Source organism: Dysidea avara, chromosome 15 (genome assembly GCF_963678975.1).
Source record: "Dysidea avara chromosome 15, odDysAvar1.4, whole genome shotgun sequence".
NCBI lineage: Eukaryota > Metazoa > Porifera > Demospongiae > Dictyoceratida > Dysideidae > Dysidea > Dysidea avara.
The window spans coordinates 114,739-169,495 of record NC_089286.1 but is presented as its reverse complement, the minus strand read 5'-3'; the positions used below and the strand labels follow the sequence as shown (position 1 = coordinate 169,495).

Genomic DNA, 54,757 nt, shown 5'->3' with positions numbered 1-54,757 from the left:
TTGTAGCAAGTCGGCATGACCGAGAAAAAAATTTTTTTTTTGTTCTGCCAGTTGATATTACAGCTGGTAATCGGTCGTTTCACAATGACGAAACAAGACTCGGAGTACATTCGTATTCCTAGCAAGATCAGCAAGGTAGCTACCAATCAACTTCTGTAATCGTCTTTTGCTGCTACTGCTGCTGCTGCTACAAAGCAATAACTTGAATTTAGTGGCAGAAGGAAAGGGATCATTTGGTTTCATATATATATTGGGGATATGTGCCTTACCCTGCATCCTCAGGTCACACTCATCATCTTTAATTGAGATTTCTTTGTAAGGATCATTCACACAAATAATGCGATGGGCATTATCATGGCGAGCAAAAATGATAGATTTCACCTTGTGAAAGTAATCTGACCACATGCCCATGTCTACAAGAGTAGTATAAGGCTCTTGCAGAGTTATTGGTTGCAGATTAAAGTTTTGAATAAGTTTGCTCTTCTGTGTTTTTGACATAATCAACCACCAAACAAGTCAGTTGTAAATGACATCATGGACAAATTATCCAACATCAGTCTTAGTAAGCACATGCCCTTCACCTTCCTGGTGGGAGATCATCCTGTGTATGTCCTTGTTACTCTGCTTAAGGCTGAGAATCCAGTAAAGTACCGTAACATTGTGCCATTTCTTGGTCCATTCCATACACAGTGTTCGATGATGAGTGCTATCTATAAACGCTACAAGGGTAATGAAATAGATGTTCTTGTGGCTGGAGGAGTCATTGCTGATGGCTCTGTTGATCATGCCGTAAAGGGCAAGTACTTCAAGAGGGGGTTGCGCTGTTTGAAGCTGATGTATGAAGCACTTATGAGTCAGCTAGTAAAGGAAAGACTCATTCCACGCCTGCCTGATGAAATACAAGAAAATCTTGAAATTCTGAGAAATGCAGATCTTTCTCAAGAATCCCATGCTAAAGCATATAAAGCTTTAGAGGAGAGTGCTGACTTAGAAAGGCTTGCTGCTATATAGCTTATTTACCCATGTAGATGCCAGTAACATGGCAAGATACTGGAAGGACTTCCTGTCCATGGTAGATGCACTCATGCAAAATGTGCATGCGGTCCATATCTGCAACTGGGATGAGTATGCCAACTCATTGCGCACCATGCTGCCATGGATGGTTGCATATGACAACAATAAGTATGGAAGATGGCTGCCCGACATTTGGGCAATGCTTACAACACTTCCTATGGATCAAATTGAATTCCTCCTCACAGACTTTACTCAGTCTATCACGGGCAACCCCTATTCCAACATGGCTTGGGACATGTGGATAGAGTGCACAATGAATAAGGGCAGTAAAATGAAATCTGGTTGGCTCTCTATCCTCAAGAATGAAAAGCAGCTCTTGGTACATTGCAGAAATGTGAACCAAGTGTCTAGGATTAGAGCTGCTCACAATGCCCTTGCAAATAGAAGAGAATCCAAGGTGAAACATGCAGAATGTAGCTTAAGATGGATTGAAGATGAGCAGTGTGTGCAAGATCTGGTTACTTGCTTATCTGAGTTTGATTCATTCCCATTTGATCCATCCTCACCTGTCCTTCGCACCCTACAATCAGCCATACCTGCCTCTGATAAGATGACTGCAGACTTCAACACAGCTTATGCTGCAGGAGAGGAGAAATTGTCCATTTTTCTGCAAGACAGGGTTTTCAGCAAGAAAACCTCTCTGCATGAGCGTGTTCCTTTGAGTAAAAGGTTGACATTTGCTAATGAACCATGAAGTGAGACACCTAGAGAGAACATTAAGGTGAGAGCTGCTGAGATGGAGCAGAATGCTCTCAGGGCAGTCATTGATTTGGTTGAAAGCAGTCAACTTGTGAGTCTCCCAGAATTGCTGGAGCACCATGTCGTTAATGAGTGTGTGACCTTATTCTCCTCTGACACTAAACTACGACACAGGATATTTTCCTGTTTTCTCCTAACGCAAAGCATACCAGGGATCTGATGAGACATGTATGCTGCTGCAATGTAGACATCTGTATCAGTTGCATCGATGACCACTGGTCCTGTGTAGCCTGATTCACGTAAAACTGCATAAACAGAAAAGAGGATGGTGTCAGCTTCTAGCTAACTACCTTTTTCAATGATCAGTATAAAATGCAAGATATAGACTAATGTGCATGCTAGCTAAACCACGTGGTAGTTTAAGCGCAACTCCGTAATAAAAAATAGTACATGACAACAACCTTGGCACAGCCACTAAGAAACACCCCAAATTAAGTAGTAAATGGTCACTGGTTCTCTAAGGGGTTGTAGCACGACTCGATGTCCAGTGCCTAACTGGTAGGGAGCTTTCAGCACTTGTGCGGTTAGAACCCACATTTAACCATACTCAACAGATCCGGAACAATTACAGTAGATCACATTAGCATTCTGAAAAATGGTGATGTCGACTTACGTCCAGCAGCGGATCCTGGAGTACCATTTTGCAGGACTTAAAGCTCCTTCTATCGAGAAGAAATTGAGAGATGAAAGAACCCCAGTTACTCGTGTTGGTATCTGGAAATTTATTAAGAAGTACCAATCTACCGTTACCATTGCGAGACAGGAAGGTGGAGGAACACCAAGTATAATCACGCCAGAAGTTCGTTTGATAGTAGAACAACAGATGTTTAAAGATGATGAGACAACTGCCTACCAGATGCAATGTTGTTAATAGTAGGTTCGTGTTCACTTTGGCTTCCTAAAATAGAACAGAAATCGACAAATAAAGACTTGTAAATTATCAGCCAGTTGGTAGACAATTGTAACCATACTAGTACTGCACTTGCTCTGCATCGGTTGACCATGATCTGGCTTCTTTGGGTTTACCACAAATATGTTCACAGCACCTGTGGTCCATTAAACCATATTATGCTGATAGCAATGCCCAAGGAAAATTTTGGAAGTTTTATAACTCTTTTGTCCAAGGCGGTTTCGGTTTAAGATGACTAAATTTAGTGATTTAGGTTTTTTCGCTAAATTTAGTACACGCTAAACCTGCAAAATTTATAAGTGAACACGAACATACTGTGTATAGCTTTTCCTGTTTCTGGGGGGTAGGTCATTCTTGAGGCCATACCTATTTGAAAAGTTGTTGCCTGACCCAATTTTTGCACAGAAAGTAATTTACAAAAAGATAAAAATCAGATCCTAGAAATTAATGTGCTAATCGCTACTGCATGGTTGAGAAACTCCATTGGAACAGTCAGTGGGTAAAATAATAGGTATGTTATCTGTAGGGGTAAACGACAGGGCAGTATAAGCTTTTAAACAACATGTCTGAAACTTGATGATCCTAGCTAGCTGTGTTTTTGCCAACCCATTTTGTTAAAGAAATCTGAGCAACAACTTTTCAAATAGATGATGGCCTTACTAAGTTTGAAGACACCATACATACTTGGAACCCATTCCCCCTACGTAGTTAATGTGTACGTGTTTTGTAATAGCTTTTGTAATTATATCTGTGCGTTATAATGTTGTGTGATTTCTGCAAAGTAAAATAAATAATGACAACCATGTGGTTATGCAGAATGTATTAAATAGAACTACACATGAATAAATTGTCAAAATTGGTTTGGCCAAACTGATGTAAGCAGGGACCAGTTGAGACAGTACAGGGAGCGACCTCCAACTTAATGTACCCCACCCTAGATATGTTATGGTTTCTTATATACCCACATGTCAGAACAAGGGGGAGCCACTATACCAATAGTCCTGTAGAATCATTTGTCACTAGGATCAATGTTTTGATTGATTGAAGTATACCTTGATCACTTCTTTTTTCTTTTAAAATGCTTGAACATGATTGTATTACCTACTGGCTCCAGTCAGGACTGTAACATAATTTCTTGGTGTACACTTACTGACAACTGATTCGGCAAGCAATTAATGTGTAAAGGTTGGAATGGGCTAGAGCATACCTTGATGAGTGTGAGGATGGATTTGAGAACGTTATATGGACTGATGAGAGCTCCATACAATGTGAAACCCACAGGAGGCACAGCTACCGCATGATAGGGTGTGCACCAAAAAGGAAGCCCAGGTAAGATTTGCTGGTTCTAATATAGTACATATGTCACTTAAATCGATGCTTGGAACTTTTAGTTGCATTTCACTCTATAATTACAAAAATGCTGATTTGTCTGAGCTAAATGCTACTTTGTCTCATGTTCCTTGGCACCTCATTGAACAGTGTAATGATATCGAGGAAGCTTTGATGTTGTTCAGATTTATTCTTTGGAGCTGTAGATGCTGTTGATCCACGCTTAAAGTGGAGGCGGAAGAAGTTAAAACACTGGTTTTCTTACGATACCATCCACCTGATTCAGCAGAAGCGTCGTCTATATTCAAGAGTTAAATCATCTTCCTCTCCTCCCAAATCTTTACTTTTGAAGTATCGACGTATTAGCAATCAAGCTCGTGCCAAGACTAGACCAGATACTAAGAAATTTACCGAATCACTGTGTACTAAACTTCATAAGGACTCCAGAAAATTTTGGAATTGGGTCAACTCATCTAAAGGAAAGCAAGATCCTATTCTTGCTATTACTGAAAATAGTGAAACTATTACTGATGATTCAGTAAAGGCTGAACTATTTAACAAATACTTTTACTCAGTCTTTACCAAAGAAGATTTTAACATCCTTTCCTGCTTTGAAATCATCCATGGATTTTTCACCTTCTCTCATCAATTCAGTGGAGTTCTCACCAGCTGTTGTCTATGAAATTTTATGTGACATTGATGCCTCCAAGGCTTGTGGTCCGGATCTTTTCCCGGGATTTTTGTTGAAACATTGTGCAATTTCCATTTCATCTCCTTTGGCATATTTATTTAACCTTTCCATGCACACTGGCTCTTTACCAAGGGATTGGGTGACAGCAAAAGTAGTTCCAGTGTTCAAGCGTGACAAAAAGAATTTTGTTAGTAACTATCAACCCATAAGTCATGCTTCGTTAATTGTTAAGACAATGGAACGGATAATTTTTGGCAAGGTACCAGAGGTTTTACATGCAAACAAGGTACTCAGTTCTCACCACTATGGATTTCGTAAATCACACTCCACATCTCACCTCAAGTCCTCATCTTTGAGACTTTTTACTGATGATGTTTCTATCTATGCCAAAGTTTCCTCTGTTGATGACTGCTTACAGCTCCAAGAAGTGGGCAGTTCAGTGGCAATTGACCTTGAACCCTTGTAATTGTGAAGCCATCAGTATCACTAACAAAAGATCACCAACATCTTTTACTTATCGTATTGGACAGCAACCAATCAGTTGGACGTCAAAAGTCAAATATTTAGGCATTTTGATTCACTCCAAGCTTCATTGGTCAGATCATTGTAGAAAAATAGACCACAAAGCCTCTCTCTGCTTAAATCGCCTTCGCCGAGCCATGTTTAGTTGCACAGCTGCTACTAAATTGTTAGCTTACAAGGCCCTTGTATGACCTTGTTTGGAATATGGCTGTTCTGTCTGGTCTCCACATACATCCAAAGATATTAATGTACTTGAAAGTTTTCAGCGTAGGGCGGCACGTTGGATTCAGAGTAAGTATAATCCTAATGTTTATAAGTGGACCAGGAGCAGTGATGTTTGTTTAAGAGCTCAGATGGCCTACATTAGCACTTCGTAGACAGTATTATGCTATACTAATGTTATATTCTATTCTTCATAATTTGACACCTATTACATTTACCAGACACACCACCTTGTACAGGCACTTAGCCTTTTGTGTACCCTGTCATTGATGAAATTGATAATAATAATAATGGGTAATTACTAATTACTGCGTTTAAAATGACTTGTGTGTGTATACTACAAAGGGACAAGTATACCTGTATTATGGATGCTTCCAAAGTTCACCCGTATCATAGTACCGTGTACATATGACCTGGAAAATGATACATTGCTGATTAGTCTTAGCTAATACACTTTCTGCATGCATACTTTCACGTATTTATAATTGGTTTTGATTTTGTTTTTATAGACCCAAACATCCAATTAAGGTTCACATTTGGGCCGGCATCAGTTTAAAGGGTCCAACCGACATTGTTATCTTTGAAGGAATTATGGATGCAGAACTGTACATCAAAATTATTGAAAAGGCCCTGTTGCCTTTTATTGAAAGGAAGTTCCCAGTTTGTCACAGGTTTATGCAGGATAATGATCCCAAGCATACTTCTAAGCATGCCGAAAAATTCTTCAAGGATAACTATGTTGAATGGTGGAAAACTGCTGCCGAGTCTCCAGACTTAACCCAATTAAAAAAACTTGTGGCACGAGTTCAAGGAGTTCATTCGAAGAGAGGTAAAGCCACAATCCAAGGATGAATTGTTAGCAGGCATCAAAGTATTTTGGGCTACTGTTGATCAGAGCAAGTGCACCAGGTACAGAACTATATCATGGCTTGACTGACTTAGGAAGCCGATAAACAAAATAAACAAGGTATTCCCTGTATGGCAAATAATGATGGTGCAAGTTTCACCATGATGATACAGGAGTTTGCAAATTTGTACAAGTGTCGGCCTGTCAGAATACGCTCATGCATGTTCTCATAGGCAATTTATCACATACAATAATAGTGGTAGTACTGTAAATTCCCAAATAACAACCTAGGCTGTCAACTTTTTGTTGGCAAGGTTATTTTCACTCCAAGAAGTCAACTATACACTTGCATTTGTGCAAGCACACCATGTCTTTTGTACAACATTGCAGTGATGTATAAAAATGTTTTGGAGCTTTTCAAGTATGCCTAGAATACTGTAAACTCATCAGTTAAGTAGTGTAGTAAGTGTATAGGTAGCTACCGATCTAGCAACGTGGTAGCAAAGACGCGTGCTTCGCGGCTATCTCCTTCGATTCAGAGATCTACCGTATTTACTTTTCCAGTGAACTCCAGTAGCAGAGGTTATCACGTATATCAAAGCATTTGGCCAAATTCATCGCGAGACGATGAACTAGCTGACGTGCGAATGGCCGGGAAGCCGGCTGGAAATTCTGTCCCAAAGAGTGCTTACACTGAACAGTGGGACAAATTCCTAGGAATGATCTCATAAGTCAGCTCGATCTTTATTGCGTGGTGGTACGAATTAGCCTTCATCTCAAGTTCTAGTTACTCAATGTGCTCGTAAAATAATTGGCAAAAAAAACTTTGGCGAATTGAACGCTATTCGCCAAATTCGTCAAAGTTTTTTACTACCAAAGTTTTTTACTATACGGTGGTATTAGAGTAGTTGACTGTTCTATTAGAGTATTTCAATTTTTAGCAGTTTTTAGGTAAAGTGTCACACCAAAAGTATAATTTGAACCCCTCTTGAAAATTCTAAGTAAAGATTAGCTATTCTTCCTTCTCTTTCCATCTTTTCATTGCCCATGCGTACGTATAAGATGCAATTGCATCTATACTGCAACTTCTAGAGGCTTCCAAGCTTGCACAGTGTAAAATTTTGGAGGGGGTGCTTTAGCACCCCCCTGCAAAAGACATATCCATCAAACATTATCTAACACCAGGAGAGGGGACACATGATTGTGTGTACTGTAAAACAAGAAGTGTAGTTGATCAACAAGAATTTGCTCGGCTTGTTAATTACCCTTTTGTTTTACTGGTACAAATAACTATTTTGTGAAGTATCATCACCGAAGTATTGCACATCATTGAAAAAAGGTACAAAACCTGTTGTATCAAGTAACATATCAACTCCATCTTTACCACTCGGTAGGCCAGCAGTGACTTACAAATCCAGAGGAAAGGGTAAACGTAAGAAGAAAAACTGAGCATGTAGGAAAAATTATACTCCTGATTTTTGGAGAATCAGGTGTATATGATTTGGGCACTATATTGATAACAATAAATTAGCTTTTAGTGGTATTTTAAATGAACTAGAGCTTGAAATTACAAAATACGTGTTTTTGTTTGCAAAACTCAGGACCTCAAGGGTTCAGATTTGTGGCTTGCACCTACATGGAGAAAAAGTGAAGGATGTAAAATACCAAAGCTATACATCATTGATGTGGCTTCAACATCGTTTTGTGTTACCACAATGGGTATATTCCCCACCTGTCCAAATTTCATTGACATTGAGCAAACCCACACATAAAGTTATGGCATCACAAACATAGAAAACAACTTTTCAAAACTTATGATGTCCAGCACTATACCTCTTCTACATAATATATGTTAGGATTGTACAGGGAAGAAAAGAACTGGCACAATCATCGATTAGGGTTATGGAGCGCAATCTGATAAAGAGAATGGTGAAGATTATTATGGTACATACATTGATTTTTGTCAGCATATACATATGTACACATATACCATATGGTACATATACTCTGTAGCAAGTGAAAGTGCCTGTCCAATGAGTGTATGTACTACATCTTTCATGGGCAAGCCTGTCAATGTCACCAATAGAAGTTAGCACAACCATGATATCAATTATTTAACCAAGAATGACCTTATAGATGAGCCCAAGTACATCAGGAATGTATTTTCCTATAGATGAGCCCAAGTACATCAGGAATGTATTTTCCAAGTATGAGTCCAAGAACTATGTCTCCAACATCAAGTGCCAAGTCTACTAAAAACCATGGTAAACCCATGCAAGCAGTAGCACTACAGGTTAGCCCAGTGTCAGTACTGCATCGTATTGCCATACAGATGGATGAACCATGTTACAAAGACATGCATATAAATAAACATATATTGATTACATGAAACAAACACATAGCTAATAAAAAAGAAATTTCTTAGTGTGCATGCATAATTAAGCTCCCAATTACTATATGTATGCATTCATCACATACTGTGTTTACAGGACCAATAGCTAGGAATTTAAATTCCATTCGTGTACCCTCCCCCCCATTCTTGATAGGCAGGCGGCACGAAACTTATTAGAATGATTGTGTAATTTTAAACTTGCAAACATCATCAAGTAAAAAAAGCACATGAAGTTTACCAGAAACCACTCAAGACACTGAATATTGTGTAGTCAATCTGCATTAAATTAGTCAAATTCTTAGTCTAGTAGTGAGAGCTATAATTTGAGTTCACTATTTAAGCTAATTAAGATGTTTTTATGACTTCTCATATGGATGATGCTAGTGTTTGGACTCTCAGCTGTGCCGCTGAACAGGCAGCTGCCAGCAGGTCAGTTAACTGTAAAATGATATGTCACAGCCACACGCAACTAGCCATTCTTTCAGTAGGTTCACCCCCATGTTGTATACCTGTACAAAAAGTTCACTTACGAAGACGGAGCACTAAACACAGAGAGCTTGGGAGCGGAACTGATTACCATCTGGAACTTTCTCGACAGAGGTAGTTATTATAGTAGCTAGGTAATGTACCCATGCTGGAGAGTATCACAATCTTCTGCAGAGTTAACAACTCTGTATATTAAGACATCATCAGCATATAGGCATACTGTACTGGAGACAATTCCAGGAATGTCATTCACAAAACATAACAGTAGTGGGCCAAGAACGGTCCCCTGGGGTATGCCCAATGTAACAGCCTGTGAGTCACTAGAACATTCATCCAAGATGCCTCGCTGTGATCTGTTTGAAAGAAATCTTGGATCCAACTTAGTGTTGACCCTCAAATACTGTAATAGCTCGGCTTGGTAAATATATGTTTGTGAGACACCTTATCGAATGCCTTCATGAAATCCAGGGCTATTGCATCAATTTGCTTCCCATCATCAAGTCCTTTTGTAAAATCATTAACAGTAAGTAGTAACTGGGATTCACAAGAGTGATTCTTTCAGTGGGTATGCCCAATGTAACAGCCTGTGAGTCACTAGAACATTCATCCAAGATGACTCGCTGTGATCTGTTTGAAAGAAATCTTGGATCCAACTTAGTGTTGACCCTCAAATACTGTAATAGCTCAGCTTGGTAAATAGATGTTTGTGAGACACCTTATCGAATGCCTTCGTGAAATCCAGGGCTATTGCATCAATTTGCTTCCCATCATCAAGTCCTTTTGTAAAATCATTAACAGTAAGTAGTAACTGGGATTCACAAGAGTGATTCTGGCAGAAGCTGTGTTGGGCATCCGATAAAATGTTATGTGTGTTTAGATGTTTTATTATCTCAGAGTAATAATATGCTCTAAAATTTTATAGCAAACACATACTAGGGAGACAGGTCTGTAGTTTGGTGGTAAGGACTTGTCACCTTTTTTTAAAAACTAGGTGAAACACCTGTGTGCTTCCCATTCAGAGGGAACCTTACTCTGTTTGATGGATACCTGGAACAGTAGCACTATGGACTGAACAAAGGACTGTGTGTATCATTTGAACTCTGTATGTATTCCAGTGAGTTGTGGAACCGAAACGGCGAGCTTTATTGTAGAGAAGTCACTTATGGCAAGTTAGCTGTTTATAGATTTGTTTGTCCAGGGCTGGTGAAGTTTAGTAGAGGTAAGTTTGAAGGGATTTTAGTCATTAAAACTAAATTACATTTTTTAAAAAAGATTACCACAGACTTTCAACATCAGTATCAGGTCAAAATCATTTCTGATGTCATCAAAATTAGTTTGTCTCCATAAATAGATTTTCCTTTGTACAGGTTTCTGATATCGAAGAGACATTGCAGCAGTAACATGGGTCACTGATACCAGATAAAGCTTCACATTTCTCAACAAAACTTGGTCTATTTGAAGGGGCGAATCCACAGTTTGGAAAGAGGGGGGCACCTTGCTGAAAAAAAAGTTGAAGAGCAAAAACAAACAAGGTCACAACAATAATAGCTAGTTATCCTTTACCAAATATAGTATATCACGTATGTTATGTAAAATAAAATCCTATTTATAGCTTCATAAGTAAGCTGCACTGCCTCATGTACATTGTGACTGCTTTATTAGAGTAATTGACTGCTCTATTAGAGTATCTCAATCTTGTATGCAATTTCTTGAAGGGGGGCATTAGCCCCAAATGCCCCATCCTGGATCCGCCATTGATTTGTAGCGAAAATGTCTATAGTGTTGTCTTTACATGTAGGGAATGTGACGAGTTGTGATAGAGAGCAATTCGCCAGGAAGTCCACAAAAATTTATTTGTTTTATAAGGGATATTAAAGACAAGAAATGCTGGTTGTCTTCCAGTTGATATCAGGTAAGTTAAGGTCACCAGCTAGCCAGATCACTGCAGAAGGATGAGAGTGGCAGACTCTTTCAATTTCCAAACATAGCTTTTCAAGGTAAGAATCAGACATGGGTGGTCTGTACACTGCCAATATTATCAAGAGATTATTGCTTAGTTCAATTTGGTAAGCTAGCAGTTCAATTTGGTAAGCTAGCAGTTCACAGGTGCTATCAGATGTTAACTGCACATGTTGTATTTGCCTGAGTAATACAGTATATCCCATGACCATTATATGTCTATCTACTCAAGAGTAGCACTATTCACAATAACCACTACTCATTCTGATTCCAAGTTATATATGTTCTGTGATCAAATATTCTATTTTTGTTTGTTTTTTTTTGCTACAAGTACACCACTCACTAGTTAATCCTGTATGACAGTACGGTTTCTACACATTTGTATGAAAATGAAAAGACATCTACTGGCTTTTTTCAGTGAATGTTTTTGTTAAAAACCACAATATGGAAGACAGTAGATGAGTCTATGCATTAGCTACGGTTTGAAGTACTTTGTTCGAGTTGTGCTTCTTAGCAACAAAATAAAGTGGTAAGTAATGAACTATGAAATAATAAATCAAAATAATGAATTACAAAGTTATTAATGAAATAATTATGTGGAAATACAAAATAATGTTATGAATTTCTGTATGTATTGTTAAAAACAATAAGCATTTCGTTGTTTAAATAAAGTGTACAAGGAATATTATTAGCCAACTGGCTGATTTTTAGATGTAACACAGCGTCAACTTGTTATATGTATGATCCCTAATTGAGCTTAAAATATTTTTTTAATTACTTATAAATTCAAAATTTCTAGGCAATTTTCACTTATTGTGGACTCCTCCTCTCATATATGTATATTAAAGGTGCAAACTACTGTAAGTGGAGAAATTTTCAAAAATATTTCTGTAAGACTAAAATAGATTATTTTTACATTGCAAATTGTAGATATGCTCCATTCCACTTCATTTTCAGATACGCTCAGCCCATTGCACAGCGTTACGAATGATGAGAAGCACCTTTGCAATCAATCCAGCCACTACAAAGAATACGAATGATTGAGTTGTGAATGCACACCCCAACAAACAATCAAAAAGTGAATGGCCATTGTGTGCTTTGTTTTCAGCTATATTCAGCATATTACATAATGTAACGTTTCAAGCAATGAAGAATGTGAGAAGGGACTTGTACAATCAATCTAGTCAATACAGAAAATATAAGGATGATTCATTGGAAATACTGCACCATCAACACCTTTCTTTCACTCACTGTCAGCAAGGAACACAAATGTGAGTATTTGATGCATGTATTGGTACATACTGTGGTATGCCAAAAGGCACCAGTCGGGCTGCACTAATTTTTAGAATTTTATAGCGACTCATTGGAAGCGTTTCGAGTCACACTGTAGGTTGGTCAATACTGCCAAGCCACTGTGAATATTGACCAGAAACCAGCTTCACAGTATCTTCACAGTGCCTTGGCAGTTATTGGTGAGGTATAACCAAGCCCAAAAGTGCCTTCAGTTTAACTGAAAACGCTTTCAAATTAGTTGGTACAAAATTCTAAAAAATTGTGGAATTTTCTGCTAACTAGTACTGTATGATTAGTACCTGTAAAACAATTAGCAATGTTATTAAAAGTGGCTGCAGTTTATACTTGTATGCTGCTGTTTCAACTCTAAGATAGTCTCTATATCAGCATGTCTATACCAAATTAATAGCTACAAGTATTCACTTCAGCCAGTCTTCGCTTTGCTCAAGGGGCATGCCCATCTAGCACTTATAGCTTTTCAGAGTTCTGAGTTTACACTTTGCATTCATGGCTAATAGTGACATTAAGAGTTCATAAGAGCGGAGAGTGTCCTACTCCAGTATAGCCTGTACAAACCCGTATTTTGAAGTTATGCTGCAATACCTATAGTCACTTTCAATGTTAGTTGGTCAGGTATGTATTCAGCAGCTAGCTTTTGCAAAATTTCATTACCGCTTGGACAATTATCTTTACTAGACTGCAACTTGAGGTAGTTATAGAATGTTTTCCATTCCTCTTTCAGGTCGGATAAACATAAGCTGTGATGAAGAGATGAAAGAGCTGTCAATTCAGATGTATATGATTTTGAATCAGAAACCTTTTTGGGCTCAAACAGAGATGCCGCGGTACAAGTATTCATGACTTTCCCACTAAACCGAATTTTCATGTTTTCAGAAAGTTGTGTAAGATATGGTGATACTAACTTGCTGTGAATTTGATCATTACTCATTTGTGAATTGTCCAGAAATAACATGCCACTATCTGTGAAAAATTCAGATGCTGCAGTTAAATACTCCTGTTTAGTTTTTACTTTTTGTAGTTGTGCTAGAGCTGCCTCAAGCAAGTCTGGAAAATCATATAATGTTGTACTCTGATTTTGTAACTTTGCAGATAATCTACAAATTGGTTCAAGAATATCTTTAATCCCAAATAATAATGTGACAGACTGTTTGTCTTGAAACGTAAGTAAAAGGCCACCTGCTTTACTGGATAAATCACCTGAATCTTGATGGAGATATTGCAAAGTAGTAATAATACTTCTTAAGCACTTGACAACAGCTTTTACAGAACGATAATGTGATGTCCATCTTGTATCACCCACATGCACTAATGACAAACTAGGATCTTGCAGGGCTTCCTGAACTCATGGGCTCTCTTAGGACTCATTGAAAACAAACGATAAAGGCTATTAATAGCAGAAAAAAGTGACTTGAGTAGCAGAAAAAAGTGACTTGATTGGCTAAGTTTTTCACAAGCATTTACACAGGCTATACTAGCTGCTGCTGCTGCTAGCTAGCTACTGCTGCTGCTAGCTAGCTACTGCTGCTGCTTGCTAGATAGCTGCTGCTTCTTGCTAGCTAGCTGCTGCTTGCTAACTGCTGGTTGCTTCTTGCTAGTTGCTGCTTGCTAGCTGCTGCTGCTGCTGTTAGCTAGCTGCTACTGCTGTTAGCTAGGTGCTGCTGCTGTTAACTAGCTGCTGCTGCTGCTGTTAACTAGCTGCTGCTGCTGCTGCTGTTAGCTAGCTGCTGCTGCCGTTAGCTAGCTGCTGCTGCTGTTCGCTAGCTACTGCTTCTAGCTAGCTGCTGCTGCTGTTAGCTAGCTACTGCTTCTAGCTAGCTGTTGCTGCTGTTAGCTAGCTACTGCTGCTGTTAGCTAGCTGTTGTTGCTATTAGATAGTTGCTGCTGCTGTTTGCTAGCTGCTGCTGCTTGCTATAGGTGCTGCTAGCTAGCTGCTGCTGCTTACTAGCTGTTGTTGCTGCTTGCTAGCTACTGCTGAATGTTAGCTGCTGTTGCTGATTGCTAGCTGCTGCTTGAAAGGTGCTGCTATCTAGCTGTTGCTGCTTGCTAATTGTTGTTGCTGCTTGCTAGCTGCTGCTGAGTGCTAGCTGATGTTGCTGCTTGCTAGCTGCTGCTTGAAAGGTGCTGCTAGCTAGCTGCTGCTGCTTGCTAGCTGCTGTTGCTTGCTAGCTGCTGATGCTGTTAGATAGCTGCTACTACTGTTAGCTAGCTGTTGCTGATGTTAGCTAGCTGCTGATGCTACTTAGCTAGCTGCTACTACTGTTAACTAGCTGCTACTACTGTTAGCTAGCTGCTGCTGCTGTTTGCTAGCTGCTGCTTACTAGCTTCCGCTAGCTAGCTCTCAGTGGCACTGCTAGCCGCTGCTGCTATGTTGTTGTTAGCTCTTACTGCTGCTGCTTACTTGCTGCTTCCAGTACGCAACAGCCATTAGTAACAGCCAAGTGCAAGATGTAGTAGAAGCAGCAGGTTGACTGTTTAATAATTAAATGCTTACATTTCCATCTCGAATCAATTCATATAACTCGAAGCATTCCGACGCAGCTACATCTTTAACTAGCTATATACGTTCGCGTGCACAGAAATGCGCGCTTTACAAAGTATAACTAATCAACCAATTAACAAGCAAGCTGTCGCAACGTGGCATGGAGTACTTCAAGACGTACAGCTTTTGTTCTTTAACAGAACTGGGAAATCTACACGATGAATGGATTCGCGATGTGTGGCTACAGTACGCCACCAAACATCTGGAACTATACAGCGTACAGGACGCTATAGAATCTTCTTTGCACTGCCCTCACTGGAAACCTGATCGGATAAAGTGGCAGCACATTTGCATGTTGATGGAGAGTCTACTCCTCCACTAACCCTAAAGGTTAGGAGAAAGAAATACACTTTGAAAGACATCAAAAGACTGCTGGATGATATAATCTATACAGAAATCACGTGGAGATATTTTTTCCTTAACTGGTCAAATGAATTATGGTCAACTGTTAAGGATGAACTGCTAATGGGCAATCAGATTGTTCCTACATATAATTCAGATATTGTGCTATATATAAACATGTAATGAAAGGTTCATGGATATATTGAACATGTTTCATGAAATAGCTAATTCTTTATAAATGATCACCATGCACTCCAATTGTTTGAATCTTGACTGGTAATTCATCTGCAACAACATTATAGATGCCCATGCATGTATGATCATATACTTGAAGCTATAAATTAACATGTTCAGTACTATCAAATCTGCTGCTTTGAAGAAATCCATTTACATGCGTCGCTATAGGGAGATTATCTTGGCTTTCAATTCAGAAGCATGCATGCATGGGTATACTCTACATAAGGATTTCCCACAAGCACAGGTAGTAGGGTGGCCTTCAGCCATAATGACATCACAAAAGCTAGCTTTCTCTACTGACTTATATACTCTCTTACCTTTCAAGGTGATTTTCCCACCTTACAGCATAATGAACTTCATGTTGTTACAGCCAACCTTTTGTCTCAAGTCCATTCTAATGTCCATGCAGATTGAACCTCACCTTCAACCACTATGATCAGGTGAAACTCTGTCTCACTAAATGCTGCATGATGATCAAACAATGTTGGATATCTCTGCTAAAGAAGTTTGGAATATAGCTATACATCCCATGCACGAACTATATACCGGATTTGCGAAAGGTACGCACATAAAATTTGACCCATTCTTTCAAACTTTGTAACATTTGTATCATTACAAGAATGTGTCTAAGCATGCCTACATTAGTTGGTTACATTTTGATACAAACAGAAAGTCAATCACTGCAAGGTGTCAATATTGCTATGACATTTTGTTTGCTGGTATGTCAAATGTGCGAAAAGGTACACATCCGGTAAGGGGTCATCCATAATTTTCAGCATTTTCACAAGCGTAAAGAGAGTACTCTTTTTACTTACCCCCTCCCTCCTATCCGAAAGCGTACTATAAAAATGTTGATGTCACACTGTACACAGTATAATCTGTGTAATTTTTGGTTTCCTCCGATTAGTCTGAACATACAAACATTGGATGTAGTCTTTTATACACTACTTGACTGCATAGCTATCCTCAGAAGTAATCGTTCATCAGTGATACCACTTTTTTTGACATCCCACCTAAACACTAGGGCAATGCACTACTAAGACCAACATTTTTTGAAAAGTGTACAGGCACATTTTACCCCCTCCCCCCTAACATATTCTCTGTACTCTTGCAAAAAAGGTTAAAAATTATGGATGGTTCCTAACATATAGCCTTTCTTGATGTGAGAGTTCTTAATTCTCTGGCAAAGAGTCATGTCAATCCTTCACTTTCCTCTTAAATTGCTACAGAAAACATGAAAAAAGCATAAGTACGAGGAAAGGGTCCGTAATATTAAACATGGAACCTTTACTTGACTTGTTTTCTGGCATGGGGCCAACTAGTTGCCACAACTTTCTACAAGCGATTGGCCTCCCTCTTATCTGACAGACTCCACCAAATACATAGCTATATAACCAAGTGACAATTTATTGGCGTTGTTGCAGCCTAAGTTTTTCTTTGCTTTATACATCATGTCAATAACCATGTTAAGAGCTATAGGGGCAAGGTTTCAAGTGGTAGACTGGCACTGCACGTGACAGCCCGCTGCTGCCAGTGCATGCATGTAGTCCCTGGCAGTCAGTGAAGCAAAATATAGCTGTTTCATACTGTTTCTCTTACGGTATACTTACGTTTGAATTTATAGTTTGTTATGTTGTATCACTTTTGTGATTCAAGTATTGTTTGTTTTTACCTCAGGTAAACAAAAAATATGATTATGCCGATTAACTTATCATTTGGACTCCACTAAACACTTGATTGGTACTAAATGCCGGCTCGTTTCAGGTTTCAGTCTTCCGCACTGAGTGACCATCTCCCATGACCAGTGGCTTCCGGTTGCCAGCATCACAGAGGGACGAATTCAGTAGAGAGTGCCAGCCCAGTTCAGCTGCGGAGTATCATAGTAATGGGGACAATTGCAAGTAGCCACCGTCGTAATCTCATTGGCGATCAGAAGATGCTACTTTTGGCGGCAGCTGAAGAAGAGACCTCAGAGGAAGTTCATAGTTCTGGTTGTATAATGGCTTCGTCAAACCTCCGGAAGCAGCAATCCCATGAAATGCCGGCGAGGATCATGGTGTTGTTCCACCCACCCCGGAGTCGGGCAATACATGCAGAGTCAGCCTGAGCCCGATCATCACTTGGACATTAAAGCTACTGAATTAAACTTTAATACTGAAGTGTCTATATTGTATTTTTAAAAAGTGTTATGATTCAGATCTACTGCATGAGTCATTGGTTAGTGAGGACTTAGGATTATGCCGGATGATGACCATGACGAATGCATCATGGTGTAGTGGATGTCACAACAACCATTTGCTGCATGTGTCACTTCACCCCCCACCTAGAATGACCATAGCTACCTATCCGGCCTTGTCGTTACTATGATATTTGTGCCGCATAGCTATAGCAGACACACTTCTATTGTTTTTTTTTATTGGATCAGTGCATCATAGTCAATGATAACCAGGTGATTATGGCACAGCATTATAGGCAGGCTTGTTGTAATTACCCAATGAAAGTAATCAGTACAATTACAATTACTTTTTGAAGCCAATCTAATGATTACAATTACAATTACTTCAGTATGTAAAATAATGATTAATAATTAAAATTACTGTTCAATTACTACTGTACGTGTGGGGTTAGAGCTGGGTGATATACTGGTATTGTTAATAATCTGTGATATTTAAGTCATACTGGTTTTGACACCGCCTGCATTTTTTAATACTGCCAGACCATCTGGGCACTATGGCCTCCCTGTGGGCTTGTTTCATCCCATATTTAGAACGTAACCAGACATGTGACAATTAATGTTTGTAGGCAGGTGCTGATGTAGTCAGCTAACCAAACTATGTAAACAAGTTTGTTAGTGGTAGTTTGTACCTGAGGCTTGCTGAGCTACCATTGGTATTTGGTGCTTTTGTTGTGGTAAACAGTGTTGGGCAAGTTACTTTTTAAAAGTAACTAGTTACATATTACATATTACTTGCAGCTGAACTATTTAGTTACAGTTACATATTACCCCTAAAATAAAGTAACTGTAATAAAATTACATAATATTACTTTGTGTCCATAGCCTTAAGCTGTCACGTGTTAAACTACCACCTTATCACGTGACACGATTGCGTTGTTGGACAATGTGCAAGTCTTGATATAAGTAAGTAGCTGGTGAATAAGCCTCATTTAGTAGGCTTCATTACTTCGTTGTGGCTAGGCGTTACTCAGTGGGTTACTAACGAAATTAGTAACTTTGTTACTTTTAGTAATAATATTACGTAATATTAGATTCGTTACAGTAACTATATTACTTAGGTAACGCGTTACATTTGCAAGTAGAGTAACTTGAGTTTTATTACCTGTTTTTATAGCGTATTTCGTTATATTACTTTGTTACCACAAAAGTAATAATATTACGTAACGCGTTACATAAGTAGCGCGTTACTCCCAACACTGGTGGTAAATGGCAGTTACTTTAATACCAATAGCTTTTACATTAATACTGTGATACTTTTTATGGAAGGTATACCGTTTGTTATTTTTCAATACCGCCCAGCACTAATTGGGGTACAACAATAACTTACTTACAGTTCTCCAGCATTAATCTTAAGGTGTGTCTATTAACTCTTCAAACTTTTTTGGTAATGGTCTACATATATTTTGGTCTGAGAACATTGCCACTATGGTTGAATACACACTCAAATGGTGCAAATGTTGCTGCTATTCTTTGCTATTGTACTTAAAATGGGGTATTTATTTGCTTTTATCTTCCAAAATTTTAAAGGGCTTTCATCCTTTGTAAACTCTGCGTCATCCAGATACATTTAAATGTTTCTCTACTATTGAACATTATGTACCCCATGGGTATCCCATACTGTACATAAAATGTTTAACTATGTGGTCAACAAATACATGACATATAATGTCAATAATTTACTAGAGCTACATGGGCCACATGTTATACACATGAGATTGTGTACATAGTATAGTCAAGTTATGGAGTAGTACTTTTATATAGCATAACTTTGATTACTTAAATTTAATTACATAATGATTATTGACTGAACAGCTAATTACAATTACAATTACCATTACTTTTATGCTCAGTGAGCCATTACAATTATAATTACAATTACTTGAAAATTGCTAATGATTAATAATTAATTACGATTACGATTACAATTACAACAAGCCTGATTATAGGTCATCCAAAGTGTAGATAACCGCAACCAGACTGTGACATTTTGTAGATCACCTCTGGAATTATTTCTGAAAGATGACATATTGCCTGCATGGATTTCATAGCTTTGAAAGACGAAAGTTTACACAAGGGCAGGGCCACCCAGAGAAATTAAGGGGCCCAGGGCAGAGTTAAAGTGGGGCCCTTCACCCAAGTTGTAAGGTGAAGACCAAAAAAAAAGAAAAAAAAAGGTCGCAACCTGCTGGCAATGACAATAACTACCCATCACCAACCATATCTCCTTATCTATAAGCTTGCTACACTGCTCCTCTGAAGAATACTGTGACTGCTCTATTAGAGTATATCGATCTTAGGTATTCGGGGGGCCCTTGATGGAGCCCGGGGCAAAATGCCCCAGTTCCCCCCCCTGTGGGCGGCCCTGCACGGTGCAGGGGTATATACATGCCAAATTCATCTACGTAATTTTAATATGGCTGCCCATATTTCATCTTTCAGGACATACGTTCTCCGTAAGATTCAGTAATTCAAAAAGTAACAAACTTAAGTTTCTTAAAATTCTGTATATTTCCCATACATCTTTAGATAGGTCATCTACCATTCTGTCGGCTATTATAAAGACAATGCATGTCAACTAGTTATTTCACGGGCAAGACCCCAAAAGTATACTGTAGTCTAGTGAAGCCAGACTGTACTTTTTGTTTTGCAGGTGGGGACTTATTGACGAAGCCATTTTATTTTTAGGCTCTGTGACTATGGTACTTTAAAGTTTGTTGCTCAGTAGTGAATGGCTTTGGCAATCAGCACCCACCATATGGAATGTTGCACAGAAATTTGAATGCTTTTTATCAAAAGAAAACAACACTTTACAGTGACCAGCACTGAAGGTTTGACAGCAACTTGTGCTGCAGCCTTAGTACAATTACATACATGAACTCAGACGTTAATGAATTATAGAGGGTGCAGCAGAACAGGGGCCAAAGTAAGTCCTAACAGTTAGTCTGGTGCGACCGCCCCTTCGATTAATCTCTAATCAAAGGGGCAGCCGCGCCAGACGTATAGACAGCTGAAGCCATGTAAGAGCTATGATTGGTTTACTTGTATATGACCCCGGTTAGCGGATGGACTAGGCAGCAGCGAAGAAATGCAGCACATGTTAAAAGCCGCTCTAGCTGTTACTTTCTTGGCAGGTGAGCTAGGTATACTATGGCTAGCTGTATACCATCATGTTTTCATCTTGGATACATAGGTGCCACTTTGGCCGCCGTTGTCATTGAGCGGGACCTGACGGAGCGCAGTACATGTGAAAGTGAGTTTTTTTTTTTTTTGCATCCGCATGCAGGTTATGATAATATAATGCCGCCGGTATGTGACCAGGTTTGCAAAGAGAACCATGTCTTGGAAGACCATAACATCATATAGTGCTCAAACTATAGCCTCGTGATTCATTCACCAGTATGTTGGTCCTATTAAACTTTGGGTCAATAGCTTTTTCAATCATTGTGAAAAACCTTATTTCACAAACAAATGTGCTGACACAATATTTATGCAGAATGTAGATATATATCCAGTGTGGAGATGTAGCTACATCGCATGCCAGTGAGCTAACTTTGCTGCTTAAAAGCCGTAACAGTTACAGCAAAGATCTACTTCACATGATAACCTCATCATTGAGACCACATAGTAAATAGCTTTATATAGTGACTGTCACAAAGAATTTCCAGCAACTGCATCATGTGTTCACTATTTTCCACATGCAGTATTCACTATACCTACTTATTTCACTGAGCATGCACATTCTTTAGTCCAATAGGTACAACACTGCCACAGATATACCATTTATTATTTTTACAATGTAGAGCTTCATTTTACTTTTTGTACATTTTGCAACTGGCTCTTGCCAGTCAACAAGTAGACTCTTGAAGATTTTTTGATTGACACATCTGTATAAGCAGTGCCTTGTAAAGGAGATGCTTTGAGAGGTCACAAATTATGCAGATGAGGGCTGCATGACATGCATGAAGTCAAAATGATATCGTGTTAGTTGCTTAAATTCTTTTACTGACTTAAAGCAATGCCTATAAACCATGCAGTGCTGTAATTGAAATAACTATAAGGTCCTTTGGAGCAGTGTTCTCTTCCCAGGTAGATATTTGTCCTCCGTTTGGTAGAGTGAGCTCCTGATCACATGAATATATAAGTGTGGATCATGTAATACTGTATATCGTTATTGTTGCTGTACAGCTTTACAGTGACCAGCACTGTATTATTGTAATCGAGCTATCATGGTTGACTCAGGCTTGATTGCACTGCAGGATTTAGTGTTAGAAAAGCTTCTGATTGACACGTATACGTTTAGCAATGCCATCCCAAAATAAGTTCTCTGCAAACCTTATCGCTTACGTGAATGAGTTGGCCCTCCTCTGAGTTGTGCATGAATCATTTTTCATACAAGTTATGTATAGGTTAGAGTGTAAACAGTGGCCATATTTATATATTTTATATCCACAGCCCCTCTCCCTTAAGTAATCAAATAAGTATGATTTCTTTTGTGATCAGCAGAAGTCTGCTACTGCCAATATTTGATAAACTACTATTACGCATGTTCATTAAAAGGACCTTCAAGTATACATTTTACTAGAGCTGGTATTGTCGATATACTACCTGCTTTCATTAGACCAAGTGGTAATAGTCTACTCCCAGTAGGTATGCAGTATAACTTGACATTTGATGATTTGAGTTACTTTTTCGATCACTTAGAATCAAACTTCTTGCATAGGATCTCTATAAAAATGCCAAACTTTTGTATGCACATAGCCGGTGATATATTGTGCAGTACTGATACCTATAAAGTACTTTGTAATCCGCCACCATTCCAGTATTCCACCATTCCGGTGTCCATGCATGTATACCACTGTTTATATGCATCAATTACACATCAACCTTAATATGCACAAATACACATTTACATAATATATTATGTAGCTGCATAAAATAGACACAATTTTATCTGTAATTGTTTCTGCTTTAGCATCACATATGGGAGCAATTTCTACAAAACTTTCTATTGTGGTACCAGCATCAGTCAAATACCAAACACACACTGACAATCCTGTACGATTTCTTAAATCTGTTGATTCATCACACATCAGTGACAAGACTGGACTAGACAGAAAGTTTTCTGTGTTTTTCTCATCAAAATATTTACCAACAGCTTTTATCATTTCTGCTGATGTTGCTGCAGATGTGGAATTTCATGTTTTAGTAGCCAATAGACAATTTTTATGTATTTACATAACATCATTAAATTCAAAACACCTGTCAGAATCTGATGCGCCACGACTGTAAAGTTGAGTATACACTGAGCCTCTGCTTGTCATGTTTTCACACAATTCAGCTTGTGATATGGCTAATTTGTGTGCTTGTGATTCCTGGTGTTTCAAAAGTCTATTGTTTTTCTTAGTAGAACCAGTAGCTTTGGACCATTTTGTAAATGGCTTAGTTATAAACACACCATCTGATCCCTTAGGAAGGCCACATTCACCACTATAAAATTTTTGACAAAATTTGCAATAAGCTCCCTTCTTCTGGGAATCAAAACTCAACCTTGGATGTTTAGTTTTGAAGTCTATTGGTGTCTTACTCTTTCATAGTGGTCAACTCTTTCCAAACACACCACTTTTGTTAACTATTGATCTTTTACTCACTTTTGATTTAGCTCCGTGTTGTTTCCTCCGCACTATGAATAACATCTTGATGTGAAAGCTCCCTTCTTCTGGGAATCAAAACTCAACCTTGGATGTTTAGTTTTGAAGTCTATTGGTGTCTTACTCTTTCATACTGGTCAACTCTTTCCAAACACACCACTTTTGTTAACTATTGATCTTTTACTCACTTTCAATTTAGCTCCGTGTTGTTTCCTCCGCACTATGAATAGCATCTTGATGTGAACTACACGTAGCCATTAGTTGCTCCACTGCTGTGGTGGCTGTGGTTCCCGCCATGGTGGAAGGAGTGCAGCTACTCGATGTAGTTGAATCTTTTGCTTACTCCAGTAACCCACCTTTACGTTACCAGTACTCTCATAAAATGAAGTTAATGTTTTATAACTCATACGAAAATCCAGCTATAGCATAAGTTCTATTTTAAACATGTGTCCACTGAATTGAGTGCTCAATATTAGGAATCATGATTGTTGCACGTGCGCGACTAATTAGCAGGGGAATACAATTCTTCTTTCCAATTGGAAATCCCATAATGGAATGGTATTAAGTACTGTATATAGCTTACCAGCCAGTCTAGCTACTGTATTCTAATACTTTAGAGCATCTAGGTTTCTCATATCAATGTTTAAGTCCAGTATGGCTGATCACAAATGCATAGTGGTAAAATCACAGTGTTAATTGCTCCTTTGGGGTGGCTGGGTGAAAGTCTATACGATACTGAGCTAGCTACACTTCACAACCTTATAAACCAGTTGAAATAGCTAGTTACCAGACTAGCTAGACAAGGCTGTAACATAACATTGTTGTGATTGTGTTATTGTACAGTTGGTAGAGATTGATGCATTACTAGCTTGATTGTTTGGTAGTTGTATGTGTATATACGTATATCCCAAGAAATATTAAGCTTGTGTCATGTTATGTAATTTTTAAACCTGGAAAAAAATTACGTATTAGACTATGAGATTGAATCTGAGAGCAATTATTTTAGACAGTTTTGTGTGCCATTTTAAATCAGTATACAGTGTAGTTGTCATTCACTATTTCGGGGGGGAGTCTGAAACTTTAGGGAGGGAAAGTTCCCTGCTAAAGGCTCTAGAATAAACACTGGTCTAATTCCACAAAGGAAATGTTTGTTATGCTGCACTGGATATATGCCACTAGGAATTGATGATCTTAAGTCTAACACCCTGTTCACACAACAACAACCGAACCGATCTATGTTGGAAGAAAATCAAACTGCTCCAATAATCGTCCGCGTTCACACACGAAAATCCATATCAACTGAACCATGACAGCAATATTGTGTCACGTGCGTAACAACCTTATGTCACGTGCAGCCTCTTGTCACTGTTTTTACAGAGCTCGTATTAATAATGAATAACATAGCGAGGTTTCATTTTTATCAGTTGAATCAAAGCCTGCAGATGAAGAAAAGGAGACACCAGCACACGAGCCAGCGGATAAATCGATCGTTACGGGAGTATCGACGGCGTAAGAGTTCACAGCGTGCACAGCTGCTTATTCTAGTGTCTAATTTATTGTTTTTAGCAACTCTACCTTCCCCAAAACTATCTTGGGTCCGTCCAAGGTTGTTAATTGCTGTAATATTATTATGACAACTAGCTAGACACACTTGCCACCACCATACACCGTATGTGATGCATTCATTTTATTATAATTGTAAATATGTATAGTGTACAGATCTGCTGTTAACTTTGTGTTTGATTTTTTTGTGCAGATCTCAATATTGGTGGGATTTTGTGGTGCTAGAGACATTTAATGAACAAGATTTTATGCAGAATTTCAGAATGAATAAATCAACATTCTTGTACATCTGTGAACAGCTGCATCCAGAAATACAACACTCAGACACAGCAATGCGTAAATCCATTACAGTAAGGAAGAGGGTAGCAGTAACGCTGTGGTTTTTAGCTACTCCATCTGAGTACCGAACAATTTCTCATTTGTTTGGGATTGGACGTAGTACTGTGTGTTGTATAATACATGAAACAGTACGTGCAATAATAAAGGTACTATTGAAGAAGTACATAAGTTTTCCAATTGGTAGTCATTTACAAAATGTCATTCAAGGATTTGAAGATAAGTGTAATTTTCCACAGTGTGCTGGGGCAATTGATGGGAGTCACATTCCAATTCAGGCTCCAAAATTAAACCATACGGACTACTACAATCGAAAGGGGTGGTACTCCATCCTGATTCAGGCTGTTGTAGACAGTGACTACCTATTCCGAGACATTAATGTAGGATGGCCTGGAAGTGTGCATGATGCACGTGTGTTTTGTAACTCAGAACTTTATCATAAGGTTTATAATGGGACTTTATTGCAAGGACACCCACGATCTATCAATGGAGTAGATGTACCAGTGTTTTTAGTTGGAGATGCTGGCTATCCATTGCTTCCATGGTTGTTAAAACCATATCCTTATCATTCAGCGTTATCTGCAGATCAGAAATGTTTCAATTATCGACTGTCAAGAGCCAGGATAGTTTCAGAGATAGCATTTGGTCGATTAAAAGCTCAATGGCGCCGTCTGTTGAAAGCAAATGAAATGTGGCCAGAAAACATTTCTGAAGTCATAGCTGCTTGTTGTGTTCTGCACAACATATGTGAGATACATGGAAGTGATATTGATGAAGATTGGCTTCAAGGTGTAATGACAAATGATGAGGCAGACATAGAGGATCGGCCGTCAACTGCTTCAAGCACAGATAATATCAGACAGGCATTAATTAATTATTGTCAAAACAACCCAGTACCTGAATAGCATGTATAGAGATTGTTATTATGTAATGAAACACATACATGTTAAATCAATAACACAAATCAAAACGTACCCAAGTTCAGTACTACTGATCATGACTGTCATGTCCATAGAATGATCCATTGTATGGTGTAGGAAAAGGATAACCAGAACTCTGAGACTGGACCAACATGGACATCATACGTAACTGAAAATCCATTTCGTCCTTTCTCATTCTTTCTTCTCTCTCTTTATTTTCCTGCTCAAGTCGCATCCGCTTCTCTTCTAATTCCAAGTAACGCTCATCACTTTGCAACTGAGAGTCGATAATCTGGGTAACGATTCCACCCATGATGGTTTGCAATCTGTCCTCTCTTCCACGCTTTTTTGGAACCTTCTTTGCTGTTTTGATTTCTACTTTAGCTTTTCCTTCACTTGACTCATCTGCTGGAACACTTGACACATCTGCTGGAACACTTGACACATCCGTGGTAGCAATAGATGCTGTATCATCACTTGTTTCAGTGCCATCTACTGGCACATCTACAGGTCTACCGTTACAGCCATTGCCAGTAGTACCTTCACCATCAGTGTCGTATATACCTTCACATGATGTGTCAATAACTAACGGTGGTTTTGTAGCCGGTCTATGAGCCAGCACTTCTGCTAATGCTTCTCCATATTTACATGTTTTTCTTTTGTTACCTGTCTGTTTGTTCTTATCTTTCGTCTTACGATAATCTGCCTTTAGCTTTTTAGCTTTATCTCGACATTGGTCACTGGTTTTGTTGAAACCAGCTTCTTTCATGGATTTGGAGATCTTCTCATACACTTCTCTGCTATGTTTACATCCTTCTAATTGGCTTTGAATAACGTCATCTCCCCAAAGCTCAATAAGCTTGTACACCTCTTCGTCTTTCCACACAGACGACGACGACGCCATTGGATCTTCCTCTTGTGCTGTTTGAATTTCGATCAGTCTTTTCTCAGTAGCTGGTAAGTGATCAATTACTAAATTGACGTAGGCTGAAACATCATGTTGAAGCTGTTCTGAATGAGGGTCAGGATTGCAAACTGGTGCTCTTGACAATGTGTCAGCAGTGCTTAATTCTTTGCCAGCTACATGTGAAATTGAGTATTGAAATCTCATAAGGCGTAATCGGAAACGTTGAACTCGGAGAGGCATCTCATCCAGGCTCTTTGTTGAAAGTAGAGGTACCAGAGGCTGATGGTCAGTTTCAACATGGAAGTGTATCCCAATGAGATAGTCTTGGAACCTCTCACATGCCCATGTTATGGCCAAGGCTTCTTTCTCAATTTGGGCATGCCTTTGCTCTGTCTCTGTGAGTGCTCTTGAGATATACGCCACAGGTCGCAGATTTCCATCAGTTTGTCGCTGTCGTAGGACTGCCCCCAATCCGTAAGCGGATGCATCAGCTGAAATGGTAGTCTCTAGTGATGTGTCATAAAGAGCTAGAACTTTACTGGAGCTTAAGAGAGTTTTCAGTCTTTTGAAAGTTTGTTCTTGGGGTGTATCCCATTTCCAATGGTTCTTAGTACTCAGAGGGGCTTGGTCTCCTCAGCAAGATTTGGTGCAAATTTGCTTAGCTGATTGATCATTCCAAGGAATCTTCTAAGCTCACTCACATTTGTAGGAGGTTTCAGGCCTTGTATAGGTCGGATCTTGTCTAGATCAGCTTTTACTCCAGTTTTGTCAACTAGTTGTCCAAGGAATTTGATACTGGTTGTATTGAAAACACACTTCTCCTTGTTGAGTGTTAAGCCAGCTTCACTGAGTTTCTGCAGAACTGTCAATAGACGTTGGTCATGTTCAGACTGGGTTGAGCCGTAGACAAGTGCATCATCAATAAGACAAACGGCTCCCTCTGTGTTTGCCAGAATTTCATTCATTTGCCTTTGAAAATGTTCAGGGGCTGAAGTTATTCCAAACGGCAGTCTGTTGAATTTATATCAACACAAATCCTCACCTTTCCACTTGGTTTTGAAACCACTACCATGCCGGCACACCAGTCTGTCAGCTCAGTTACCTCTGTAATCACCCCCATCTTTACCATTCGCTCAACCTCTAGCTTCACCTTTGGAAGCAGTGGCACTGCAACTCGTTGTGGCACTGAGAGAGCATAAGGGGTTGCTCCTGCTTTCAGCTTTATCTTGTAACTGTCTTTAAGCCTTCCTAAGCCAGTGAACAGGGTTGGGAATTTCCTGATGATGTCATCTAGTTTAATTCCATTCAAGAATGTCAGCAGTTGCAGGGCTTCAATTGCTGGTTTGCCCAGTAGTGGAGTATGCAGCCACGGATAATGTAAACGTCCTGTGTGGTTCATACAGAGTTTCTCTGGAGTTTCCCGGTGAATTGGCCATGAACATCTAAAGCTTTTCGACTTGGACCACTCAACTGTTTATTGCAAGTAGACAATGGCCCATCTGTGTCTTTATTGTAGTCAGCCTCTGAGACAACAGTGACATCTGCTCCAGTGTCTATTTTAAAGGTAATAGCTCGCTTGTTGAGATTCACTGATGTCACCCAAGGATTATGAACAGCATCTATGGCTTCAGTGTCTGCATGAACTGCTCCCATAAAGTCCTCATCAGAGTCTTCTGGAACCTCTCGGATTCCTTTGGGTGCTGCCTTGCTTCTACAGAGTTTTGGAAGTGTCCCTTCTTCTTACATTTGTGGCAGACTTAATCTCGTGCTGGACATTGCATTCTGCTGTGAGGTGCTTGACCACATCTGGAACAGGTAACAGATGGCTGTGTGGGGGGTGTCTGTCTTGGCTTCAGTGATTGTTTGTTTTGCTGTCCATGGCGCCGGAAGGGTTTGCGGTTGACTGCTCCTACATCTGTTGTGTCGTCTGGACGAAGAGTTGTTTGCTGCAGTTTTATAGCTTCGATTTCTCTGACAAGCTTTGTTGCCTTGTCTAGACTGAGTTCAGCATCCATCTGGAGCTTCTGAGACAGCTTGGCGTCTCGGATTCCAACCACGATTCGGTCGCGTACCATTTCATCTCGAAGTTGGCCATACCCACAGTGGTCTGCTAGAGCATTTACGTGGTAGATAAAGTCTTCTACTGACTCGCCTTCTTGCTGTGATCGGCTGTTGAACTTGGCTCTGTCATATATGACGTTGCGGCGCTCCCCAAAATGGTAGTTGAACTCGCCAATAACTACTGAGTATTTCTTGGCGTCTTCCTCGGATAAAGCAAATGATTTGAGAATGCCCTCAGAACGATCTCCCATGGAAATAGATCAGCGTACTGATTTGTGTCTCTTCTGATTTCCCAGACAAGCCTGATGCTTCACGAAAGCATTCAAATCGACGGAGCCAGCTCTCCCACTGCTCGGACTTGAAGGTAAAGGACTGTAGCGCTGGGATCTGATATGCTGCCATAGCGAATTACTTCTGACACCATGTAATGTTTATAACTCACACAGGATAATAATAGCAACTCTTAGTAACACAACAATACAGAATATATATAGGTACAAAAACTAAGGGTCCGTACAATGCCTAATGCATGCGTACAATTACATCATAAATGATTACATACACACATTACATAATACTATATAAGAGTTCAGTCCACCACACCCCCGGAACAACGTTGATTTGCATTCCAGTGGGTACTCTGCCAATATCTCCTTGGCATAGTTAATGTTTTCTAGATTCCTAGTGGCCCTGTCTCTGGTTCTCATCTGTTTTATGTAAAAGTCTGCCAAGTCTTTTTTGGCTTGATCACTTTTGTTGAGCCTCCTTGTAGAGGAGGAGGCATTCCGGTTGATGAATTGATCTAGAAAGTTTCTCAGGTGTTTGGCTCTCCTCTGGTCTTCCGGGGTGACTGAATTGTCAGAGGGCGAGGGTGTGACCATCTGTCTCTCTTCAGTCGACCTGGAGGGGCCACCATTTGATTCCTTGTTTGTTTCTCTGCTAGTAGTGCTGCTGCCGCTGCCATTGCTGCTGCCATTGTTGTCTGAGTTATTGTTGAATAAGAGTTGTCTGGCTGGTTTAGCCTTGGGAAGCATTCCCTTGCCACCTTTATTTTTTTTCTTACTCTGGCTACTCCTGGGTGGGGTGATGAGGTCCTGACTGAGCTGGATACCTCTGACCAGAGATTCAATCTGTTCATTAGTTACGGTGTTGTTGTTGCCATCGTCATCATTTTCATTCAGTTGGTTGTCAGCTGGCAGTTGTTCATCATCTTTGTCGTTCTCTTGATAACAGCCATGTTCTACAAGCAGTTTCAGCTGGATCACAAAATCACTACCACACTTGTCACTCAAACGAAAACATGTCGTCAAAAGTGCCTGTCTGGCAGAAATTGTGATTGTTGCGCATGCGTGTTATTATTTACTGGGCATGCGCAATGGTTAATTTAAGTTGTTCTACTTGTAGTACCGCGGTTTTCAAGTCCGTTGTCCTATGTATTTAGGCGCATGCGCTTAGGCCACACAAAGTTAATTATATGTTTCTGGTCCCCGTGTGGGTCATAACTTTTTCACTAGTGGTATTTATAACTATTTATCTAAATATGAAATTAATTCAGGAAATACGATTTATTTGTGGAATTCATTAATTACGTATGTACACGTGCACACACTATTATCTTTTTAACAACAAGAAATGGTTTTAATATCCGCTCAAGTTTGCGCTGGGGCGAAAGTGCTAAGGAATTGGGGAATACTACCAGTTAACGGAGAGTGTCTAATCAGTGAACTGTTTCATGGCCTATGCACTGGACAGATCGAGTCGGCTGATGGATTTCGACTGCCGGATGAGTTCGCAAATTCTCCGTTATTGTGTTCCGTTGCCCAATCCCAAAACGGTCAGTTCCAATCGATCTCACTGTCAATAAAAGTACTCGATGCTGTCGAGTTCGGAAAGTACTTCAAGTTTCTGTTACAAGGACAATGCACCAGTACTGCACAGTTGAAGGTGACCACACAACATCACAATAATCCAGTAAAAAACAAGTTTCTTTTGAAATTGACAGGGACACTGAAATCTAATCCCCTATCAGCGGTGGTGTTTACTGTGAATCCAATAAATGTTGACTTTTGTGTGTATTAAAATCTTGCCCCACTATCCTCCCCCACCCCTGAGGCTACATGCAGTGAAGGGATTTGACTCACTTTTGAATGAAAGATAAACCCATATGGTGGGGAATTTGGCCTTTGATTTTTTCAAATCCCCACCTAAACCCCCAGGGGTTAGGAGGGGATGTATGAGGATTGATTATCTGACTTGTCCAAATGGTGGTGCATTTGATCACTTGTTTAGTCACCGTTCCCCACCCACTGTCCCAGGGGGATAGTGGGCTAACAAATGATAAGTGCATTACATACTTATGGGCTCCATTTCTTAAGTGGGAATTTGTCGTTCAAGTTGTGATCACCCCACTTTATGCGGTGTGGGAAATGAAATCCATCAGATGTAGTGATTATAGTGTTCGATTTTTTTTAAATAGCTACATGCATTTCTTCATTGCATCAGTATTCATTGCTGTAATTTAATATGGCATGATTGACCCATGCGCAGAGCACAAGTGTGTGGTGACAACCACATTCAGTACCTGTACCAGTCTTATGGAAAACTGGTGTGTCCAATCAGATTGCTCAATTAACTGCATACTATGACATGATTTCCTTACATCTAGTCTCTAACTAATTTGGCATACCTTACAACTATAATATGCTGAAAGGCAATAGTACACAACACCCTACTCCCTTGTGAGTTTTTAATATCAATTTTAATGTGGAAGTTTATGGCCACAGAATTGTTTTTACTGTGATGTAACTGGAAATTGTTAATTTGTTTTTCGTACTCGTGGAAATTGATTGCATTCCACTTGGCACAAGTGTATAAAGTGGCTGTCACCAGACCCTCACGCTCTGCATTCAGGTCAGCTACGCCAAACGCTAAACTAATTGAAATGATGGTTTCCCTCACATTGATAATGTGTGGCAAGCTCTCTGGCACATAGCAACTAGATATCATTTAAGAATTGTGACCTAATTTGGGAAGCTGTCGATTTATGTACATGAATAGGTTGTACGTGTTATATATGTGAATATAAAGATTTTAATTTAGCATAGCCAAAACCTACATTTTTAGCAATAGATGGTATTCATCACACTGTACAGTCTATATTGAACCAGCTACTTAGCAGAAAATGGCCAAGCTGCTCATATGAAGTCTCCAGGCTTGAAATAGGACTGTGAATGCCATCTGACCCATTCATCACCGTGGTTGTCATATGAGTGCATAGATTTCTGCAAAAAGGCAATTGTCCTACCCTAGTTTTGCTTCTGAAAAAATCATGTTTTGTTCTCAGCATTTTGGTAAACCGTTAATATATGCTATATATCACCTATGACTAAAATGTTTCCGCTACAGACATTGGTTAGGTTTCAAGTTAGATTCCTGACCAGCCATTTTTGTTTCCAAGTTTTCAGACAAGTACTATAAAGAACTAAATTTTATAGATTTTTTTCTGTGCAGGTGCATATACTAATGACCCCAAAGCAGTATTGCCGTACAAGTATATTTCTAAGTATGGTATCACAATGGAAGGAGTACCGGAGGCATTGTTTTAAAACCTCCTGGCTCTTATGGAAAAGCTACTCTTAAAGAAATAATTTCCAGGAAAGATCTTTTGCATGTTACATGTATGTATTATTGTCAACTGTTCAATATTGTATATCGTATACTTACAAATTTCTCAGGCATATAATTTTCACAGTGGAGCAATTTTCAGGATTTATGTGGTTTTATTTTCAAGGATATAATAATACTATGGCTGACTTTTCTATTGTATAGCATAGACTGAATCCTGATTTTCATTAACTTTTGAGAACGAAAAATTGGGGGCAACTGCTAAATCTGCAAAATTATGCCCCTTGAAATTTATACATATAAGATAACTTATTGTGCAGATAAATAAAAGGAATGATAACATACAGTATTGCATGATACAATATATCTGTGTTCTTGGGATTTTCTGCAGCTGATTTCAATGACATGATAAATATAAATGCTGTGTAATATTGCAATTGCATCTAATAAATCACCAAAATCAAGAGATGTGATATTTTAGGCCATATATACAGGTGTATCTGCATGCAGGACTGATTTGCCAAAGTTTTCGATCGCCAAAGTATTCTTCCATACGGTAAAATAGTAGTATCAAGTCGATTAACAAAACCGATCTGATATAGGAACAAAGACCTTTTCTCTGATGATTTGCTCTCTATAAATTAATATCAGAATGCAAGTGTGCAACAGTTGACACTGCAATCTTGTATTGAACGGTGTTGAGGTGTTCATAATTATATGTTTATGTGTATCTGTATCTGCTGCTGTTTTGCACAAGTTGCCTAACTGATACCAAGAGTAAACATTTAAAGAGTTTTATTATTCTTTATTATTATTTCTTTTATTCTTTACTCTTGCCAATACTGATACACAAAAATAAGGCCAATAGCTGATACTGATTATCAGTGCAACTCTAATTGCTCATCAGATGGAAAAGTGTGTGCTTGTAAAGAAACACTTTGCTATGGGCAACCAAGACTGCTGCGGGAGGTAGTACCATCTCTTAGTTAACATTAAAGTTTAATTACCTTAATCACAATGTAATTGACACATTAGAGAAACTTTAAATTTAAGTGTTATCAGTCTTTAAAAATTACATCAAAATTATTTATCTCGCTTCAGAATTTCCAGCACAATGCATGTGTGTAAATGTTTGTCTGTCCTACTATAGTAAAAGCATCATGCTTTTCTAGGTTCTACTGGAAATATTGAATTGGGTACTTCAGAAGAAGAACCATCCATACAATGGTTTGTAGAATATTTGTTGTGTTAACTTGTATATGTAGGTGGGGTGTAAAGGTTGCATCTCCTTACCAGCTTTCAGGTTGACGCAACCCTAGGTTGACAAGTGCTGGATGCTTACAAGTACAATATTATTGCAAAAGATTAAGATACCCTAATAAAACAGTCACCTATCAAATATCATGATAAATGGTAATATATATCGCAAAGTTTATCTGTACAATATATTGAACACCAAAATTGCAATACCACCCAGCCCTATATACACACATCGGGCAAAATCAAACTAATGCTGGCAGTGGATAGGCACACTACCTTACTGCTTGTTTAACCATCTGTGCTACTCAAACCTCTCAAGACTGCTTTTGAGAGAAGGCATTCTGAGGGGTGTGGTAGACTCAAATAGGGAATTCTGACCTTGGTGGGGGACTGGATTGGAGTGGTGCATTGGTGGATGGCCTGTTTCAGTTACCCAAACGTCATGTACACATGCGCCGATTCTGCTGCATCTCAGCACTTAAGGAGCCACTGTGACCCTGTAACTTTGTGTCTGGGGTTCAGTTGTGCCATTGTGGAGTCTATCTTACTTCTCTGTCAGTAGTTGTGATACTATACTTCATACATCCAACAGTTCAGCTTTTCAACTATATCTTATTTGATAGGAGAAAAGAAGCAGCCAATAAGCACTGTAAATGTTCTGCAATGTAATAAACTGATGCGTGTAAATTTCATATGTGTGTTCACTACCCTAGCAAGGCTTGAAATTTTAGAACTTATTATCTCAAGACGTTTAATGCAGGATTTGAGTTGCTTTCCAAATCCAGTCATATAGATACTAAGATCATCATGAGCTGAAAAATTAGCAGTGCATGTTCTAGTGCGAAATCGTAGGGTAATGTACTCAAAGATTTTCACTTAGGCTCCTAAACACTTACAGGCTCTGTCTTCTCCAGTGCTCTAAGGTGGATAAGGCTTCATTTTGCTGAAAAATTGTGATACTGTATGGAGCTATTCTATCTGGCTGACACCTGTAGCTGTATAGTTGTGATGAACCAAGCAGCAACTTAGAAGCCAATGGGAAGCCTATCATACGATGGCAATCGTCAATGCATCTCATGTACATTTTCAGTAAGGCATCATATCATAATCACCATAGAGTGATGAATAACTCCATCATTCCTGCAACCTGAATGAGGAACAGAGCTGACTGTACGTGTAGTGTCCAAAGCATTGTAGTATGTGTGATCATGGCTTGGAGTAGTTGTACTTGACACCTCATGATGAGGATCCACAGCAGTACTGGCACTATCTAAAAAAATATTACTTACAATAATGATATATATAATATATATATACACACAGTCCTAAATAAGAACATAGAGTGATGAATAACTCCTCAAATCTTGTATTCCCTGGTAATCATGATCATACTATGTATAATTATATGTTCTTATTTAGGACTGTGTGTATATATATATTATATATACCATTATTGTAAGTAATATTTTTTTCAATAGTGCCAGTACTGCTGTGGATCCTCATCATGAGGTGTCAAGTGCAACTACTCCAAGCCATGATCACACTTTGGACACCACACGTACAGTCAGCTCTGTTCCTCATTCAGGTTGCAGGAATGATGAGCCACTTAGTGTAGGATCATCTGTTAAATTATTGAAGAACTCTAACATAGTTGGGATGGGAAGAATTTTAGATGGAGACAGCTGTGTGCATGGGAAAGCTATTCCACAAGATTATATCAAACTGGAAATTACTCAGATACTGCCTGAGACTACACTTATCAGTGTATCCCTATTCAGTAGCAACTTTACATATGATATAGCACATCAATCCATATAAATGTTGTAAATCATTTAGTTCCATAGCTGTTCACAACATAGTACATTTAGCTGTTTGTGCATTACATTTTTACCGTGTATTTTATTTCACTTGTTTGTATCATAATATTAGAATAAACAATTTAATAGCAATCTCAATAGATCTCTATTGTCAACGTTTCTTCCGAAAAAAAGGGACATTTGCTGTAGATTCCCTAGCATCTTTCAACAATTGCTGTAACACATGTGGTGGATATGTCAGAAAACTCTTAGGTTTACGACTTACAACAAAAACAATAATATGTGGTATCAGTGTACAGTGGAGTACCTTGGGTGACTTTTTGGAGAATTTTCATATCTTCTTCAAATCCAGCAAGCAAGTCTTCATTGGTCTACATGTTCGGGAATGATATTGGTGTATACTACACTAATTTAAAAAGCAGAATCTGACCATGAGAAGCATGGTCAACAGGAAAGCTATTCCATAATAAGTATGGAAGGGCAACAAACATTGTTCAGGATGGAATAGACATCCGCACAAGTGTATTGCAGGTGCTGTTCAAATCCTTCTTAAGTAACACAGTGTTAAGTATCCCTTATCCCCACGAACAATATAATAATATGCTTAGTTCATTATCACATTACAACGCATAAACCTAAGATATAGTAAGACACTCCAAAGTACCATCTTCAAAGTATTAATTAAACGTCTGAGGAGGAGGTGTTAGAATGACGCAATGAAAACCGAGGTGGAGCAGAGGTTATTATTGTCATCATTCTAACACCGACTCTGAAGACGATTAGGCCAACATAATAAGATTCCTTGTTTCCCGTCACCTTGAGAGCAATCAACTAGTGAGGGCGGGAGGTTATTATTATTAATAACTAAAATTTTATTATTTTGTACATTAATGTTTTAACAGCTATACAGTGTACTTTCAAACCTTTGAAAATGACAAACTTATAAAAACTGTAAAACACAAGTTAGTATCTCTACAATATATTTCCATACAATACACTCAAAAGTAATAATTTACAAGCCTGTTTCAAATACATCTCTACAATACACTTTTTTGCTTACACATAATTCTTTCCACAAGTTTTAAGTGTGTCCTTAGTCTTGGGTCTCTTGATGGGTGTTTTCCCTTCTTCCTTACAGTCTGTGCACATTGGAAGATTAACAATGCCTTCTGACATGACTTCTATTGCACAGTAACAACATATCAGTTCAAATCCACAAGAATAATAGAGTTTTTCGATATGATCACTGCAAGCATGGTCCTTAACACAAACACCGTTTAGTCTGCCTGGAAGATTTAAATCTGAAAATAAAACACCGCATGTATATGACACATCATCAAGACACTTTGCAAGTGTTGCAACCTCTTGCCGATTCAATTTGTGCCTACAGAACATTAACCGCCATTTATCACACTCTTCACACTGAACTAACATCCCCACATTCTTTACATGTTGCTGGCTAGGGGTAAAGTCAATCTTTCGTCTGACTTGTCTAGTAAGAGAAGGACGATGTTGTTCGGTAATAGTGGTCTGTCCGTAGATCTCTGAGAAACTTTTATAGTGATCATCATTTTCGGGAATCGGATCTGGCAGGTATGCTAGTGTTTCAAATACCTGTGCATCCATACGCACTGGTTTACATATAGTACATGAAGATTGCCCACACTTTTTGATTTGAAAAGAATAGTGCCTTACTTGACAACAGTGCTCAATAAATTTGCACATTGCAGTTTTTGTTTTCAGCAGTTTTTTAGTAGTGGTATCCATTGTAACAGTTGTATCAATTAGTAGTAGTACAGACCAAAACTCATGAATCTCCTCATCAGTAGCAACTGCATATGAATCAAAAGCTTCTCCTTTTAATTCCAAACGTATAAAAATACTTTTCAGTAAATCAATAGCAGGCTTTAAAGTTGATGCAACATCTTCCTTCCTTGAAGAAGCAGCTTCTCTCAATTGTTGTAAATTATTAGCATTGCTAATAGCTGACTCAAAATCATCCGACAGTTTTGTCCTCATCAACCCCACGCATTGTAATCCGACATTTAGTAATGACATTATCCTTTCAACTGGGTTTTTCCATGAATGATTAGGTGCAGTCCTACAAGCAACTAAAAAATCCAAATTAAGATTCAAAAACAAAGCAATAAGAGATAACTGTACTGAAACGTAAGTAAGTCTGTGATCCGGCCCTCCATCACAGTAAATAAATAGAATAGTTTTAAGACCCAAGGTCTCCGTAAGCACACCATAAAGCTCACTAGCATGACGCAAAGGTGAAGAAGATTGAAAGACAGCATCTTTTAAGCCTATCAACACTTTCCTCCTGTACCATGAGCCCTCAAAATTTTCAGGTATGTTTATCTGTAAGACAACACTAGGGATTAAGGAAAACTTGGTAAAATCATGGTCTCCTACTGCAAATATTTGTGATTGTGATACAATTACTTGCCTGCCCCGTTCTACTGCAGCAACTGGGTATCCTGGTTCTCCTATTTTTATGCGATGTTTATCATCAATAGAAATGAACACAGAGTGACTTCGGTATTTCACAGCAAGTTCACGCTGATACCTGAATAGTGCTGCACAGTAATGCTCATCTGGATGAGACTTTCGAACCAACCTCTTTTGAACAACATGCTTCAACTTTAGTTTTCCATGATAATGCATCGAAACCTTTGCACGGGGATTTTTGGGTGAGAAATTCAACCTGACCCAGGCTTCAGAGGGAATGGGAGCATCTGGGGGGCACTTTTGTTTAACCTGGCTAATCATATCTCGAACAGATATGGCTGTTGCCATGTAACTTATTTCTGAGTCACCATGTCGTCGGTCATGCACTGCTGAGCACTCAGCAATAAATTCATTGCATTTTGTCCAGAAGACATCATACTGTGCAGCACGACCTTCATTTTGATGACGCAAATCAACAAGTACATTGTCATCTTCTAAGGCAAGTGCTTCACTTATCCTCTCATCAATATGTTGCTCATCTAAAGTGCGTGATGCACTGCAATCATTAGTCAACTCACGATATACAGTCCTCAACTCATATGGTTTGGCTCCTTGCATGAAGTGACCAAAATGATGTATAAACTCTTGTCTCATTGCTCTGGTATGGTAAACTGGCATATCATCATTCAACTTTGATATAACCTTTTGATTTACTGACAAAGACTCTTGAACAGAAAAATTTTCTGGAACCCGCCACACAAATATTTGATTCATTACAGAGCCTCCAGGGGTGTATGTATAGATCAGAATAGGTACAGAAATTCCCTTTTCCAAAGTTTGAAAATACCTGCATAATGACATAATATTTGAAAACTTAAATTACACATGTAGATATGCAACATTCATTAGATATTAGGTAATTGGATTATCATATAAATACTCGTATCCATTATTTACCCATGGCCATTTCTATGCTATTGTTGAATTATCTCCTAACAACCTAGAGAATACCATCCCATTAAACATAATAATGTTTTAACATGACATCACACTATATTAAACAAGCCCCCATGCACGCGCACGCACACACACTCACTTGTAGCGCTGCTTTCGATTTCCAGGAGCAAAGCTTATCATAGCAATAGGCTGATAAGGTTCTTTACTCTGTAGAGCTCTATCAATGGTTATCATTGAGCAAGGTAGCTCTGAGGATATTTTAGGAATATATTCAGTATGTGACGACTCACTAGGAGTTGTAGATGGACAATTCATGGCATGATGAAGCTTTTGAGCCTTGGTTTTCTCTTGTAAATAAGTGGCATACACACTTAACGACGACATTAACTCTGTAGTTGCTGCCTTTAAATCCTTGTATGACTCCTTTTTGAACCAACTAGCTTGCAAGCAGTCTTGTAATGCTAGGGAATGTGCTGAAATTTCAGAGCGGCTCAAGCTATCTTTAGTTCGTTTGCGATGTGTATGCTTTTCAGGGCAGTTGTATCCAACAAAACGGGAAAAAATTTCAGGAATTCTTGGTGCCCTATCATTGATTGTGTCCTGATGCCCGTCAATGTACCAAAGTACATCACAAAGAGTTTCTAAGTACGGAACACCGTATCTTTGAGGGTCTGTCCATTTAATTCCCATTGCTTTCATTAAAGAAATAGCATCATTATACAAACGATCTTTACTACTTTTTATAGCCTTCTGAAATGGCAACCCATTATCTGCAAGCTGGACTCGCCGCTGAGCAGCCATCATCACATCAAATGCATTTGGCCGTCCACTATTAACTGACATCATTTCTTCTGAGGTGCTGGGCGGTATTAGCTCTACAGCAAACTTGACGTAGATACCAAATTGTGAGCAAACTGGTATGACACACTGGTCAATTCCAGACACTATCAGTTCATCTATCTTGTTCCCTACAAACGTTCTTAATAACCTCGCCTTCTTTAATTCCTCTGATACTTCAATATGGTATTTTCCAGCCTTTATACAACAAAAGAACTCACTGAAAGTTAAGTTTTCTTCGTGGAAATCAACAATAGTCCACGGAACTACCACTCTACCCAATACTATGGTAACTTGTACGCTTAGGTACATTTATAGAGTTTCTTGCGTATATACAAGCCACGTGGCAAAGAATATTCTCGAACATAAAGCAAAAATCACCGTAAGAACACGGAAATATTTCGTATTTCTAAATACTAAATTACAATAATAATTACCAATGCGGCAAGTAAAGTGGTATGCGGGCGGGTGACGGGAAACAAGGAATTAATAAATGCTGGCCTTATACTTCGAAGGTGCTACTTTGGAGTGTCTTACTGTCTTAGAAAATGGTCTTCCAACAGTGAAAAGAACATTGTGGCTATGCCCCTCGCCAAGGTGTGGGTAACTGCGAGTCTCTTAGTGCTAAGACACTCGACTGCCAGTCTCTTCGTGAATAATAAACTGGTATTTTAATCAAACTTCAAAGCATTGTTTACATACCATTTTCTAATTTGTGTTGTGAATTATTGTGACTTATGCCCACCTTACTACGAATAGTTTTCAAATATTCTTCCTGAAGATAACTTTTTACTCTCCAGTGCTGCACCTCTATCTCTTCTTCGGAATCACTGCTGTTATTGGGTGAACATGGTGCTACAAAATAATAGACATAAATAATTTGTAAATACTTATCAGCATAAAAACATGTCATATTGATTTAAATCCATAAAACGCTCAGAACAATGCTGTATAGGATGTAGACTTACTTGGCATTGATAAAGGAGAGGCTTTACCATGACTACCGGTTGACTGCAATTGGCTACCGGTTGACTGCAGTTGACTACCGGTTGACTGCAGTTGACTACCGGTTGACTGCAGTTGACTACCGGTTGACTGCAGTTGACTACCGGTTGACTGCAGTTGACTACCGGTTGACTACTGGTTGACTGCAGTTGATTACTGGTTGACTGCAGTTGACTTCCACCTAAAACACAACTATCAGTACATGTGATGTATAGGATGTAGACTTACTTGGCATTGATAAAGTAGAGGCTTTACCGTGACTACCGGTTGACTGCAATTGGCTACCGGTTGACTGCAATTGGCTACCGGTTGACTGCAATTGGCTACCGGTTGACTGCAATCGACTTCCACCTAAAACACAACTATCAGTACATGTGATGTATAGGATGTAGACTTACTTGTTATTGATAAAGGAGAGGCTTTACCGTGACTACCAGTTGACTGCAATTGACTACCGGTTGACTGCAATTGACTACCAGTTGACTGCAGTTGACTTCCACCTAAAACATCATCACCAGGCTCTGTGGCACTACACATTGACAGAGACACATAGCTACATTACATGTTCACACAAATTTACCCACTTGCTGTTATTCAGGGCTTGGTTTTCTTGCACATTCCACTGAGTATACTGTTCATTTTCACCTACGTACATAGTATTAAAATAGTAAATGATTGAAATGTGAGTAAAACTGAGTACTGAAATTGACAGGTTGATTAATACCCACAGCTCATATAACACTTGTGCTATACTACAGGCTTGTACTAGACAGTGGAAATTCTAGACCTGACATGCAGGGGGCACAGCATAAACACTGATGCATAGTTGTAATACAAAATGGATTTTCTGGGGGTGGAACCCCCGTAGGAATTTTGCATTTGAAAGGCTTGAAAACGGCTTGAAAATGGTTTAAAATTGATGCTAAAAAATTAAAAATCCTAAAATAAACAATGCCAATCTATACAATTTTCCCAGGATATGAAAAAAACTCAGCAGGGGAGAGGGGGATAGCCCCTTAGATCCCCCCTTAGAATTGTCTATGGTACTAGGTGAGTTCAGAGGACCCACCTATTGTACTGCAGTGCAGTTTCATTTTTAACTAAATGTCTAAATGTATTATTTTGACACTTGCTTTTTAGTGCAGATTATAACATACATGGCTGTAAAGTAAAATTGCTTGAAAACCATGATGACAACCATCATTTTGGAAAATGGCCACGATTTCAGGCTACTTTCAGGACAGTGAATAATCAATATCTCTCAGTGTCTGACCTACCACTTTGATTTAGAACCCCCTATTGAAAATACTGTGTACAGGTCTGTAATAACCGCATCACAGCCAGAACAACTGTCATAATAGCTGCCCTCAGATGCTGTGGCTTGTACCTGCACATGCAGATGGTTTGATAAATACAAGCAAAAATGTTAAGCTAAGAAACAACGTTATTGATCAAAGTCACAAGGAGAAATGGTGTTGAAGGAAGATGAAGAAGGTAATTTGCTCATGAATCTGTATAAACACTGCAGTCTCACTGATACCTAGCTCGTAATAGTCGCCCTTGGATTGCAGTCGCCTTTGCATATGGTACCCATGTGATATTCCTGGCTAAAAGGTACTGCAAATTAGTCATGGCTAATCAGCTAATAACTGGTACATCATGGTGTCCAATTTCTGAGTGCACTGCTAAATATTGACTTGTTAAAAATACTTGTAGCATAATATGTGACCGAATTTGCGAAAATGTACCTTTTCACACATAAAATTTGACCCATTTTTTCAACTTTCAGACTTTGTAACTTTTGTATCATTGCAAACACGTGCCTGTAATTTTCCATGAGTAAGCCTACATTATGTGACTACATTTTGATACAAAAAGCAAGTCGATCAGTGCAAGGAGGCAACAGTTATAACATTTTGTTTGGTGGTATGTCAAATGTGTGAAAAAGGTACCTTTTTGCAAATCTGGTCACATATGTGTTAGTGTATAAATTTTGTTATATTTACAAACATTGCTTGAATCACACTATACTACACTACTGCATTAAGAAGCAATGGAAGATATAAACATACTACACCTAAAAGCTTCCATAAAATTATCAGACTAGAGTTCAGTAGAACAAAACTATACAGGCATGACTGAGCTTAAAATATGACAACAAAACCAATCCAATATACCTATATACAGTTTAAAGTCCCCTTTTTCTTAACACTACACATTTATTTTTCTCCTTTCAGCCTACCCTTGCCACTACCCCCAGCACAAAGATGGTATATCCTAGATAAGTATAACGAAAATGGACCTACATATATTAGTCCCTATGCCAATCACCAAAATGACTCATCTAAGAATGAAACATGACATCTCTTATACCTACGGTATATATAGTAGCTGTACACTATGCATGCGTATATGTACTTGCCTTCATCATCGGTTGCAAGCATAGATTCATCACTGCTAGAAAGTGCATCCTGCTCAGGATTTCTCAAGCATATGTTCTCAACATCATCATCATTGATGTCCACATCTGAATTAAAAACCTCATTGTCTCTGCAAAATTCAGTTAACATAGCTTCTAGTTCTGGCAATTGAGTGCATTCCATTAGACAGCTCAAGGACTTTAACTCAAAACGACATCGGTGAAGACATTTTTTGAGCAAACTAATGGAACCCTTGGTATACCTTCCTTGCACTTCTGCAGACTCTAGTGTATCAACCAACTGACATAGGCCCATGTACTTTGCAATGAAGTGTTGTGAACAACACTTCATTTCTTCTTCTAGCTGAGTAATTTCTTCATTACACCTGGAAATTTTATGGCGTAACTCCACAGCTTGAGCTTTAAAAGAATGCGGAATGTTTGATGATGCAAACACAGCTTTTTTATAAATATCATTAGATAAGTCAGTGGCATCCTTCCATTGAACTTGGGTGGATTCAGGCTGATTAGCATTGTACTTGGCTATAGTTCCCTTGAGCTGTTTCGACACTAAATTGATGCACCTTGACAACCTGATTGCTATTTTTTGTCCATCTATGAACACACAACCATACATACATAACTAACTACACAGCCATAAGATGAATAGTGTCCGTGTAGTGTAAAGGAGGTGATTGGTCACTGCATGGTCAGCACAAAAAATCAGTGAATTATTTGAGTAACTACAGTACATGCATGCTATCAACTTTTGGCAGCAACCTTCTAACAGCGTTACACTCAGCTAATAATTTGCTAGTTACAGTTCCCTACCACCAACATTCACTTATCAGCTTGTGTGTAAGACTTTCTAACCTTGTATCAACTCAAAGATCTCAACAGTCCCTAGCAGCTTTCAAAATTTGGACTTAGTCAGCTCTCCAGTAGGTTACTAGTCTCTTACCTGGGTTTGCCAATGCAAGCATGAATGTCTGAAGGCATCCCAGTGCTGGAGAACAATAGCAGTGTGTTTTGCACTTACTGCCAAATGCAACTATTTGTTGAAGTGATATGAAAATTTTGGTCCAACGATAGCCCAATTAGACAGGTTTCACTGCAATACTATGCATATGCATACCGTTTGGGCCTTATTAGACAGGTGGCTGAATTATTCAGGTCAATTTGTACAGAATTTATGCCTTGGGGTTTTTCTACAATGCCAGTATTAATAGGTGACCTTATAAAGTGAGCGTTCAACTATATCAAAAATCAATAAATTCATTTTATTCACACACCTGCATACTTGGCCTTCAACTTTAATAAGTACCACCTCTCTTTGGCTTGATCTCGCATCTTCAACTTAAGTTTTTGCTTTTCCTTGGATTGAATCACGCTCTTAGTGGCAAAGTACTCAGGACAGTCGTCCAACCAACGAGTTTGTATGCCATGTTTTTGCTCTATTTCTTGAATCTTCTGATCAATTCTACCTTGCATATATTTTCTTCATATTATAGACAGATATGCTACTTACATCAACATGTATGAGATACCCAAAACATGGTTATCAAATCCTGATGATTCCAAGGCATTCCTACAAGTCATTGGATCGTATGCATGGGTTTGGTAATCAGGGTTCATGTCACAGGTACATTACAATTATCAGATTACTTTCACTGTACTATACACTAAGGTTTTGAACATGTTTGAAATGCCAAAATACTGATTCTAATATGAAGCTGATGGGATTTTTAAATTCAATAAAAAAATTAAACACGTATGACATTAACACTGATTTGCCAAATCCTGGACACACATTTGTTGTGTACACTATACAGAAAGATTTACAAATGCCCTCACATAACTGACGATATTTTATCCAAAAGAGATACATACTCTTCCTGCCAGCTTTGTAATATTTCATGAGGTACTAACAGTTACAATAATAATACACACATGTTTACAATGTATTGTTACTTACACGAATTACGTGAAATATTTTGCATCATTTCACTTGACCAACATTCAATGTCATCTTCAGAAAGTGGCTCTAAACATACACAGATTAACAATCTCATCATAAATTACATAACACACAAACCAGAACTGCTTTGTTTGAGGATATCTAGGCTTGCGGTAGCATTATTTAGGACATCTTTTGCATGCCTCATCCGCTTGCACAGCAACTGACCTTTACATAATATTATTAGTAATTTTTCAACTGATGAGATTTAAACCAAACCTATTTTTTTTGCAATCTTCCTACAGTAATACAATAGTGCATCAGTCAACACATCGACACGGTGGGAAGGCCGCATCTCTTTGGTCATGGCAGAAAACCTTCTCAGAAATGACCACAAGCGTTCTACTACCTCTCCATCACTTAAACCGAACCCAGTGATGTTCCTAGGGTTTCTTAATATCTATGTATAGATAACATCAAGATGCATGTACACCCTGTAGCTTGCAATGTACTTGACACTGAGACGTATGTCCATAGGCATGAAAAACAGGAATGGCAAACTCAAAACCTTCTAGCAAGTCAGTACGTTTGTTGGCCTATAAAATATCAATCAATAGACATAGCTTGCACAACTGTTACACATACCACCAGATGTTTCACAAGTAGACAGGATATATCATACATCAGTTGGATACTGTGATTAGGATATAAGTCTTTTAGCTTCTCCAACAAGTAGACACAGTATGATATTCTACAAAATTATCCTAAAAGTAATACAATAATCAAACTTCATACCTTTCTCCATGATGTAGATTCAAAAAACATTTGGGAAATTCATGGCGGCATACTACACCCATTACAGCAGTTTCTTTCAATGCAGAATACCGATTCTGGTACCTCAGTGCACTTCCTGCTAAAAACTCACTGCATCCCTGATGTTAAATAATATGTATGCAAACATAGAATTATCACTTCACTAACTTCTGTACTACAAGTAGGATGGGTGGAATATTGACAAACATACTCATCCACCTCTTCCTGGTTTAGGAACATACTACTACCAGAGAGGGGTGGATGAACACTACTGCCAGCAGATTTCTTGCGACACAAACCAAAGTTTGCATCAATTGAAAGTGTCAGCATTCCGTTGTCCTAAAGTGAAGTCAGTATGTAAATGTGAATTATACATTTAATTAAAACAATACCTTAGGACATGCTGGACAGGAATTAAAACAAGGTTTCGTAGAATCATCACAAATCTCATGCAACATTCTGAGCTTGCCTTTTGCATGCCTATTGCCCATAAAGTAATCATAAGCAACTACTGTGTATATAATATATACTATACCGGTACTCCTCAAATGTATCAATTAAGACTGGATAGATACTACATGGCATCTGAAAGACATACACATGCATATATCACATGTGAATGTAGATTCTTTAGCAGCAGCTTACTTGCACAATATTCTCTTGTAGATAAATTTCTACTGCATTAGTGAAGTCCTGTACAGAAACCTGGCATTCACGTAGCAGTGCTTCCATCCAGTCCATAAAAGAGAAGGAAAAGGCAACTAGAGGCTGACTTGGTGTTCCAGGCCAATATCCCAATTCCACAAGTGTCAGTGCATCTCGTTTACACTTGCAAAACTGGATATTAAGGTTTTGAGGAATTCCTTAAAATATTACATAAAAATTTACCACATTACAAATGGCACAAAACATACATTCTACAGTAAAAATAGTTCTATAATGCATGTGTGTAACTGTTCCACATTACCTTCCAAATTTCAGGAAAATGATGGAAGTTTTGTTTGTTGCTGTGCAAAGTAGTGCAGCAGCTAGAGCACTTACTAAATGGACCACATTGCAAACATCTTATAACAGCTGGACTTCCACATACATAACACTCTGCTTCATCTGAAATAGCTTGTTTATTAACCATTGTTATGTAAATTCTACTTCTCAGCTCAGCCCATTTTTGAGACAGTCTTTCTTTACGTATGGTATGAGATGAAAGCTCTTGTGCAGCACCAGTACCATCAACTTCAGACATGCTGTCAAATTGTGCTTGTCCATTGTCAACATCATAATTATTACTCGTATTACTGTGTTGATAAGAGTCAGGTCGGTTGTTGACAATAATGACCTGCTTAACAATCCTGCATCTTTTACGGTTAAGTGGCGCAATGAAATTCAAAGGGACCTTATTCTGTCTTCTTTTCATCATGCCACTATATCACCTAAGTAATACAGTAAAACAGCTTCAGCAAAACCTGTGTGATAACATTGTTCACACTTTATATGTTGTTGTCCCTGAACTATTTTCTGTATGACACCCCCCCACAACTCCGGAAATGATTTTGCTATGAAGCGGAATATAAATGCATGCTGCCGATTGGTATACACAGTACTGCCCAAGCATAACACTGCATGCATTTGCTCGTGCACACATGAGGTATATGATTTGCTAATTAAGGGGAGTGGCTGCTGTTTCAGGTGTGAGTATATATTCACCATTCAATACTCAAGACAAATATGACACGAAATGGCAACCATGCCCTTCAATTGACTTTTTTTTAACTTGCAAGCTATCTTAAGTGTGCGAGCAAATGCAGCATAGTGCAATGGCAGTAATGTACCTAAATACAGTAGATGTAAGAACACCAAATCCTACAGGAAACATATTCTACCCCTCTTGCTATCAGGGCCATGTATGTAGCAGGAGTGCAGGACCCCACATTGCTCACACTACAGATGAATTTAATTTGACAGAAGACCATCACATACAACAACGGGCCGTTTCCCATAATTTGACTTTGCAGGGTATTGTCATTAAATCTTCTTGGGGGCTAAAATGCGTAATTTGATAGGAATGGGCATTTAACCTATGCAATGAATTTTCCCACAGATGGCTTTGGCAGTGGAATACTAAATTCTCTGGTTAGTAATGCACTTTTCTTTGTATTGCCTCATCCACCAGAGGTGGAGCTATGCAGGGGTAATTAACACAAAGCCTGTGCCCACTATGTAGCATTTAACAAATTCCCAATAGCCTCTAAATATAATTTTGTTGCCACTCTATACCACATCAAATTGCCTCATTGCAACAATGTAATTTACATAAAATATTTTGGTGCTTCATAAAAGCACAGCAAAACACCATTAAAGTTTTCTGATGGTCTGCCTCAAGAGATTAACGGATATCAACTTCACCATGGTCAAACAATCATGTTACCAGTAGGACGATAGCGTAAATAGCCTAGTTTCATAGACCTCCCCATGTAATTGGTGCACAAGGTTATGATGTATTGGTATAATATGTTGTCAGAAATAGACAAGCTATGCCACCATCAATACTAACTGGCAAGTGATAACTTGAATGCAGTAGTTTGGTTTTCTCTGCTTCTAAGGTCAAATAATAATGTAAATACACACTCCAGCTACACAAATGCCACACAGTTTTGCCACATGTTTAGATCAGTTAAACACCACACTGCCCTCTTGTTCAGGAACGTAACTTGAAACCTTGTCAGTTTCTGCATTTTACACTGTGAAAGTCTTTAAATAAATAAATACTTTGGTGGGGCATTTGATGTTTGGCTGTGACAAATCCCCGCTACACTAAAGCTCCATACATAGTATATGCTACAATTTTCAAACACACAGCTTTAATATGTAACATCGTTAAATAAGCTTTAGAGCCTGGTGTCCTACAGACTTTCAGCACTTTGTGCTGTAAAACCTTAATTGTGATAGGTGCATAATATTGTCAATTTTTGCCTTAATTACGGCATTCAACAAACAGACAAGCTAGCCGCACGCTAGGTGACGAAGAGCGTATTATTGCTCTTAAACTACCCAACTACAGAGGCCTACACTCATGCACTGACAGCAGCAAGGCAGTATATTTTTGTGCTTTCATCTTTTACCAGTTCATAGGCACTGGAGGGTGACACAGAATAAGGAAGAACCTAACACAGCTACTGTAGTAAGTATTCTGTACCTTTATCACTAGAGTATACAGGCTACACGAGATTTATCGGCACAAGACACAACAAGCTAGATGAACTGAATCCGCTCGACTGGATCCTTGTGAACCACATCCTGTAACAGGTGTAAGCTATTTCGATGTGCTTGGTGAATTCTAAACTTGGATTTCTAAATTGTAAATAACCGTATTATATGATGGGCTGTTTCCCATATTATGGCATAAAACGTACGGTATATATTCCGTATAATTTGTGTGAAGCGGGTGTACTTTCAGCTGTATCGTTACGATTATTAAGTTTGTATGGTCTTTTCAATTTAGCTCTAACCAATTTCTTAGCTAGGCTGGGGTTGGACTTGTAGGTCAGTTGAGGTCTTTGATTGATATATTCCTGTACTTCTTTTAGATCTGAATGTGAGGAAGACTAGTGTTTACGGACTATCCTGAACACTGGTGGCTCTAGGACAATATCTGGTGACGAAGGTAGGTTTCTCATTCGTCACTTGTGTTCCACTGGGTACCTCCTTGGCACTCAGTCTCTCCTCTCTAGAGGAGAATTTGACCTATTATTGCCAGCAAGCGAGGCCAGCTCATGTCTCATTGTATGGAATGTATCCTCCATACGTTTGTTCAGCAGCCTGTTGGAAGGCCAGTCTGTTTGTGTTCGCCTCTGGCTGTCCTTGTATTGGGGAGTCAGCTGGGGCGTACCTTCAACTTGTTTTCTTTTTTTTCTTGTTATTCTTTTGTCTGTGGTGTTGTACGAATAGTTTACCACACTTAATTTTGGTTTTCTGTATGAAATTACCAAGATCATTCATTAATTCTCTAGCACTGCTCTCTGGAGTTGTCAGGATGAAGGACATCCCTTGGACAGGAGCAGTGTCTGTTCCCTGCTCAGAGGTTTACCCATGAGATTGACCACATTCTCCTCTGCACACCAGAAGGAGTCAGGTCTGACACATCTGTGTGCAATGTGTGGATGTTTGTCTCTTATTTTTTTAGATTTTCTATTCCTCCTCTGTATGCCGTGGTCGCCCGCAGCAGTGGGGAGGGGGATAACACTTCTGTGATGTTGCTATAGTTCAGAATCTGTTCCATGAAGGCATCCGAGGATACCGACTGGTGCTGAGTGAATGTTTTGTGCTCCTCCTGAAGTGGAGCAGGCTCATCAGGTTGGTACAGATGTCTGATGTAGTTGGTGAAAGTGTTTAGTGAGGCAATTAATAGCCTCTTGATTGTTTGATTGTTATGTGTGATTATGGTTCCAATATTTTGGCATGTTTGTTTGATGTGGTAATTTATAGAGTCTAAATGACACTTGTATTTATTGCCATAGTGTTGATTGATACAGTCCAGCAGAGCTGAGACCGCCGGTTCAAGATTAATAGTTGAAATGTCCACCCCCAGGCGCCCTATAGGCTGGAGATGGATTTGCCAGTTGTAACTGAGTACACTGTTATATGATTGATAGTAATTTTCAATCATGTTATGTAAACACTTCAGTTTTGTATGAAGAGTTGTACACATTTTATTAAGTTCTATTCTGATGAAGGGGTCGTGCTTGATTTCTCAAGCACTGTCCGGAAGGTGCCCGTTGTCGTTCACTCTGGACGGCTGGACAGTCAGTGTACCAGTCTTGGTCTCCACTGGTAGGGATGCCACCATTGGTGGTTTACCCTTACTGTCTCTGCTCGGCCATGTGTAAGTGTCGACTGGGCCATGAGCAGATGGACCCACCTTGCCATGGTGAGCTGTTTGTGTGGTGTCCTGCTCATGTGGTTGCTTTGTACCTAAAGGGAAAGTAAAAGAGTTGACAATTCTACTCACTCTTACAGGCTCAACCGCGACCGGTTTCGCCAGTGTTGGCTCATCAGGCAGCTTGGCGTTTCTGCCCGCCTCGGTGAGAACTGGGGTTTCAACCTGTGACCCTATTAATCCCTTTAATATGTGTCTTTACCCTGAAAATCCCTTGTGTTTACCTGTGATATTCTCTCAATAATGTATGCAACTACGCCTGTATTTGTATAGTTTGCTCTTGTATATAAGCCTTATATAATTATTGTAGATAAATACTGCAAAAGGCATGGTATAACAGTACTTATATATAAGCAAAGAATAGTATACGTGACCAAATTTGCAAAAAGGCATGCATGTTCCATTTACCAACTTTTACCTCAATTTGTAACTTTAACTTGGATAATAGAATTGACTGGAATTTTGGCAGTGCTTAGCACCAACATAGTTTAATATATGCTCATCATATTATTATTTTGAACACTAAGTTATGGTCCTCCAAGCTCATAGAATTTATGACTGGATCTGCAAAAGGAGTCTTAAAGCCTTCCCAGTTGCATGTAATTCGCAATCTATAACTTGAATTGTGAGCATGATACCAGCCTAAACTTTGGTCACTTTACACTCTTAATGTAGCACTATTTCTGGATGTAATTGTAAGACAATAAGTTAAACACATGATGAGTGATGACTTGTTAAACAATATAATTTAGTATGTTATTATCAAGTTTTGGTATATAATACTGGTATTCCAATACAGTTACTCCATCTGTACATCCTGACAGCACTTTTTAAAACTTCTCCAACGATCTTGCAGCTGTTTGTCAGATTTCTTGATATTATGTCTTGATATTATTTCTCTGCATGCTGCCAATGATGGAGTGTTGGAAACTGTTAGTGGCCACTCTGCCAATAGTAAGTCATCCTCTTCTTTAGTAAAGTATTGCTTTTTTTTGTCAGTTTTACTATATGATTATGCATTGTGGCTGCTTTTGTTGCCTGCCGTATGTGGTGAGTGAGACATGTGTTCATTCAGTGATTGGTAATCCTTTGGATTGAGCTCCTCATATCTAACTGTTGATATAACTTTACGATGCAAGCAAGCTATTGGCGTTTTAACATTGAATTGTTTAGCTACATGAGCTATCTTCTCACTGATTTTGCAGAATTCATTTCCGGTGTAAGTTAGAAAAAATCTTGTACTGTATTGTGAAGCATGCACCCACACTCTCACATTGTTTAGGTACCCGATCATCAGTTTTTCTACCTCACTACTAATGACAATATGTGCTGGTCCCAGCATGGCTGTTTTGTGTTCCATAACTGCTATTAAAATCTGCTTAGTTCCTGTTTCTATTCTCTGTTCAAACTCTTCAACTGTCATATAGTGAACAACACCTGGACGTTGTGCATTAGAGAAAATCACATTTGCTGCCGGAAAGGTTATTATTGTAAGATGCTCGAAACTGGTGATTTCTGAGGATTCAGCTTTGGCTAATATTTCTCTTACACTGACATTGATTGTAGGGCTGTCCAGGAATTCATTTGGATTGTGAGTAACTCTTACTTGTGAAATTACATTTTGTTTTCTTCTCTGTTTTGCTATGTCCTTGTGTAGATATTTACCTCACTTAACTAAAAGGTTTGAAATCAGCTGACACCTACTAAACAATTCTTGGTTAACTTTAAGGTTGTTTTCCCTAGCCTCAGTGTACTCAATAGCTTGACGCAGTCTTCTTAGCTTCTCAGAAACAGTGCTTGCTGTAAATTGTTTGTTGTGTTGCATATGGTTAATGTAGTTGTAAAGATTGCTGGAATCAAGCAGAATATTATAATATGTGCTGGTTGATGAGTGGCTTGTTTGTTCAAAAAATGATGAAATATCTGCTGCAATTGATTTTGCTACATCATAAGATTTATTGCCACCAGATAAGCTCTGTAGGTAATCGATGAATCCATCTATTTCGAAGACAGATGGTGATAATGTCTGTATTTCTCCTCCATTACCCTACAAGATGATAATATACCATGTTAAAGGTGTGTAAATCTGTTGTGCAATAATGCATGATGCAGTGACAAGCACTTACACAACAGTCAGATTCACTTGCAGAATCAAGGATACGTGCATGGCAAACTGGTTTGCGGTAAGGTATTTCAGGTGGTGATTCAACAGCTGCATTCTTGATGAATTACATAGATATATACACTGAATCTATATTATGTACATTTACCATATCACTTCTTCTGTCAATTGTAGTGTTGTGAATGCTGATATCATTTGCCAACTGCAGTTGAGGCACTTTAATAAAGTATGAATATGTATACAATTATGTTGACATATTTTTACTAACAATGGTTGCACGTTGGTGTTTGTCATTGCATAATTCCAAGTTTCTTCTTTTCTATATGAAAATAATATGTAGCTACTCACATGGATTGGTTTTGGAGCTTACTCTTTTGGCTTTCTGCTGCAGTTTTTTTCATTTTGCTTTACTTTTAATGTGGTGTACTTGAATCAAGTGGTTGGAAAGCTTTTTTAAGTTGGACTACAGTAGCTAATCTTTTTTTAGGACTATCTTATCTCGTACGTTACACTCGTATTCAATTCTGTGCTTTACTATAATAAGGGAATAGAAAGCTAGCTATAGTGATGCGTGCCGCGGCATGACGTGTATCAAAGATATGTGGTAATATTATGTTGCTATGACGGCTCTGGTGATTGCAGGCTGTAGAAGCAAACCATAATCATCCGTGCAGCTAATATATTGGGGGGGATATAATACCAGTGTTGGATTGTTCGTGTATTTTTGCATTCAGCATCTTAATAACTTTGTGTGCAGCTGAACAAAGCGGCCCATTATGTTGGAGAGCACGCCGCATACCTTTTATTAATTTTCTCTTATTAGAGGAAGGAACCTTACAGGTGCAGCAGTTGCGAGTCGTGTGACGGATAGGTCAACTGAGGTATTAATGATGTTGATGAAAGAGTCGTAATAACTTGACTGTTTCTTTTTTCAGGTGGTTGCGTGTGCGGGTCGTGTGTGCCAATCATTCGATCTGGCTTCACAGAAGTTTTGAAGTCGCGTGACCGCTACTGAAGGTATTACGTGACGTGATAAGTTAAAGAAGTATATTAACCACAAAGTCTTATCCAGTAAGGGGTTACTGAACCGAAAGGTTTTATTTTTGCGGATGACACATAAAGGGCACACATAGTAGTTGCAGTATTCGACTTTAGGTCACATTCTAGTAGTTACCCCAGGCATTTATATTAGGGCGTGCAACAGGTAGTATTACCATTAGGGTTCAGCTTTGCTTTCTTTTTCACCTTTATGTTAAATTCTTCTT

At 38.8% G+C, this 54,757-nt stretch overlaps 4 protein-coding genes and 1 long non-coding RNA gene across 6 annotated transcripts; 1 reads left to right on the top strand and 4 right to left on the bottom strand.

Moving 5' to 3' along the window:
* Nucleotides 1-24,782: 24,782 nt before the first annotated feature.
* On the top strand, nucleotides 24,783-26,772 carry LOC136246020 (uncharacterized). Of its 2 annotated transcripts, XM_066037473.1 has the most exons (3): nucleotides 24,783-25,016; nucleotides 25,074-25,113; nucleotides 25,264-26,772. In XM_066037473.1, the coding sequence occupies exons 1-3, from the start codon at nucleotides 24,899-24,901 to the stop codon at nucleotides 26,309-26,311; spliced, it is 1,206 nt and encodes a 401-aa protein (XP_065893545.1). In that variant the 5' UTR covers nucleotides 24,783-24,898; the 3' UTR covers nucleotides 26,312-26,772. The 2 variants fall into 2 exon arrangements, with proteins under 2 accessions (XP_065893545.1, XP_065893544.1); XM_066037472.1 differs by having other exon boundaries at nucleotides 24,783-25,113.
* A 2,218-nt stretch (nucleotides 26,773-28,990) lies between these two features.
* LOC136245894 (uncharacterized) lies at nucleotides 28,991-29,545 on the bottom strand. The gene has a single exon (XM_066037349.1). The coding sequence runs from the start codon at nucleotides 29,543-29,545 to the stop codon at nucleotides 28,991-28,993; it is 555 nt and encodes a 184-aa protein (XP_065893421.1).
* A 6,748-nt stretch (nucleotides 29,546-36,293) lies between these two features.
* On the bottom strand, nucleotides 36,294-41,373 carry LOC136246139 (uncharacterized). Its single transcript, XR_010696255.1, has 3 exons — nucleotides 41,212-41,373; nucleotides 40,989-41,098; nucleotides 36,294-36,366 (listed from the first exon to the last, which is right to left on the bottom strand). It is a non-coding gene; the product is annotated as an uncharacterized lncRNA (long non-coding RNA).
* Nucleotides 36,848-38,988, bottom strand: LOC136245858 (uncharacterized). The gene is made up of 2 exons (XM_066037321.1): nucleotides 38,985-38,988; nucleotides 36,848-38,943 (listed from the first exon to the last, which is right to left on the bottom strand). The coding sequence occupies exons 1-2, from the start codon at nucleotides 38,986-38,988 to the stop codon at nucleotides 37,052-37,054; spliced, it is 1,896 nt and encodes a 631-aa protein (XP_065893393.1). The 3' UTR covers nucleotides 36,848-37,051.
* A 226-nt stretch (nucleotides 41,374-41,599) lies between the features above and the next one.
* LOC136245893 (uncharacterized) lies at nucleotides 41,600-47,401 on the bottom strand. The gene is made up of 17 exons (XM_066037348.1): nucleotides 47,392-47,401; nucleotides 47,083-47,300; nucleotides 46,973-47,022; nucleotides 46,830-46,917; nucleotides 46,597-46,776; nucleotides 46,420-46,556; nucleotides 46,270-46,375; nucleotides 46,137-46,220; nucleotides 45,904-46,084; nucleotides 45,763-45,852; nucleotides 45,643-45,711; nucleotides 45,522-45,591; nucleotides 45,196-45,255; nucleotides 44,960-45,147; nucleotides 43,671-44,282; nucleotides 41,833-41,893; nucleotides 41,600-41,777 (listed from the first exon to the last, which is right to left on the bottom strand). Exons 1-17 carry the CDS (start codon nucleotides 47,399-47,401, stop codon nucleotides 41,600-41,602), a joined length of 2,382 nt encoding a protein of 793 aa, XP_065893420.1.
* Between the last annotated feature and the right edge of the window lie 7,356 nt (nucleotides 47,402-54,757).

What these genes read in the sequence shown, in the direction of transcription:
- LOC136245893 (XM_066037348.1), bottom strand. An exon ending in GCTTGCAACCGATGATGAAG is followed by an intron (nt 41,894 to 43,670) that starts GCAAGTACATAT and finishes CTATGTACGTAG; the next exon opens with GTGAAAATGAACAGTATACT. An exon ending in CAAGCCCTGAATAACAGCAA is followed by an intron (nt 41,778 to 41,832) that starts GTGGGTAAATTT and finishes GTCAATGTGTAG; the next exon opens with TGCCACAGAGCCTGGTGATG.
- LOC136245894 (XM_066037349.1), bottom strand. Translation starts at nt 29,545, where the DNA reads ATGGGAGATCGTTCTGAGGGCATTCTCAAATCATTTGCTTTATCCGAG.
- LOC136246020 (XM_066037472.1), top strand. Translation starts at nt 24,899, where the DNA reads ATGAATAACATAGCGAGGTTTCATTTTTATCAGTTGAATCAAAGCCTG. An exon ending in CTATCTTGGGTCCGTCCAAG is followed by an intron (nt 25,114 to 25,263) that starts GTTGTTAATTGC and finishes TTTTTTGTGCAG; the next exon opens with ATCTCAATATTGGTGGGATT.